The sequence below is a fragment of the Manis pentadactyla genome, chromosome 10 (genome assembly GCF_030020395.1).
Source record: "Manis pentadactyla isolate mManPen7 chromosome 10, mManPen7.hap1, whole genome shotgun sequence".
Lineage (NCBI taxonomy): Eukaryota > Metazoa > Chordata > Mammalia > Pholidota > Manidae > Manis > Manis pentadactyla.
Window position 1 is genome coordinate 97,133,811 of NC_080028.1, and position 52,193 is coordinate 97,186,003.

General features: G+C 50.9%; 1 protein-coding gene across 1 annotated transcript; it reads left to right on the plus strand.

The window, feature by feature from the left end:
- The first annotated feature begins 22,253 nt into the window (after positions 1 to 22,253).
- LOC118933653 (uncharacterized) lies at positions 22,254 to 29,949 on the plus strand. Its single transcript, XM_057487988.1, has 4 exons — positions 22,254 to 22,412; positions 23,383 to 23,553; positions 24,812 to 25,246; positions 29,257 to 29,949. Exons 1-4 carry the CDS (start codon positions 22,254 to 22,256, stop codon positions 29,548 to 29,550), a joined length of 1,059 nt encoding a protein of 352 aa, XP_057343971.1. The 3' UTR covers positions 29,551 to 29,949.
- Positions 29,950 to 52,193: the final 22,244 nt, after the last annotated feature.

Consider the following 52,193-nt stretch of genomic DNA (forward strand, 5'->3'; position numbering starts at 1 on the left):
GTGGGGCTGCCTCTTTCTGAAAATGGAGAGAAATCATTCAGAGGTCACCAAATGTTCTGGAAGCATCTGAATGTTCCTGCTGCTTTATGACATGGATACCCACTCTTCACCCTTCAGGATTCGGCCCCTGAATTTCCACTTGCTGGTGTTCAGCCCTCCGCTTAGGGGCTGGGGGGCAGGGTGACCTGGTCCTGTGTCTTGCAGGTGTAGGGACCCATCTGATCACACCTGTTTCTGGAGGGGAGCTGTCTTGTAGTGAGGGCCCCAATGGGGCTGCAGAGCGCTGGGGCCCCTGGGCACAATCCCAGAAAACACAGGGAGCCCCTGACCTCTGGCTCCCAGCACAGCCTTCTCTTCTCTTTCTTTACAGTTTGAGGATGTTCATAAGCCAGAACCACACTACCAAAGATTTCAGACTCCTTCACCTTCTACCACAATCCCAGCAACTCGGCAAGGTCAAGATTCTTGGCGGGGACAGAACAACCGGCACGAAATGCCAGGAAGCTCGGAGATCACACTTGCTCCGGATACGGGAAAGAGGGGCTGTTAGTCAATGCATTCAAATATGTCTGGGGACAATGATGTCCACAATGGTCTGGATAATTCTCTGCCTTCTTCAACACCTGTGGTGACATCGAGGAGACAGTCTGGCCAGCAGGTGCCACCTCTAGAGAGGGTGCTCCACTGCAGCAACTGCTCTGTTCTCAGGCCTCCACTGTATGAGCCCTGCACCCTGGGGAGTCTTCCCAGCTTGGGATTGACTTCCCCTGCCCTCTGCAGGGGTATCCCCTTAGCATGAGATTCTGATGGGCACTGTTGGCCCCCAGTTCCCTAATCACAAGCGTGGAGGTGGTGGGGGGTTGCTTTCTCTCTGAGGTGGATACCAAATCAGCTGGTTCGGGGGGCTTTGAGAGGGCTTCCTTCTGCAAGGGCCGGGCTCCACACACACGTGCTATGGGCTGCTGGGCACTCAGATCCCGAGGAGACCGCCATCAGAGTGGTTACCTTTCGGTGGGGGGCACGCTTGTCCCTTGAGTTTTCAACTGAAAAATAAATCTGGCGGAGTCCAAGAACACACCCACCAGGTTGGTGGGGCTAATTGTCCACTGGAGAGGGAGAGATCGGGGGGCCTGGGTGGCTCCCGGGGTGACCTCTGCCCACCAGTACAGGGCTCCTTAAGCCCTCTCTCCATTGAGTCCCACGGCCCAGATGCCAGAGGCAAGGGCAAGGTGTCAGACAAAAATGGGAATGGGGAAGCCGGTCCCCACATTCCCACCCTGGAGGGAGAAGGGCGGGGAAGGGGGCTTCTGATTTATTGAGTGTGGGCCCTGCTCACCTGGGTTACAACCAGAAGACCCCAGGGGCCAGGCAGTGCTCTCTGAGGGATGTCTGATCTCTTCTTCCGCCTTACAGTAGAGAAACGGATGATGCATGTAATCGAGGAAGCAGGCTCAGAGAGCCCAGGGGACTTACACAAGGTCATCCAAACCGCGGACGGCCGGGCTGGCCCTCATAGCCTGCCTGCCTCTCAAGGGTGCCTGACAGAGAATCTGCCATTTACTTTAAGGGAGTCAAGTGAACTTTACCCCGTCCCACGCCATCATATGTAGTGCTTGTTTTTTCCTAATATGCATTAAAATACCCCATAAGCCGTGTCTCACATGACCAGAAACACACCTGTAACCACTGGAAGCACTGTGCCAGGTCTTGTTGCAGGGAACTCAGCCCAGGAGTAGGAGAGAGGGAGACAGTTCACAGTGGAAAGCAAATCACTGGAATGCAACCCGTTTGCAACCACACAACCTGTTGGTTTCTGCATCAGCTTAGTGGATAGGGATTTCCCATCCACACAGGAAACTGCCCAAGACTTCCCAACCTGCTCCCACACTCTGTCCACCTGGCACTTACCAAGAACACACCGCGGTGGGCTGGGCACCACTGGGACCCAAAGAGGGAAGGAAGGAAAAACGGTTCTTTCTCAAGGCGGGTTTTCATCAACACTTTGCTATTTGGGGCATGTGGGTGGGTGTGCACACACATGTGCAGATGTTAGAAAAACAGATGAGACAGGGAATGATTCCATTAAAAATACCTACAAATATTCATGTCTATAGCATGTAAAGAGCAAGTACAAATAAATTTTTTAAAACTTGGGTCTCCATGAGATGAATTCTGAAAGACAGGAACAGGCAATTCAGAAGAGGGGAAATGACAGAGGAGCAAGCATTAGGGGAAATTTTAATTTTACTGGGAAGTTTATGGGCGACAAGGACTAGTATTTAGCAGGTTTGTTAGGTGGATTCCTCTGGGGCTGCTAAGGGTCTAGAGTTCTCTCCAGTGATTCACTGTCCTTCCTGGTGTGGAGGGAGGAGGGACACCTTGACAGACCTAGTCCTGCTTTTAGGCTGACAGCCTTTCCTGGCTCTGCTCCTCCTCAGTTGCTTTCAGCTAAAAGAATCTTTCTGCCCAAGGGGCATATATTCTGCTGCCATTCACCTCCCTCAGTCCCATTCTTGCCACCTGCTGGGGTTGTGACCAAATTAAACCGTGGCTGCTTAGGGAAGCCCATTTTACAACAGAAGTAGGAGAGAAAAAACTGCTTATGTTTGCCTGTGTCCACCTGAGGATGAAACTGGCCAGTGAACACGCACCTTGGGAAGGACCAGGTCAGCGCTTCTTACCCTAACCTCACTTATCTGCTGTTCTTCCACAGGGAAGGAGGGTAGGAACGAGGGCGCACTAGGGGCCCCCGTTTTGCCTCCACCCAAGGAGGAGCCCGGCCCTTGGCTGCTCAGGGCAGAGGATGCTCCCCAGCGGCTTGCGCTGCCCGGGGGCTCTGGGGTCTGATGTCTTTGCCTATGTCTCCAAGACCCACTTGGAAGCGGGTATCATGTCCTGAATGTTCTCACAAATTAATGAACAGAAAAATGGCAGCTTTAAGTCACTTTAAATGTTGTTTTTACCTGAGGCATGGGGTTGGTGAGGTTAAGCTAATCACGACAAGATGGGATCTGTTTAAACAAGGCTGACTGTTTATGCAAACAAACTTGGAAACCTTGAGTAAATGGTATTTCCTGAGAGGATGAAAGTTATCAACAAAGGGTTCAGAACTAGTCTCCACAAGATGTGCCACTTTGGCGTGGGGACTACTATGAGCCGAAGGCAATCTAGACCCTGTGGGCTACTCAAGAGATGCTCTGCCCCTCCCAACACTACCTACAAGAATCCAAATTGGAGTCTTCCCCAGAAGACAGGTTATTACCAGAGATAAATTTTATCTGACTGACCCGTCTGTGGGCAGAGCAGATGTTGAACACCTTCTCTGCTTATTGCCCTGTGACTTGACCCCCGCCCCCTTCAATGCCCAGGCCCCTCTCATTCCTGAGCTCGGGGTGGCATAGACACCCCATTTTACCTTTCTGTCTTTGGACCTCTCACGTATGTGAGGTTCGCTTGCATATGAAAGCAAATTTGTTTCTCTCCTGTTAATTGGTCTCACGTCAATTTAATTCTTAGACCAGCAAGAAGAACCGTTGTAGAGAAGAGGAAAATTTTTCCTCCCCAACATAACAAAAGAGAAACTTCCTAACTGTACCAGAAGGAATTTAGAAAGTTAGAAAGATACCACCATCTCCCCAGCCCCACAATGGGGGAAGGAGAGGGACCAACCGCAGACCAGAGGGTTTCCCAGTTGAAGTCACCCAGGCCTTTAAGAAAGCTAATTCCTAAAGATAATTCCCATTTAAACTGTTCCAGGGCCTAGAAGAATTCCAGATTCAACAGGGACCTGTAGAACGTTGACATCAAAAGCCAACAATTACAGCACAATAAAGGAAAACCAGCGACCAACTTCACTTACATAAAAATCAATGCAAAAAAAAAAAAACAACAAATAAAATACACCATGACATTAAGAGGAGAAATCACCAGAACCAAGTGGGACTTGTACATTCAAAGACAACAGGCCATCTTTTAATTTACTTTATTTGAAAATATATTAAAGGAGAAAAGTCATGATCATCCTAGATGCTGAAAGACATTTGACAAAATTTGCCAGTTATTACTAAATCTTTAATTGAATTAGAATGAGGGAAATTTTTTAACATGATAAAATTACATGGACACACAAACTCATTAAGCCAAAAGTCAACATCATTTATGATGGTTGAAGCAGGAGAACTTTCCATGAGACTCTGGGACAAAAGAATGCCCTCTATCACCATTATTGTGTTTGGGAGCTTCTAGCTGATGAAGTAGGTGAGTGAAAAAAAGAAATTTAAGGAGAAAGAAAGGGGTGAAATAATCATGCTTACTCTGGAAAATCTAGGAGAGGCAATGGAAAAACGTGGCACACAGGAAAGGATTTCACTGAGGGATCAGGTACGGAGGTAACACACCAAAACACCCAGATTTCCTATGGACAAATAGCAAGCAACTGGAAAATTGAACAGAAGAAAGCATCCCACTTACAACAGCACCCCCCAGAGATAAAACTCCCAGAAATGAATACACTCACATGCATATAATCTATATGAAGAAATCTTTTAAAAGCTGCTAAAGGGTATAAAGCACTTCAAATGGACAGAAAGCCATAGTGTACTTGTTCTCTTTATTTATTTATTTATTTATTTTATTTTGGTATCATTAATCTACAATGACATGAAGGACATTATGTTCACTAGGGTCCCCCCTTCACCAAGTCCCCCCCACATCCCCGTTCACAGTCACTGTCCATCAACATACTAAGATGCTGTAAAATCACTACTTGTCTTCTCTGTGTTGCACAGCCCTCCCCGTGCCCCCCCACGCTATACATGTTAATCGTAATGCCCCCTTTCTTTTTACCCGCCCTTATCCCTCCCTTCTCACCCGTCCTCCCCAGTCCCTTTCCCTTTGGTAACTGTTAGTCCATTCTTGGGTTCTGTGCTTCTGCTGCTGTTTTGTTCCTTCAGATTTCTTTTCTTGTTATACTCCACATATGAGTGAAATCATTTAGTACTTGTCTTTCTCTGCCTGGCTTATTTCACTGAGCATAATACCCTCTAGACCCATTCATGTTGTTGCAAATGGTAGGATCATCTTTTCTTATAGCTGAGTAATATTCCATTGTGTATATGTACCACATCTTCTTTATCCATTCATCTACTGATGGACATTTAGGTTGCTTCCATATCTTGGCTATTGTAAATAGTGCTGCGATAAACAAAGGGGTGCATCTGTCTTTTTCAAATTGGGCTGCTGCATTCTTAGGGTAAATTTCTAGAAGTGAAATTCCTGGGTCAAATGTTAAGTCTATTTTGAGCATTTTGAGGAACCTCCATACTGCTTTCCACAATGGTTGAACTAATTTACATTCCCACCAGCAGTGTAGGAGGGTTCCCCTTTCTCCACAACCTCGCCAACATTTGTTGTTGTTTGTCTTTTGGATGGTAGCCATCCTTACTGGTGTGAGATATCTCATTGTGGTTTTAATTTACATTTCTCTGATGACAAGCGATGTGGAGCATCTTTTCATGTGTCTGTTGGCCATCTAATTTCTTCTTTAGAGAACTGTCTATTCAGCTCCTCTGCCCATCTTTTAATTGGATCATTTGCTTTTTGTTTGTTGAGGTGTGTGAGCTCTTTATATATTTTGGATGTCAACTCTTTGTCGGATCTGTCATTTATGAATATATTCTCCCATACTGTAGGACACCTTTTTGTTCTATTGATGGTGTCCTTTGCTGTACAGAAGCTTTTCAGCTTGATATAGTCCCATTTGTTCATTTTTGCTTTTGTTTCCCTTGCCTGGGGAAATATGTTCAAGAAGAGGTCACTCATGTTTATGTCTAAGAGATTTTTGCCTATGTTTTTTTCTAAGGGTTTTATGGTTTCATGACTTACATTCAAGTCTTTGATCCATTTTGAATTTACTTTTGTGTATGGGGTTAGACAGTGATCCAGTTTCATTCTCTTACATGTAGCTGTCCAGTTTTGCCAGCACCATCTGTTGAAGAGACTGTCATTTCCCCATTGTATGTCCATGGCCCCTTTATCGAACATTAGTTGACCATATATGTTTGGGTTAATGTTTGGAGTCTCTATTCTGTTCCATTGGTCTGTGGCTCTGTTCTTGTAGTGCACGTGTTCTTATCTAGAAAAGTTCAACACTAAAAAGATGAGACGGAGCCTCATACATGTGGGTGGGAACATAAGATGGGGTGGCCACATGGAAAACAGATCAGCTGTTCCTTAAAAAGTTAAATGCAAATTTACCATGGGGTTCAGCTACTCCTCACGACTGTATCTCCATCCAGCTCCACATACATAGCAGCTGCTCCACAGATAATTTGTTGACTGAATGACAGATGAGCTTTCACCATCCAGTCCTGGCACAGCTCACAGAATAAGTGCAGAGAATTACAGCAGGGAGGGGGCTGGGGAACATGGTCCTGTTGTAAGATGCACAAGTGCTGGGGATGTCACATACAACATGGTGACAGTCGCTGACGCTGCCACATGGCACATGTGAGGGGTGTGAAGAGAGGAGATGCTAAGGATTCTCACCAGAAGGAAAAATATTTTTCTCTTTTTCCTTTTCGGTATCTATATGAGATGATTGTGTTAACTAAACTTGTTGCGGTAACAATTTTTTGATTTATGCAAGTGAAATCATAATGCTGTACACCTGAAGTTTGCACACTACTGTATGTCAATACCTCAATAAAGCAATCAAGGACTTATTCAACAGCAAAAACCCATTGTTCTCAATATTGAATTGAGAGATGGAACTTTGAGTGGCATCTGACTTTCGCTGAAGATTCCACTTCGTTCGTCGGGGAAGCTGGATCCCACAACACCAGAGACCTCAGCTGACTCTGTGAATAAAACCCGGGATTAAGAGGCTGTTAATGTAGTGCACGTGATGAGTAGGGCTTCCGTATGCTCATTTCACTTTCCGGTGGCCCAGTGGAGTATTATATATTCTGGTAACATGCAGGAGGACACTAATGAGCGCCAGCTTACCAGGTTCTCTGGACTCTCTCTGTCCACCCCAAGTGAGCACCTTCTGCTCCTCCTGAGATCTGATCAAGAATGAAATTTCTCAATAATTTCATCAACCATCTCTAACGAAAACAAGAATGATTGCAGCAATGATTAGAGCACATGAGTTGTTTTGAATTTCTACATTAGGTATTACATTGATCAAGTCAATAAACATCTCTTTACAAAGTGTTAGGTGATGCCGTTGTGCAAACTAGGGGGAATCGGTAGACAGAACATACAGTTACAGTGACTAAATGTTCTTGACCTCCAGCTTAACCTGCCATTTTGGAAAACAACTGCACACACCTTTCACAGAGGTTTCAGCATGAGATCACTGTGGTCACAGCTGATGCTGATCAACACTTTCCCCAAACTCCCCAAATTCTAGGAGAGCCCTTGTAAGGAGAAAGTGAAGGTGCCTATAGCCAGGATTCTCACCTGGCTCTGGTCAGCTTGCTCACCACACACGTGTGGGCAACACGTTGTTATTGTCTCCACAGAAAGCTCCGCCCAGTGCTCGGGGCTGCTGTACACCTGCAGGGCTGCGAGGCTGCAGGAGAGCAGAGACGGGAGTGGTGACGGTGCTGAGGACAGAGACAAATCTGCAAGGTGGGAGTAAAATAATCCCCTGGCTGCTCCTGTCACAGAGTCATTGTGAGGACCCTTGAGGGAGACGTGAAAGCACTTGGTAAGCTGCACGCTGCGGTGGGGATCCTCTGGGTGGAGCAGAGAGTCAGCAGCCACGGGACACCCACCTCAGCCTCCTCCCTTTGCTGAAGGTCTACCCAGGGCTTCTCCTTCGGGCAGGGCCTCCCTGCAGGGGGCGGCGGGACTGGGTCAGGAAAGATGGCAGCCACACCCACCCCATCCACCAGCTGCTGGGGCCTCACCTGGTCTCTGGTTGGGGCAAAGGGCTGGACTCAGCCCCTTCAGTAGGCCTGGGCCCTAGTGCTGGGCCCCCCACTAGTTCTGAGCCTGGGTGAAAGAGAAGACCTCGGACCCTAGAGCTCAACAACCACCTTTGAATCCCAACCCCACTAGGAATTGGTTACGAGACAATGTCTGGCACTTATGCTTTCTGTGCCCCATTTGCTTACCTGTGAAATAGGGGCATAGCAGTGATTCCCCAGAGGACTGTTGGGCAGATTGGACCGGTTCCTGCCGGCCAGCACCCAGAGCAGTAGCTGTTAGGGGTGTTCCCTGAGGCGAGGTCCCGCTCTGGGCGGTGTGCCCCCATCTGTACTCCCCGCTGGGACATCTCCCTCTTCAGAGCTCAGGACTGAACGGGCTGTCTTCTCCCAGGCCTTCTTTGCCCCCTCTTCCCCCCAGGAGCCCCTGGTTCCTACTGGCCTGGGGCCCCCAGACACTAAATGACAGATAAGTGGAGGAGAGCAGAGGGGGAGGAGGGACGCTTCAGAAAGTCCTCGAGGGGCACAGAGCTGAGCCGGGCAGGGGCCTGTGGTTGGGATGAGTTCCTCTCAGTCAGGCCTGGTCAGCGTCCCTCATGGGCGGATGCAGGAATGGACCCAGGCCGGCCCGGGGTCACACTTCCAAAACTCAGTCCCTGGGGACTCTGTCATCTTCATGTCTTTCCAAGTGGGGGATGTCACCCAACAAAGCCCATCATGGGCTGGCCAGCCCAGTGCACAGCCCCCAAACACTGGCATCAGGGTGGTGAAGGAAAGCAGCAAGCTTCCTACAGACTCCGGGTACAGATTGAAGGGGTTTTTATGGGCAAAATTAGGGGTGAAGGGAACAGGGTGCATGACCTGCTCATGCTCATTCTCCTGATGGGGCCCTGGGGAGGTAATGGGGGGGGTGTTGTGCCTCAGTTAATGGTGTTCTGGCTCCACCTGTCTGGGGCCCCCCTGCTTGTAGCCAGGAGGTGGTCTGCCTGATGGGGTCTGAGAACCTGCAAGAACATCTCTATATGCATGTTAGGGTTTATTGGCACCCTTAAGGGAGAATAAAGGGCTCCTCGTTATGTTTATTGAGTGTGCCTTACCTCCTTATCACAACCTGTCTTTTGTAACCCCCACCTGCTTGTCAACACACCTCTGTGGGGCATGGGATTCTCTTAGATGTGTTAACGGGAAGTCTGAGAGGCTCCCCCATAAAGGGGGCCCACCTGCTCTGTTTCAGAGAGTTTGAGGAAGAAAGAAGGCTCCACGGTATCCCTGGTTCATGCTGGTCTCAGCCTGTGGACAGTAAGTCTTCCATCCAGAAACACCTGCGGGGCTTGCCTGGGCCTGGGGGGCTTCCCACTACATCTCCCCTTTCCACCCAATATTACCACTGGATCGAACTTTTGGTTCTTACTATAATTGTGGATGCCCTTCGGCAGCAACCATTGAGAAAGTTGGCAAAAGAGAGGTTTCTTCCTTTCCAGACCTGGAGATGACACAGCACACCTGGGGCCACACAGAGATCAGGCGGAGGGAGGCCTCGGCCAGGGCCCTCTCTTTATTAGAATCTGGAAACGTAAGAGGAAGAACTTAAAGGTGGGGAAGAGAAACCACGAGTGGCCCCAGTGGGCAGGTAACCCAAATCAAGGGAGAGCTGTACCTCAGAGGAGCCTCCATGGGGGAGGAGGCCCGGCTCTAGGTCTGTCCTGAGGCTGGCAGGGGGTCTCCCGGAGTGGGTGCCTCTGACATGGGGGCCTTGGCAATCAAAGGTGAAGCCCACAACAAACAGCTGTGAGGCCTCCCACCGGCCAAATGATGCCCACAGCACACTTCCGGAGTCATACAACTCAGTATTTCTTGGGGAATTTTTTTTTTTTTTATTTCATCAAATGTACATCATGGTGGTTCAGCAGCCCCCTCCCCCTGCCCCCACCTCCATCCACTCCCCTCCCCCTTGGTAACCACTAGTCCCTTCTCAGTGTCTCAGTCTAATGCTGTTTTGTTCCTTCTGTTTTGCTTTGTTGTTGTGCTCCACAAAGAAGTGAAATCATATGGTATTTGTCTTTCTCCACCTGGCTTTTTTCATGGAGCCTATTACCCTCCAGATCTATCCATGTTGTTGCAAATGGCAGGATTTCTTTTCATATCTGAATAATATTCCATTGTGTATATGTTCCATATCTTTTTTATCCATTCACCTATTGATGGACGCTTAACTTGCTTCCAAATCTTGTCTACTGCAAGTACTGCTGCGATAAACATACGGGTTCATATGTCTTGATGAGTCAGGGATTTTGTTTTCTTCAGGTAAATTCCTAGGGGTGGAATGACTGTGTCAAATGGTATTTCTATTTTTAGTTTTTTGAGAAAACTCCATGCTACTTTTCTCAGCAGTTGCACCGATTTGCAGTTCCACCAACAGTGGTGGAGGGTTCCCCTTTCTCCACATCCTCGCCAGCATTTGTTGTTGTTTGTCTTTTGGATGTTGGTTGAGAGCAATTTTTAATGCCTGCTGTGTGCTCAGCCCTGTGCTGGTGAGGTTTGGAAACTCAGAAGGAACCCAAGAAGGGCTTGGAATTAGGGAAACTGATGACTCAAATGCACGTTTTTTCCCATACTGACATCTCTGCAATCAGGATGTGTGTTCAAACCCCCACAGGTTCACTGCCACACACACTCACTGTTTTCACTTTACGGCAGTCAATAAAATTGTGGCACATCAGAGGGCTGCTGGCATCATGGACTGAAGAACATGGTGTCACTGTAATTATTTCTAATGGGAGCTGACGTCTTTGGGTGTTTATCCTGTGCTGGGCTCTGTTCTCTGCCCTTTACCTGGATCATCTCATGGGACCTTGTGACATTGCCATTATAGCATTTTGTGGATGAGAATCTGAGAGAGGTGGTGTGATTTGCACAAGGTGGAGGATCTTGGATGGAATGGGAGTGGTCTGGCCCGAGCTCTGCCCCACGCTCATTTGGGGAATTGGGGGGGACTTGCTGGATGCTTGGAGTCTGGGTCACCTAATGGGTTCAGACTGTATGAGCACCTTTGAAAGCAGCAGACGCCGTTGTTCACACCATCTCTGTGGTTAGGCGGGCCTGGGGAAACGCACAGGAGCTTGGCCTTCTCGACCTGGCCTCCTCTGAAACCCTCCCAAGGTATCTCTAATTTTCATTATCACCTCCTCACGGAGACTTTTTAGACACTTTTTCCCCCTAGTTGTTCCTTCTGAAATTTTAATTCCATAGATGTTCTCGATTTGTTTATGTGCCATGTGCTTCATAAGAAGGCTTTTAAAACCCGGCCTCACGAACGAGTGTTTGCGTGTGCAGCTGACACTGTCCCCACTGAGAACGGGTGCTCCACGGGACCCCTCCCGGAGGCCAGTCAGAGAGAACGTGGGTGAAGCCTAGAAGTTCTTAGCCCAAGCCACACAAAGGAATCACCTGGGCGGCTGCAGGTCACACCCAGGCCCCAGCCTAGAGATGCTGAGTTGATTGGTCAGCGGTGTCCCAGGACTCCTTTGTTTAAAAATAAATAAATTTCATTTTTTAGAGCAATTTCAGGTTTACAGAAAAATTGGGCAGAGTACAGAGTTCCCGTGTAGTCTTTCCCCACCACACCCAGCTTCTCTTACCACCATCTTGCACTCATGTGGCCCATTGTTAATACTTTATTAACTAAAGTCTGTAGTTTACACTGGGTTCACTCTTTGTCTTGCACGTTCTATGAGCTTCGCCAAGTCCATAATACCATGTATCAGCCTTTATGGTATCACACAGAGTAGTTGCACTGCCCTCAAAACCCGCCGTGCCCCACCTGCTCATCCCCTTCCTCCCCTAACCCCCGGCCACCAAGCCATTCCCCATTGATTGGGTTTTTCCACAAGGTCCTAGAGCTGGAATCATTCAGTGTGTAGCCTTTTCAGATTGGTGCCTTTCACCTAGGAATATGCATTTATAGTTCCTTCATGTCTTTTCAGGGCTTGCTCACTCAGTCCTTTTTGTCACCAAATAATACTCCTTGCATGGATGTACCACTGTTTTCCAATCCATCTGTGGAGGGAAGAGGCATACTTCTAAAAGCTTCCCGTGTGATTATATGTACAGACTGGGCTAGGCCAGTTTATCCCCTCTAGATGGGGAAACTGAGGCCCAATTAGGAAAGGGGCCCTGGGTCCTGCAGAACTGGTGGAGTCGGCCCCCCAGAACCCCACCCATTCCTCCCCCCAGTGCCCTGGTTAACCCTTTGCTCCAGTCTGACCCCTGGTATGGACCCCTCTTATGCACCAGATACCTCCCCCTTTGACTTCCAGAGCTTCTGGGGTATCCTCTGGGCCCGAGGGTATCCACTTTGGGGCATCCTGTTCTGTAACTGGATTGTACAAGGGTCCTCTGCTTCCCTCAGGAGACTTCTTCAGGCAGAGGCATGAGTTTTAGACCCAGGCAGACCTGGGTTGAATATGTGAGCCTCAGTTCCCCCAGTTGTAAGACGGAAATTCCCACTTTAAATGTGGTGGAAATGACAAGTTGAGACCCCATTTTCGGGCCAGGCACTGAGGTCAGGGATGGCTGTCCCGCATTCTTGCTCTATTCAGTTTCTTCTCCCGAGTGTTCTCTGATGAGCCGGAGTGGCTCAGGAAGGCTTCCTAGAGGAAGGGGCCCTCCTGCATACGCATCTTCCTCAGACCCTCCTGCCCTCCCTCCACTGCTGAGCCCTCTCCTGCCTCCCTGCAGGTGCGGGCGGCTGCCAGGCGCTCCAAGGAGCACAGCCTCAACGGCTCCCTGTCTGTGCGCATGTCCAGCCGGGAGCTGGTTCTGCCAGAGGTCGCCACCAGCCAGGACACCCAGAGAAGCAGCCAGAGCTTCTTCGCCGCCAGGCGGCCCTCAGAGCACCCAGCACTGTTCAGCTGCAGTTGTCTGGCAAGAGCACCCAGCCAGGTGACTGTCCCCAGGTGGTCTGCAAGGGGGGAGGGAGCCCCTGAGGGCAAAGGGCTGGCATCCTGGGAGATGGGAAGGCATCGCTCAGAGTCCCCCTCTCTGTCCCTGTGGGACCAGGCCCACATTACCCCCGCTGGTGCCATTCTTGGTTTTAAGGCATTGCAGCAATGGAAGGAGGAGGCACTCCATTTTCTATCTTCTTCTTTTTTCATATCTTTTTAAGTTAAAACTACATTCGCCGTAGATGACTTGAAAGATTATAATGTACAGAGAATAAAACAAAAATCCCTGGAGAGAGTCATGGGGAATATGTTGGTGTATTTCCCTCCTGTCTTTTCTCTTTAGCCACATCCTCATGTATACATAAATCCACTATGACATGGCTGTCAACTCCCGGGACAGGGACCAGCTGCTTCAAACCCAGCTCTGCCTTCGCTGCCTCTGGGGCCCCGGGCCAGCCACTGTGTCCTCTGTGCCTGAGTTCCTCAACCTCCCTCTCAGGACTGTCCTAGGACTAACTGAGCAGCACATGTGAGTCCCCGAGCAGCACCTGGCCAGCGAGTGTTCATTACCCGGCTGCTCCTAATGCTGCTTACTCTGCGCATGGCACGTTCTGGCACACGCTGGGCCTCCATTAAATGGTACTTCCCCTTTTCCCCTGCAGTCTCAGGTTTGACAGCTTTTTTGAATTCGCAGAGACCCAAAGCTTTGGACATGGTCCTAGATAACCCTGTTCCCAGAATTACCACCTATGGCTGGCTAGCCATCCATCTATTCATCCATCTGTCCAACTGCCCATCCTTATCCCCAAGTCTTTTGAGGCAGATTATAAAAATGTATATTGTTCTAGGTCAGGAATTGGCAAACTTTCAGTAAAAGGCCAGATGGTAAATATTTTTGGCCATATGGTCTCTGCTGCAATTACTGTGCTGTTGTGGCTCAAAAGCATAGCATCAATATAAAAAACCTGTAAATGAGTGGGTGTGGCTGCTTACCAAAAAAACCTTATTTACTAAGCAAATGGCAGACTGGTTTTGACCCAGACAGGCACATAGTTTGCCAACTCTTGTTTCAGATTTTTAAAAAATATGTGAGGAAATTAGGACAGAGGGAAAAGAAAAATGGGGAAAATGGGAAGGTGCTCGAAGTGGCATCAGTAAGCAAAATGCATGCTGTGAGGTCCTGTACCTTTTCTAGATTTGGGCTGATTTTTGACTCTGAGCTTCCTAGGAGCCAATGCAAAAAAGATAAACCCAATGGTGGCTTTATTTGCAAAGGCTATAAGGGAAACAGACAGCTGTGTGAATTACACCAAGGAAAGCATGGCTGATCTTGTTTCCCATGCCAATACTCAAGGGAAGTAGGTCCCAAGGTGTCCTGTAAATGGCATACCATGTAGATGGTAAGGACCGTGTCCCCTGCCCCAGTTCTCCAGGAAGTTTAACAGCAGGCTTCTTAGGGCTGTTTCTTTTCTCAGCCCTCACCATAATAACGTGTGTTGATAACTCATTAGCAATATCAGCTCAATATCAAAAGTTCCATCTTATTCCCCACATTATAGAAGAAGAAACAGAGGCTAAGAGCCTCTGTTTGTCCTTGTCTAAGAAACAGAGGCTCAGAGCCTGTTATGTCCTTGTCTAAGACAACACAGTCACAGTCCTGGGATTCAAACCCAGGTTTGGTTGACCCCAAATCCATGTTCTTAACGCCCTATTACAATGCAGTCCTGTGGGCTGACAGCCCTATAAAGGCAGTCCTGTGATGGGTTTGGACTGTGGGTTCACGCACCCACGCCTTATGGCCTGGCCTGCTTAAATGAAGGGGAAAAATACTATTTGCCTGCAGGAATGGATGCTGCCCTTTAACCTGCCACCCATCACCTTCCTTCCTAGGATTTGCCTGTTTTCCAGAGCACTACTGGGCCAGAACACAGCAGAGCTTTATCTCAAGGCATTTGAGTTGCAGAGGGGAGGCCGAGTCCTGACCCTGCAGCGTCAAGTCCGGCACACGGTGGTTGGCTGGGCAGCTGTGCCCCGCCTCTTGACCCTCAAGTGCATGCTGAAGTGGACGGAGACACTCAGAGAGAGTGAGGGCCTGCGAAATGCCATGGTTCAGGTGCATGGAGGTCTTGAGCAAGCACTTTCTATGGAGCCACAGGGCAGATGAAACCCTACACATTTTCAAGTCTGTTGATGCTCCATTCCAGCATCACACATACTGGTGATACACTTTTGTCTGACAAAGTGAATTTTCTGCTAAGTACTAAACAGGCTTCCTTATGCAGGACTTGTCAGAGCCGTCAACGAAACTAATGGGCATCAGAACTATACAGGAGGGAGAGTGGGGTGCAGTGTTCCCAACCATATTTTTTCTAATGCTTTTTATTTTGATGTAATTTCAGACTTATAGGTAAGTGGCAAGAATAGTAAAGAGGATCCCCTTTACCCAACTTCCCCAATTATTGACTTTCTGCCATAAATGCTTTATAATTCTTATTCTCTTTCTCTATACATATACATGTATGTATAAAACATTTTCATTTGTATGTAAAAAATATATTTTATTCCTAAACTGTGTTTTACTAAGTTGCAGACATTGCAGACATGATAGTTCTTCACCCCTAAATAGTTCAGTGTTTATTTCCTTAAAATAAAGATGTTCTCCCACATTCCAGAACATTTACCCAAATCAGAAAATTTACATAGTTACAGTGCTGTTACCCCATCTGTAGACCTTACTCAAATTTCAATGGTTGTTCCAATAACATCCTTTATAGTAAAAGAAAATCCTGGATCATTCGTTACATTTAGTTGTATTGTTTCTTCAGTTTCTCGGTATTTCTTTCCTTTTCATGATATTTGCGTGTTTGAAGGCTACAGGCCAGTCATTTTGTGGAATATCCCTCACTTTGGGTTTGTGTGATGCTTCCTGACCGCTTTAAAGAAAGCGTTTATAGTAAAATACCACAGAAGTGAGACACTGTCACATCCGCAGGCACTTGATGTCACTTTGTCCCAGTATCGGTGACATTAGCTTTGATCACTTGATGAAGGTAGCATCTGCCAGGTTTCTCCATTAAGTTTTTATTTTTTCCTTTGTGTGTTGATTCCATTAGACAGGTTAAGAAGTTTCTCCTCCTCTCCTCTTCTCTCAGAGACAGTTTGTGTAAGACTGGTGTTAATATTCCCTTCGTTATCTCCTAGGTTCTACCAGTGAAGCCATCTGGAGTTTGATTTGTGGAAATAATGTTTTGGAAAATGAGTAGATCATAAAGCTATTCAGATTTTCTATTTCATCATGAGTCAGTTTGGCTAAGTTATATTTTTTAAGTAATTTGTCCATGTCAACTACGTTGTCCTATTTATTGGCATTCAGTTGTTCATTACATCTATTATTAGCCTTTTCATGTAGGCGGGATCTGTAGTAATATTTCTGCTGTCATCCGTGACGGCTGTAACTTGCGTTTCTTCTCTCCCTCTCTCTCTATTCCTTATTAGTCTAACTAGGATTTCATCAATTTTGCTGATCCTTTCAAAGAACCTGCCTTTGGGTTTGTTAATTTTCTCTCTTGCTGTCTCTTTCCAATTTCATTGATTTCGGCCCTTACCTGTATTATTTCCTTTCTTTGGCTTAATTTGGGTTTACTTTGCTCTTCTAGTTTATTAAGGTGGACCTTCAAACCATTGATTTTCAGACCTTTTGTCTCTTCTAATATATAAAGCCATATATTTTCCTCTAAGTATTCCTTTAGATGCACCTCACAAGTTTTGATGTCGTGTATTTTCGCTATCATTTTATTTAGAAATATTTTTAGATTTGTCTTGTGATTTTTTTTGATGCATGAAAATATGTTGCTTAATTTCCAAGTGATACTTTTCTAGATAGCTTTTTGATATTCAATTTAATTTCATTGTGGTCGGAAGATCTGTTCTGTAGGATTAGTCATTTAAGATTTGTTGTGACTTTTTCTGGGGGTGCCAGTATATAATCTCTCTTGTGAACATACATAAGAAGAATTTATATTCAGCTTTTGTTGGGTGTAATATTCTATAAGTGCCAAATTAGGTCAAAGTTCTTGGTTGTACTGTTCTGATATATAACCTCACTGATATTTTTGTCTTGTTATTATATCAGTTAATGAGGGAAGAATGTTAAATTCTCCAACTGTGATGGTGAATATCTCTATTTCTCTTTTGGGATCTGTCAATTTTGTTTCATGCAGGTTGACCTACTGATATTAGGTGTATAAGCATTTATGATTGTTATGCTTTCTTGGTGAATTAACCCATTTATCATTCTGAAATGTACTACTTATTTCTCATAAGACTCCTTGTCTTAAAGTCTAGTCTGTCTGATACAATTGTTACTACTCTTGCTTTTTTATTACCACTTGAATTATATCTATTTCCCACCCTTTGTTGACTGGTGTTTAATGTAATTACTGGTATGATTGGATGTATGTCTACGATTCAGTTTGGGTTTTTTTTGTTTCTTGTTTGTTTATGTCATTCAAATTGATTTGTAGTTATATCTCATTGGTTTTCCTAAAGACTAATTTTGCTGAACATCTTGTCATAGGTTTATTTGCCACTTGGAAATCTTTCGTGAAGGGTCTCTTCAAACCTTTTGCCCATCCTAAAAATTCAGTTATTAGTTTTTTTATTATTGAGTTCGAAGATAATTTATACAAGTCCTTTATTAGATATGTGTTTTGAAAATATCATCTCCCAATCTATGGTCTGTCTGTTCATTTTTTTAAATTGTGTCTTTTGAAGAACAGAGGTTTTTAATTTTGATACAGTCCAATTTATCACTTTTTTCTTTTATGGATTATGTTTTTGGTGTTGTATAAGAAATCTTCACCTAACCTGAGGCCACAGAATTTTTCTCTTCTTTTTTTTCCTGAAAGTTTTATGGTTTTATATTTTAGATCTAGGTCTGTGGTTAATTTTGAATTGATCTGTGTATATGATTGTGCAAAGGCCAAAGTAGTTTTTTTATATGTGGCTTTACAATCATTTTAACATATTTATATTCCAGTTATTGCAACACATTATTTTCCACTGAATTACCTTTGTACCTTTGTTGAAAATCAATTGACCCTGTGTGTTGTGGGTCTATTCCTGGGCTCTATTCTCGTCCATTGACATCATTTCATGTTATCTTCACAATAATCTAATGAACTTTTACTCTGGCTACCCATGTTTTCCAGATGAGGAAACTGGCTAACATCTTGTAGGACATGGTGACAGAGAGTGCCATAAAAAGATGATTCTGCAAGAAAGTTGTGTCTCTGTGGCAAGTGCTCTCCACTCTGTGATAGAGTTTAACATGAGCTCTGTGACTAGAAGCACAGAACAGGGTGTCTAACTCAGCCTGGGGGGATGCAGAGGGGCCAAGAAAGGCTTCCTGGAGGTGGTGACTCCTAAGTCCAACAGGGAATGACAGGAGGGAGGTATAAGGGCACTTGGACCATGTTAAGGCCCTAAGAGAAGTCAGTGGGGTCAGGAGACCTAAATGGTTTTGACAAGAACAAGAATTTCCCTGATGCATGAGTTATGTAGAAGCATGGGACTGGCCTCACGGTGTGCGATCTTCATTCTGGATGGAAGAGACCTCTGAGCAACTTTTCTATCTCGAGGATTCCAGATGGGATCTCTCAAATCCTCCCAGGTCTCAGTTTTCCTGTCTGTAAAGTGGGGTCATTCCATTAGCTGTGGTCTCTGAGTCTCTTGGGCAAGAATTGAGCTCTGGTATCACAGACCTGCCTTATCAGCCTTGCTGCTTTTTCGCCAATGCCCTTTTGCTTCTGAATTAGCTCGCTTGATCCTCAGAGCATTCTGGGAGGGAGCTAATTTAATTGGTCTGTTTCCCAGACATGCCCCTCTAACGTGCATTGGAATTACGACATCCTGGATCCCAGAACTTCCCAGCCCAGGATTCTTTCCCTCCCGCCTGAAGCAGCCAGTCCCCTGAGATGACCCTTTGGTCTTTATAGCTTCTTTCCCTTCCTCTGCAGGTACCATCAGGAACACTGCCAACTCAGCTGTGCTGGGCTTCCTCCTGCAGGATAAGCATGAGAAGGCAGGGAATGGCACCACTGCATGCAGCGTGACCAGCATCCTCAGCCAGAACAGCAGCCAGGCTTTGCCGGGAGAGCTCAAGCTGAGAGGGCAGCTGCGGGCCCAGACAGGGAGCCTCGGGGGCCAGCATCCATGCCGAGGTGGCCAGCCTGGCTCTGGGTGGGGTCTGCACCTGGGGCCCCGGGCACGGCCAGCTCTCAGGCAGGCTGAGTCACATCAGCACCTTGACTGCAGCAGGTATGGGTGCACAGTGCCAACTGCCTTCCTTTCCCACAGACTCCCAGCTCCTGAAGCCAAGGGGCTGGGGAGGTAAAAAAGCCCCAGTCCCCGAACCTACATTCCAGCTCTATGTCCTCCCCCTACCAGCTTCTCCTAGTGCCTCCACCTTCCGTAGGCTGTTACTTAGCCAAGACATACAGTATAGGGACAACAGCTGTTACCCAGAATGGACATTCTTCCAAACCAGAGGGCAGACAACCACTACTGGCAGCCCCTCCCCCAAGACCACCATCCTCAGGCCCAGCTTCTCCGGCCTGGAAGCCTGGCCTCCCAGGACCTCCAGCACGGCTCCAGGGCTGTAGTTAGGAGACAGTTTGGACACCCCCTGCTTTAGCTTCATGAGGACATTTCTGTGAGTCCTGGAGGGGCTCAGAGGTGCAGCAGTGAGGGGCGAGCGCTGCGTCAGATCCCTGCTCCCTTCATGCTTTCTGGGAGCCAGTCCCTGTCCTTGGGGAGTTAGGCACCGAGATGGACTGGGGGCCCGCCCCTTGGTATGTGTTGGGAGTGTGGTACCCGGTGGGGTTGGGTGAAGGCACCGTGTCTGGGAATCAGAAATGGTGGAATGCTGCACTTTCGTGTCGTTCGACCTGGTGTATTTGGGGCAGTGGGATCTGGGGAGCTCAGGACAGGGGAGCTCAGAGCTCCAGGGACCGTCTGGGAAGCAGGCAGGCTGGTAGGAATCCCTGTTCTGGGTCTTGTGGTGCATAGATTGGGTGTGGCCACCTCCGTGGTCTCTTGCCCCCAGGAGTTCCCTTGGAGGTAGGGATGCTCCTGTCACACCCCCATGTGGCTTCCAACCTCTCAGTGCCCATGGCACTGCAGAGTGCTGGGAGACGGCTGGAGGCCGCCTTTGGCCTGGAAGGCCTGGCCCCCAGCACCCCAGGCAGCCGGCTCCACGCCCACCTTGACCACATGTTGCTTGGCCCCAGGTGCTGGGGCCTCCCCTTCTACTGGGACAGCCGTGGACACTTCCAGGTGAGTGAGAGGGCCAGCGGGGGTGTACCTAGGGAACGGCAGGTCCAGCGAGAGGGCAACAGGTCTGAGGGACACCACAGCTGTGCTTCTGCCCAGAGCACAACACACAGTCTGGTGGCTGGGCTGGTGGTGAGTGTGGACGGACGGCGCGCAGCTTCACATTGCTCTGGAGAGGAGGGGCACGGCAGCCGTGAGGGGCTGGCCCTGGGGCTGCACCACAACTTCTCGGCTGCTGGGCACCCTGCCCACAAGGCTCAAGTTGAGTGACTGGAGGCCCCACGTGGGTCAGGCTGACGCCCTTGCTGCTGAGATGGCCTGGCCCGAACCCGGCCTGCCAGAGCTTCCCCTGCCTCTCTGCCTTGGCACCCAAGCAGAACCCGAGCCCTGGCCCCACCACCTCAGCCCCTCCTGTCCCTTCCTGTCCATCCGTTCTCCCTACCTCTCCCCTCCCCGCCCCGCTTACCCCCTTCTCCTTCCCACCCTCCACTCCCTGCCCTCTACTCTCCCTGTTTCTTTGGTCCACTTGTCCACCTGTCCTCCTGCCAACCCTCCCCCATCTGCAGAAGTGTAACCAAGGCTGCTTTGGGGGCATCCCAGCCTGTCTAGTAAAATTAACACTGCCGAGGCCCTCACCCATCTGCTCACTTCTGGGCAGCTCCCCCAGGACCCTGGACACCAGACAAGGACACATGTACACAGCTGTGTCTGCATTGTTCTCGAGAATGAAAAGCAGGAAGTCACCTCTGTGCCCGTCAAGGGGCAGCTAGACCCTCCCAAGGGTGAGGGAGGCATTGTGGGGGTCCCGCGGGGGGCAAACGAGCCAGGCTGCTGCCTCACCTCCCAGTTGCGCAGCTGTGGGCCGGTTGCTTGCACTGCCGGTGCCTCGGTGTCCTCATCTGTAAAGTGGGACTGGTAGCACTCTTACCTCCTGTGGTGACCATGAGGGACCGGTTAGAACCAGGCACACGGAGGCCAGCTGTGTCCTCAATTGAATGAAGACGCTGAGGGTCTCTGCACAAGCCTCTCTTTGGGGGTTATTTTCCCAGGGCAGCTTCCACAGGGGGAGGAGTCCCCCACTGCCATTTCCCCAGGGCTGTCTGGCAGCACGGCCCTGCCCTGCCCCGCTGGTCTCCACAGGTCAACTGCAGCCATGGCGTCTCGCCTGCCCAGCTGTCAGGACTCTTCTGGGGGGACATCACTGGGAGGCCTCTGGATGGAGGTACAAAGGTCCCTGTCACAAGTGGGGCAGCAGTGGTAGATGGGGATCTGCCTCTGGGAGGGGCTGCTGTGGCCTGGGCACTGGGGGCTGTCTGCCCAGACCCCTCTGAGCCCACCATGTCCCTGGAAATGCAGTCTCCATTTAGCTGCAGTGGGGCTCACGGGGCGTGTTTGCCCTGTCACTGGCAGTACTGTCCCCACGCCAGGCAGACAGGTGAGCACTGGTGACAGGATGAGGCTGTGGGCAACTCCCCAGTGCTGGGCCCCCCCAGGTCTCTAGAATACACCATCTAGAGGAGCAGTGACTCCCATCGGGGGCAGCAAGAGAAGACTCGCCTAGAGAGGCCATGTGAGAGAAGTCGACAGGACTCTACTGTGGAAACTGGGGAGGATGCAGAGACCAGCCTGTACGCCATGGCAAGGGGATACCGGGGACCCTAAAATGCTCGGAAAGGTTAAGCTTCAGGACTCCCTGGGAGGCTGGGTTGCGCTTGTCAGAGAGAAGCACTTTGCAGGAATGTAGTTTGTTAATAGGGGACACAGAGAGCCCAGCAGGGAGGGTCTCCCTCGATTGCCCACGTTGTGGGGACACCTGCTTGGCCCCATTCTGCCTTTCTTGGAGGCAGAGTCCAGCTGTGCTCTCCTTGAATGGCTCCCTCCTGGTCACACCTGAACGGCCAGCCTGGTGGCTCAGGTAGGTTCTGGGGACACGTTTGCCCAGGCCGACGTCCACACAGCCTGTGGCTGCTGTGCCCACCTGGATGCCGGCCTCTAGCACGCATGGCCTCTGCTTCAGGCTCTAGGGGCTGCCCCCAGCAACCACATGCGAGTGTCTGTCCAGGGGGACCAACCCCGCAGGGCCCAGCAGGAGGTGGCCCTGTGTCAGTGCACTCTGACCTCTCACAGCAACGTCAGGACTGAGGCCAATGCTACACAAACCGACTGGACCCTGTCCCTGGTGACCCACTGCCTCCTGCTGGAGGTAAGGCCGTCCCCACCCATCAGTGCAGGGTGCTTCCCCCCTGCACAAATTAACTGCCAACTGTATGCCCAGTTCTGTGCTCACCGTGAAGAGCTTCCATCCTTTTTAACATTGTCTCTTGAATTTGGGGCTCATTAGCTATAAAGTTTTGAGCCATAAATAAGACCGAAACTGAATTTTCTCCCATTTCGCGAAGGGCCCTACCAAGACACGTTTATCTTTCTGGGGCTGGTTTTTGTCCTGTGATGTCCCTTACCCAACTCCTAGGCCTGGGGAGATGGGAATAAGGGCGAGAACAGTCAAAAGTAGGGGCTGAGTTTTACTGTGCACGCATGTCGGCTGAGTGCTTTCTGAGGCTTCACAGTTGTGCCTCCTTAAATCCTCGCCCCCCCCAGGAAGGGTCTGCTTGTCCCCTAGTCCCAGGTGGAGCCCTGGGCCCAGAGGTGGGGGGCCTGGGCGGAGATAGCCCTGTCATCCTGTCTTCCCACCTTGGCCTGTGCCCCCATGTGAGGCATGTCAAGGGCCCCAGGGGAGCGAGTCACTTAGGATCTCTGCCTTCCGGGTCATTGATCACTGATGTTAATGATCAGTTTCCAATAGCCAGTGCTGCCTGGGGGCCTGGCTCTGGGCTAGCAAGTCATGAGTATAAACTCATTTACATGTCCAGCGACTTAGGGTGCTCTGGTCCACCCCATTTTAGAGACAGGAAAACTGAGGTCACATGTTTGGAATGACCGGGTCAGTGGCGGAGCCAGAACACCAGCCCACAGCCGTCACTGGGGCATCAGTGAGCCCATGGTGTGGGCACTATGCAGAGGGAGGGACTGGCATAGATGAGGCTATTCTGCACTTTTTCTGCCCAGGCATGTGTCCAGCTCCACCTCCTTGGCTTTCAAAGCTGCCCCTGAATCCCCCCACCTTCCCCTGTTCCAGTGCACAGGCTCCCACAGATCCTGCACTCTGAGGACAGCCTGAGGGGGGCCCCTGTGAGCTCTGCCTGGCTGTGGAGATGCCCACCAGCAGCTGGCCCTCAAGGGCCGCATTCCTCAGTCCTCGGGCATCTGACACACTTGGGCCCGCCGCCAGCAGCACCATCAACCTGGCTGCCCAGCCTGGCCCTGCCACCTTCCTGGCGCTCCAGGTGGGGCCGTGCCACCTGCAGGGCACAGTGGAGCAGCTCGCCAGGGACAAAGCTTATGGACGCTGGCCACTGAGCCGGGCTGCCCGCTGCTGGCAGTGTGTATGGCCGGCCAGTAAGGGGGCCAGTGAGGTGGTTTACGGCACATGCCCCTGGGCTTCCAGAACCCCTGCCAGTGAGAGGCCTGAGGCTGGCCGGCACCTCCCTCCGCAGTCTTCCCAAGACCCCCAGCTACTCTTCTCCGAACATCCTCGCCAACACTTGGCTCCTCTTATCTCCAATCCTGCGTTCCTTTCTGGCAGAGGAGGAAACTGAGGCTGGGAGAGATTAGAGTCAGGCAGCACTGTGGAGCAGAGGAGCACAGATCCCAAATTTATAGGAATTTGTCTTTTTCATAAAATTCTAAGTGCAGGAATAACTGGGGGGAGCTGTCTTCCTGTCCTCAGCTGACGGGGTGAGGCAGGGGGGACTGTCACATCTTGGTTTCATAGTCTGTTTAAAAGCATCTCCTGGGCTGAGAGATGGCCTACGAATTGTCCAATGATGTTTGGGGGAGGGGAATGCATGCCTCCCAGGAAAGGGGACACTGCAGTCCTCGTCTGTGCGGGACCAGCTGCCCCGCCTGTCCCCTCATCTGTCGCCCCTGATGGAGCCTTCTCAGGGCAGGGACGGTGTCCCCCAGCACAGCGCTGGCACCAGCAGAGGCCCTGTCCATATCGAGGCAACACATGACCAAGCCACCAGAGGAAATACAGCGTCTGGGAGTAGAGCAGAGCATGCATGCCTGCTAGAACTTTCTGTGATGCTAGAAATGTTCTGTTCTTTGCTGTCCAGGCCCCTAGCTACGAGGGGCATGTAGCTGCTGAGCACTTCAAATGTGTTCACCAGTGCGCCCAAGAAACAGAATTTCTTGCCTCATTTTCATTTAAACTGAAACAGGACCTTGTGGATAGTGACTGTCCCATGGGACAGCAGGGACTGAAGACAGATCAGGGTCAATGCTGAGCTCTGCCTCTTTATTAGCCTATGACCCTGGGCAATTTGCTTGGCTTTTTTGAGCCTCAGTTTTCCCATCTGTAACTCAGGAATAGTCACCTGCCCATCTCAGCTGTCAAAGAGGATGAAAGGAGATCATTCACGTAGAGCGCTTAGCATGAGGCTCTGTGTACTATGTGTTCCTTACACAGTGGTTGTTGTGTATTATAATCTGATTTGTTGTTACTGTGATGGGGGGTGGGATAGGGGAGGCACAGATTGGTAGGCCAGGGGCTGGAGGGGTAATGGAGTAGGGGATGGGGAATCGGGGTCACTCCTGGCATGGGCCTGCCCTCTGGCCCAGCAGGGCCTGGGCCTCCCAGTTGGGCTGCAGCCCAGAGGCTCCCTGCAGGTTGTAGGTGGGGAAGGAGTGGCATCAGGGACCCTGGCAGTAGCCGGCCATACAGCCACCCTGACCCTGGCGGTGGCCGTGCGCCACTCCAAGGCCACTCTCCAAGCGCAGCTGAGGCACACATTGCCTGTGCTGCAGGCTCTCCCCCAAGAGACCTCTCTGACCATCCAGCTTGGGCAGGAGGCCGGGCACCGGCTGGGCCTGGAGCTGCAAGCAGGGGCCTGTAAGCTGCAGGGTGTCGGCGAGCTGCAGCTGGACCGCGGGCTGTGGTGGCGGGTGCTGGCCCAGAGCTCCTGCGAGGCCCTGCAGGTAGGTGGTGCTGGGATGGGCAGGAGGGGAGGGCATCAGGATCTCCAGGGGGCAGGACAGGGGCCTTCATTTCAACCACTGGCAAAACAAGGGAGATGGGTGAACCCCAGAGGAATGGACCCACGAAATACTGAGCTCCTTCCCTTTACCTTGCAGATAGAGCCATGAACAAAGCAGAGAGAAATGCCTCCCTGGTTGTGGGGTAGGGGCTGCACAGGGGGTGGGGGCAGGCAATGCCAGGATCAGTCAGCAAATTGTGGAGCATTGTACACAGTGGTGAGGCTAAGGAGAGAAAGAAAGTGGGAATGGGGGTGTGGTGTGAAAACACAGGGAAGATACTGCAATTTTATATAAGGTCAAGTCCGGTCCCAAAGACAAGATGACGCCTGAGCACAGACATGAAGGAGAGGAGGAGGAGCCCTGTGGGCATCTAGGGACAGAACTGTCAGCATGGCCAGTGCAAAGGCCCTGAGGCAGGGCTGGGAAGGAAGGGCATTCCTAGGACCAGGCTGAGCAAACCATTCCTATAAAGTAAATTCCGATAGTAAGTATCTTCCGTGTTGCATGCCTGCAGCCGGCTCTAACTACTCAAGCTGCTCCCATTACAGCACAAAACACCATAGACAGTATGTAAATAAATAGGCATTACTGTTTACAGCCACAAGACTGGCTGAGACGGCTGTGGGGTGGGTGTGGATGGCTGGGGGCACCCTGAGCTGCAAAGCTGGGGGCAGGGGTGAGAAGGAATAGCCAGGGAGGTGGGGGGACCGCAGGACGGAAGGGGGCACAGAGGCCAGGCTAGAAAGCCTTCCGGAACGAGGAAGGCTGACAGGGTCCAGTGCTGTGGCAGGCAGCTGCACCAGGTCTGGGAAGGCCACCTTGAAGGCCAGGAAGCCCTGGACTCTAGGTGTCCTTGGGGAAGTCCGCACTCCTCTCTGGGCCTCCATTCCACCTACACAGAATGGGGTGCAAATGCCCCCTCTGCTCTCAGGATTGGCTAAGACGGCAGACACCCTGTGCCTGACCTTCCTGGGTGGCAGTGGTGCCAGGCAGACCGAGGGCATCTCTCCTGCTCTTTGCTAAGGGAGGGGCAGGTGGAAGGAACCAAAGGGTGTCTGGGGAGGCCGGCCTCGCAGCCTGTCTGCCGACCAGCTCAACTGTCCACGTAGAGCAGGGGGTTGGTTCTATGCTCCGGGGAGGTGGGGCAAGGGGCAGAGGATGTGGGAAAGGGGGTTCTGAAGCTGCCAGCCATTGCCCAATGCTGGACCTGGTGGGCTTCAGAAGAATTGGTTCTCTTGGTGCAAAAATCGGATCCCTTATCGTTTGGGGAGGCAGGAGTGGGGAGGGAGAAGCTCACATGAGACCCTTGGGTGCTTCAAGAGCCTGATCAGAGTCAGAAATTCTCTCCTGGGAAGATGTGCACTCACGCACCATCCTGTGGCCTGTTGAAGGGCATCCTTAGGACTCCTGGTGCCCACTTTGAACTCAACTCTGGTTAGAAAGCCCAGCTTTCACGTCTCCCTCAACCTCTCCAGGCCCTGGGGGTCCCAGGCCAAGTCGAAGGCTCGGGCTCTGCTGTGGTGGACTCCGTGGCTGTGGATGCCCAGGTGCTGATCACCGTGGACTCCGGCACGCTGCAGGGGCCGCTAATCCTCAAGGCCTGTGATGGGGGCCTGGGGCCATGTACTCACAGGCTCAGGACATGCACGTGGACATGCTCTTAGCTCCAAAGAGGACCCTGGGAGATGAGGGTGTCTGGTCCACAAGCAGAGGAAGAAGGCTTTCTGAGGTGGATATCCCTCTGCTGCCTTAGTGCCTCGGTACCCCACTCTCCTCTGGTTTTTTTGCTTTTTAAAGACTTTGTTGATGAACAATATGTGCTGTAGAAAAGCACTGGGATGATAAATGCAGTTTGGTGAATTTTCATAAACCGAGCCCTCACCATCTACCTGAAGGTGTGGAATGTGACCAGACCTCCGAGACCCCTTGGCCCACCTCCACTACTAACCACCCCAAAGAGTCACTCCTTAGGTGCCTTCGTAACTGTCATGTACATAGAAGCACCTGGCACGCTCCCCTTGTTGTCTGTCTTCTTTAGTTCGACCTTCTGTGTGTGGGAGTCCACCATGCTGTCCTGGTGGTTTGCTTTTCAGAGCAGTATAGTATTCCACAGCATGGCCTGGCCGTATCGGAGCTCATCTACCCACTCTACCAGTTGTTAGTTAGGTGGTATCCATTTTTTTAAATTATTGACTATTTATTCATCCATCATATACATATTTGTATTTTTAGGGGTTTTTTTATTGTGGCAAAATACACATAAAATTTCCCATCTTAACCATTTTAAGTACACACTTTACTGGTATTAAGTACATTCGCATTGTTGAGCAGCCAGCACCCCCATCTGCCTCCAGAACCCTTCTCATCTTGTAAAACTGAAACTCTGTCCCCATAAAGCACTACCTCCCCAGTCCCCCCTGACCTCGCAGGCCCTGAGGGCCGTTCCACTTTCTGTGCCTATGGATTTGACTACTCTAGGTGCCTCGTATAAGTGGACTCATACAGCATTTGTCTTTTTGTGGCTGGCTCAATTCACTTAGTAATGGCCGCAGGGTTCATCCATGTGGATCCATGGGTCAGGGTCTCCTTGCTGTTTAAGGCTGAGGAACATGCCATTGTATGCACGGACCACATCGTGTATATATCCACACATCTGTCCACGGACACTTGGGTTGTCCCCACCCTTCGGCTGTTGTGAATAATGCAGCAGTGAACATGGATGTGCAAATGTCCCTTCAAGACCTTTCAATTCTTTTGGATATAAAAGCACCTGGCTTTTGCCTGATATGAATGGTGCTGCTTCAAACACTTCTGCACACGACTTTTAGCGAACATATGCATGGGGTGGAATAGCTGGACCACAGGGTGAGTGTAGGATCAGCTTTACTTATTCGATGTTCGTTTGGACTAGCTGGTCTTTCTGAAGCTCTCTGGGTGATTCACTGACCATGATTTCCCTTAAAAAAATCCATGCAGCCTCTCCCCCTGGGCATGTACGCGTGGTTGCCTGCATGAGAAGCAGCTCCATTGCAGGTCATTCTGAACGTCATCACGAACCTGTTGTCAATTTGTATTTGGGTTACTGATCGTTTTCTCTGTCCACTGCCTCCCAGCCTGAAAGTTGTGTCCACCCCAAACATCCTGTGGGCCGTTCCCTGTACTTAGCCAAAGCCTTTCTCTCTGAGGTTCCTCCCTGGGCACGTCACCTGTGAATTTTGTACATGACATCGAAGTGTGTTCGCTGCATTTGGTGGGAATCTCCCCTCCTGTATTCCCCTGATGTGATGGTGAGCAGGGAGGGGACAAGAAAGAGGCTTGATGTAACATCTGGGAGTGGTTTGTTTTCTCCTCCATGGGAGACGCTGGCCACCTCCCAGGCATGAGACTTCATTTCTCTTGCTCCCTCGTAGATCGGGCAGGAGGTGGACCTGTTGCTCATGCACAGCTGGCCCCAGCCTGGCCCCTCGGCCCTCCCAGCCCAGGTCCTGCTGGATCTGTGCACCGAGAGGCATGGGCCTGACTACAGACGCACCCTACAGGTCAGAGTTGATGGCAGACAGGTGCAGGGCTCTGCCGGACGGGCCTTGGTTTGCTGGGGGCAGTAGGGATGGCCCAGTGAGATGGCTCCAGTCCCACAGTCATGCCGCCTGACAGATGTCCGAGGAGCTGAACTTCACTCGGTGACCAGGACACATCTCCCTGAATTATGCACTCCAGCACAACATCCCCATGCTGCAGGCGCTCGGGATGGAAGACAAGCTGGGCCTGCAGGTCAGCCTTGGCGAGCACCAGCGGTTATGGAAATCTGTGGTCGGCCATTCATTCATTTGTTCATTCATTCATTCAACAAACCTTCTTGCAAGTGGAGACACGGCGATGGTAGAACCGGGTCAGCTGTCCTTCTGAGCCGCAGCAGAGGGTGGCCCAGCATCTCCCTGGTGTCATTCTAGCTCTCCATGGACCTTCATGATGGTGGCTCCGGCTTTGGGCATTCCGGATGTGTCACTGCGGGGCCCACTTCTCTGAACTATACTGGAAGGTGCTCTCACTTTCCTGTACACCTGGAGCTCTCTGGCCAGAACGAGGATGACAGTGTGGCCCTGATGCAGGCTGGGTCCCCAGGCAAGGCCCGCTTCAGCACCAAGCTGCAGATGCACAGCAAGGCACCCAGCCCGCTGCCTCCAGAACAGAGAGCCGCGCAGGGGACCTGCCCACCTGTCTCAGGCCTTGGCCAGGTGCACTGAGATGCCTCTCAGGCCTGGTGTGGCCCTGGGCAGGACATCCTTGTCCTTTATGGCCTGGTTCCCAAGGGAGCCCTTTCCTAGGGCTGTCAAAACAAAGTATCTCAAGCTGGGTGGCTTACAAAATCAGAAGTTTGTTCTCTCCCAGTCGGGAGGGCAGAAGTCAAAAATCAGGTGTCAGGGCGTTTTCCTTGCAGAAGTTGGGTAGGTGGTGGTATCCGTGGGGTGACCACCTCTCTGCCCCTACTCCTTGTCCCCTGGAGGCCAGCGGGACCTCTCAGTTCCCTCACTGCTGGCAACACCCAACAATCACAGCCCCTCAGGGGGGTTCTTGGCTGCCTGGCATTAATGGTCTGAGTGCCCCTGGCAGTCGGGACCTCCCTGGGCATGGGGATTGGGTCCCCGTCAGTGTGTGGCCCCTCTCCTCATGCCCACCACACACTAGGTGCATGTAGTTGAACCTTATGTAATGAAGGAAAGAACAAACGCTTCCTGAGGCCTATGGGTTGCCCTGTGGGCACGTGTTTTCAGGCATGTTTGTCCATGAGGTGGGTGGGTTGTGCCCACATTATAGATGTGGAAATTTGGGCTCAGCTTCAGGGAGCAGCACCCAGCCTGCCAGGCCCCAATGGCAGGTGACGGTACCGGGCCAAGCAATGCACGTCCCAGAGCACCAAGTTGTGGCCCCGGGAACCTAGCCTCCGATGGAGGCGAGGCCCCATCTGTTCCCTGGGTAACTGTATGCTGAGGAGGTTAAGGCAAAGACTAGTGAGAACAAACTCCTGGCTGTGAGGTTCCAGAATCTCCTTTTCTGGGGGGTTTCACCTGCTGCTGTGTTCCAGCTCTGAGGCAGGGGACTGGAGGAGATGCCCGCGTGGGGTGGAGGGTGGGGACCCTCCAGCCTGGGCCAGGTGAGCTGTAGGTTGGTCTCATTTGCTCTCAGTTTGATATTGATAAACCCTGGACAGAAGCATTTGTTCACCTGTTTATTCCCTCACCAAGTACTGGACACTGGCTGTGTGTCAGGCACCATGCTCAGTGCTGGAGACAGTAGGGGACAAAACAGACTAAAGGCCCTGCCCTTATGGGGCTGACCTGGCCTGGAGGGAGCAGGAAAGGTTGGGGGGTACTTTCGATGGGCAGTCAGGGGAGGCTCCTCAAAGGAGGTGTCATCTCAGCAATGATACCAGTGAGAGAAGGAGATATCCAGGCTGAGAGAGATGACGTTGTAGGAGCTCAGAGAGGTAAAAGTCCTGCCCATGGTCCATCCCACTGGGGTCCTCAGGCAGGGGCCCCACCCGCAGTCTCTGGAGCGTTCCTGAGCTGGGAAGTCCTCCCTTCTTTTATACAAAAGAGGGGGAGGCCCGCTATTTAGCGGTGGGCATTAACCAATTGGGGGAGTAGTGACCTGGCTCCTCCGAGACTCCCCATCAATGGGGGTCAATGTTGGCCCTTGGTATCTTTTGTGGAGGGGAGGAAGGGCGTACTTATTTTAGATACCAACCTCCATGCAAGCCAGGTTTTTCTCTCAGGGAATCCAGAGGCAGATCATGGACCTTCCCTTGCGATGCTTAACTTCACACCCACATTGGTGCCCATATCGCACTCACTTTATTGTGAGCCGACATGCATAGGTCTGAATCCTATGTAGGTTCTAAAGGAGGGGAGTCATCTGGCACATCATAGCCTTGGTCCGCCAGGTCAAGCCGGTGATAGTGGACTTGTATCTGTCTGCCAAAGGCAGTATTGATTTGTTCTCTAATGAAGGTGGTAATTCTCTGGAAGGCCCAAGGGCCAAGGGAGAGCACAAGCATGAGACCAAGGAAGGGTCCTAGTATAGGGAGAAGATAAGGAAGAAACCCACTCATCCCAGTCCATAGGGGATTTTCAAACAGTTTTTTCTTTCTTTGCACGAGATCTTCTTGGAGTCTTTTTATTTTGTCACAAACTACTCCAGACTTGTTTGCGTAGAAGCAGCATTTCTCTTCTAAGGCTAAGCAGATGTCACCTTGTTCCACGGTGAGAAGGTCTAGGCCACGCCTGTTCTGTAAGACTGTTTCTGCAAGGGAATCTATTTGGTCTTGAAGATCTTGTAAGGTTCCTGAAACAGCCGCAAAGAAGGTGAAAACGTGAGAGTTGATGGGCTTCATCTTTTTATAAGGTGCAGTTAAGAAGTGTGAAGGCGCCAACAAGGATCCAGTAAGTGGTAACAAGAATAGTCTGCTGTACAAGGGTCCACTGGGGAGGGGTGGAGGCGGTGAGTCCTGTGCCTAAGATAAAGACAAGGACTAAACTGGTGGCCAGAATCTATGGAGAGAAGAAGAAAAAGGATGTCTCAGGGGGTGTCACCACCCTGAATAGTTGGATAAGATTTTTAAAAATCTTCTGGTAAATCTATTGGTTTAATCAAACACTCTGGCAGCCAGCGAGCAGCTCCTTCTTTGGTGTCGAAAACACAGGCAGATCCCCGGCCCCATATGAGTTTGGGGTCAGGGCCATTCCAATGGGAAGTGAGGGGGTCTCTCCACATGACAGTGGCATAGTTTTTATCAGTTTGTGGGTGCCAAAGGCGATCAGCTGCAGATTTTCCATGAGCGTCCAAAGTTAGAAAATTAAGAACAAACAAGGCATGATGAAGAATATTTCTTGGAGAGCCTTCCATGGGATATAAATCCCCCATTTTTAATTTGTGGAAGGTATGTTTAATAGTTAGATGGGCTCGTTCGACAACCCCTTGACCCTGGGGATTGTATGGTATGCCTGTAACATGCTTAATTTGTAATTGGTGACAAAATTCTTGGAATTTTTTTCCAGTATATCCAGGACCATTATCAGTCTTGATAATCTTGGGTTTTCCCATGACACTAAGACAATTGAGTACATGAGCAATAACATTTTTTGAAGCTTCTCCAACATGGAGGCTGGCAAAAATAAATCCACTAAAGGTATCTACAGTAACATGAAGATATTTAAGATTTCTGAATGAGGGGACGTGTGTTACATCCATTTGCCAGATCTCATTGGGAACTAGGCCCCTAGGGTTCACACCCAAGTGAGGAACAGGCAGGAGAGTGACACAATTTGCACATTGTTTAACAATCTGATGGGCTTGTTCTCTAGTAATTTTAAAAAGAAGACGTAAGGTTTGAGCACTAAGGTGGTGTAAAGAGTGAGCTTTTTTGGCTTGAGCCACAGGATCAAGCTCAGTGAGAAGGGCAAGTTGGGTAGCTTTATCAGTCACAGCATTGCCTGTAGCTAGAGGTCCAGGAAGACCAGAATGGGCACGAATATGGCTTATATAAAAGGGATGTTGCCTGGAATGTATGCACTGCTGGATGGAAAAAAAACAGAGGGGTGGCGTTTGTAGTGGGTTTTATATAGGGCATGGTCTCTAAAAGGGGAATGGATTGAGCCATATAAGCACTGTCAGTGTATAGGTTAAATGGAGTATTTGGGAGTTGTTGAAAAACTTGTAAAACAGCAAAGAGTTCAACCAATTGAGCGGAGTGGAATGGGGATTGTAGGGAAGTGGTTTGATTATCTATGGTGAAGGCTGCCACTCCGTTGGAGGAGCCATCAGTGAAAACTAGGGGGGCATGAGGAAGGGGTTGGGAGGAGGTCAATGTAGGGAAAACAAATGGCTGGGTCCTTAGAAAATGGAGAAGCTTGTTAGCAGGGTAATGATTGTCAAGGGCTCCCTGAAAAGAGGTGCAGGATGTTGCCCATTCATCGTCATTCTCTATCAACCACTGGATTTGGGTAGGGGAATAGGGTAGGATAATTTTGTCGGCGTCTTTACCGAATATTTTCCTGCTGTGGTCGCGTCCGATTTTTATCAGCTCAGCCACCCAGGAGGTATAGGGGATAAGGACTTTGGGTGGCGAGGCAGGTAAATGGACCCAAAAAAGGGGCCCCTCTTGCCAGAACACTCCGGTGGGTGTAAAATCAGTAGCACAAATGACTAGGAGAAGAGGCTTCTCATAAGAGATAAAGGTGACCCTTTGGTTTAGAATTGCTGCTTCCACTGCCATTAGGGTTCTAGGGTGGGGGCTGTTAATGAGCGACTGGAAGTAGGATCTGGGTCCCCTTTAAGAATATCAAACAAGGGTTTAAGCTCTCCAGTAGTTAGCTTGAGATAAGGCCTGAGCCAATTAATATCTCCTAGAAGTTTTTGAAAATCATTTAAAGTTTTTAAGCAATCGGTTCTAAGTTGAACCTTTTGTGAAAGAATCTTATTATGAAAGAGTTCAAAGCCTAAAAACAAGTAAGGGGGTTTTAATTGAATTTTATCAGGGGCTATCTGAAGACCAGCTCTGGTAAGGGCCCTAGAAAGCTCTTGGGAATAAGCAAGGAGTTCAGTGGGGTTAGGACCAGCCATGAGGATGTCGTCCATGTAATGAATTAAATATGTAGAAGGCCATCTTTGTCTAAATGGGTCTATAATTTGAGCTACAAATTTTTGGCACAGCGTAGGGCTGTTTGCCATTCCTTGGGGCAGAACTTTCCATTGGAATCTTGGCATAGGGCCTTTAAAATTAATCACCGGCAAACTAAATGCAAAATGCTTGCGGTCTTTAGGATGTAGGGGGATTGTGAAAAAGCAATCTTTTAGGTCGATAATGATTTTACAGTATCCCGCAGGAATCGCCACAGGAGTGGGGAGGCCTGGTTGAAGGGCCCCCATAGGTATCATAGCTTTATTAACTTCTCTAAGATCTTGAAGAAACCTCCATTTTCCTGATTTTTTCTTTATGACAAAAATAGGAGTATTCCAGGGGGAGGTGGTGGGCTCGAGATGGCCTGCAGCAAGTTGTTCCTGTACTAACATTGTGGCTGCAGCCAGTTTTTCAGAAGTTAAGGGCCATTGATCAACCCATACAGGCTCTGTTGTTTTCCAGGATATTTTATCTGCATGGGGTACAGGTATGTCAACGGCCGTTAGGGTAAATTTTCATAGCCAATTCCAGCACGATCAGTTTTTATGGGGACCGGGAACGGCTCTTTTGAGCCCTGAGAGTGTTTACCCAACCCTTGCCCAGGGCGAAAGCCTTGATTGAGCATCTGGTGAGTGACTAATTCATTAGGGCTGCACATAATGAGCTTCACTTGAGAGAGAATATCTCTGCCCCAGAGGTTGATAGGTAGGCCTGCAACCACGTAGGGCTGGACAGTACCATGATTGCCTTCTTCATCTTCCCATTGAATAACTTCGGAGCTTTGTAGGGGGTTGGAGGTCTGTCCAATACCTCTAAGGTGAGTCATGGAAGCGGTGAGAGGCCAAGACGAAGGCCAATCCTTACTGGAAATAATTGTGGCATCCGCGCCAGTATCTGTAAGGCCTTCAAAGGTTTTTCCTTTTAATTTTAACTTAAGAAGGGGTCTTTTTTGAGTGATCTCTTGTGCCCAATAAACATCTGATGATCCAAACCCATGGGGGCCTCTCTTTTGCTTATAGCAAGGATTTTTATCATCAAGGGGGAGTAATATTAATTGAGCAACCCATTGGCCAGGGGAAATGGTAATTGGTCCCTGAAAGGCTGTACCCATAAGTTTAATCTCTCCAGTATAATCATTGTCAATGACTCCTGGAGAAATAGTGAGGCCCTGAATAGTGGAGCTGGCACAACCCAGAATAAGACCAAAGGTGCCTTGTGGCAAAGGGCCAAAAATCCCCGTAGAAAGAATTTGATTTCCCATTTCTGGGGTCAATATTGACTGGGAGGTGGAACAGAGGTCCAGTCCTGCGCTACCAGCGGTTGCTCGGGAGAGGATAGTGACGCCGGATTTTGGACTGACTGGGGGACAAACCTGATGACCCCAGGGTTCTGTCCTGGGTAGGTTTTGGGGCCCTGGGGTGGGCCCCGTATCAAGTTTCCCTGCTTTGGAGGCAGAGGGTTACCCTGTATATCAGCCTTGGAGCGGCATTCGGAGGCCCAATGCTTACCCCCTTTGCATAGCAGGCACAGGGATGATGGGAACGATCGTTTGGTCCTAGGGGCTGTGCACTCTCTTAAAAAATGACCTGGTTGCTTGCAATTAAAGCAAGTCTTGGGCCTGGCTCCCTGAGTAAAATCTTTAAGAGCTGCTCCTATGGCTATACCGATATTGTGAGAGGTTGGGTCGACATCGGCACAAAGTTTTATAAAATCAGAGACATTTTTGCTGTGGCGATGGGGACACATAGCCGCTTGACAAGCTGAGTTAGCATTTTCAAAAGCAAGATGTTTAATGAATTCATTATCTGTTTCCTCCCTTCCCATGAGGCGTTCGGCGGCCTCTGTAAGGCGGCCTATGAATTCACTGTAAGGTTCCTGCGGTCCCTGTCTAACCTTGGCAAGAGAGGTGACGGCCGACCCTTTAGAAGGGAGGCTCTTCCAGGCCTTAAGGGCTGCATGTTGGATTTGTGTGAGTAAGCCTGGAGAAAACTTAGCCTGTTTTTCATTTGTGTCATAGGGGCGATTGCCCAGAAGTTTGTCTAATGTCCAGGATTTGGAAGGACCGCCAGCAGCCAAATTGCGGCGGGCAGTATCCTGGCATCTTTCAGTGTAATCAGCTTTCCATAAGAGAAAGTCACCTCTTGTTAAGGTGGCTTTAGTTATCATGCCCCAATCATTAACTGTAAGCCAGTCTTTGCTTAGAGATTCTAACAATGAAGTAGTAAAGGGGGCAACAGGGCCATATGAGGAAACAGCATTCTTTAAGTCTTTTATATTTTTAAATTTAAGGCGGCGGTACCGCTGAGTCCTAATGGTTGAAGTTGCATTCTCGTCCTCTCCCTCAGTGTTTTCTGACTTAAGCTGGGCTATAGGCTCTTCTGCGTCTGTATCTCCCCCTTCTGATTCTCGTGGTTCAGCCTCATTTGACTCTCCCTCAGTCGGTTCTCCCTCGGTCGGTCTAGTTTGGGATCCGGTCACCGGGAAGACATGAAGGGTTTTATTTTTGGTTTTAACTTTCTGAACGGGGGGAGCAGAGGGGGAACTTACTTTTATTTTCTGAACAGGGGGGACAGGGGGGGAGCTTATTTCTAAGTCAAGGTCACGTAATTGCCTAAGCAATTGGGATCTCTCCCTTTTGATCTGAAGCAGTGCCTTAAGGGACTGCACCTCCCGAGAGAGTTTAACAGTGGCTTGTCTAGTTATTTCTTCTAGATTGGGTTGAGTACAGAAAAGGGGTGGTATGTTATAGGGCGGTGGACCTGCACCTAAAGGTGCTTGAGGGGGCCAATCAAGATTATGGTGCTTAGCGGCGGCGTCTTTTAGTCCGGCCTCCTCTTCAGGGGAGAGGGGATCATCATCAGGGCTGTTGGACTTGAGACCGGACAGGACTGGGTAAATAGATTTTTTGGGGGGGGCCGCTAGACGGCAGATCATTATTAACCTCGGGCATGGGAATGCAGATAGAGGGACAATTAGAGGCTGGGGAGGAGGGACGAAGGTCCTCGGGGACCTCCTTTTTGTGGAGAGAAGTCTGACTGGTTTTAAACTTTCCCTTCAGATAATTTTCACTATCGTCAACAATCTTTGAAACATCTGGGTGAGAGTGGCGGACCTGCAACACATCGTTTATGAGATTCCAGTAAGAAAATGCCTGTACTGGGACCTTCTCAGGGCCAAAGGAACGATAATAATCATTCAGGCAGTCGCCAACTCAGCGCCACCGTTTTTCATCTATAGTTCCTTCCTGGGGGAACCATGGGCAGATACCCTCTAGCAAGATAAAGAATTTAACTAAATCTTTTTTCTTAACCCGTATTCTTCGTGTCTTGAGAGGAGCCTTAAGTCCCTTAACAAATAACTCATGCTTATTTAGTGTTTGCCCCATGATTGCGTCGCTTTCCTTACCTTTACCGATCTGTGTCACAAGCGGGTACTCCTGTGGTGATCTTCGTGCGGATCTTCACTCACCGGTGGGGTGGCGATCCAAAGAAAGAAGGATGGCCATCCATATGAGCGACGTCCAGATCAGGCTTTGTACCTCGAGCCCCATGTTGGGCGCCACTTGCCCCGGCCGGCGGGGAGTTCAACAAGGGCTCGAGGGGAAGTTAACCTGGATGAGGGACAAACCAGACACAAAGAAGGAGACCAAGTCGAAAGTCTGATCAAGGTCTCAAAGTTTATTCTTACAAGGTAGATTATATAGGAGCTAGGAGGGGGAAACAGCCCCAGCTGAAGTGGAAAGGATTATCTAGGTGGCTAGGATACCTAACTGAAGAATGTTCTCTAAAAAAGATCATGGGTGGGGGATTACTGAGGACAGACAGAATGTTTTACTAAGGAGGAGATGTTATCACGGCAGCTGCATAATCTCTATCCCAGCGGTTTAATCGGTCTAATCGCAAACTGGGTCGATTGATCTTTCGTAAAGGGGGCAGGCTTGAGAAAATAGACACCTAGGCAAAAAGGGCGAGACCATTGTTTCTATGGCCTACGGCTCCCGACAGGGAAGGCAGGTGAACCTGGGTCTCCAGCAGTCTGTTCCATTTTCTGCCTCTAGAGACCCAGACCCAGGCTAGCGTGGCCCTCCATGGCGGAGCAGGTGGGGACGTGGCAGCCCTGGTGGCCTGGCCGAAGCGTGGCACTCTGGAGGTGGTGGTGAATGTCAGCCACACGGCACCTGCTTTTCAGAAGCTGGGCCTGCCCTTCTCCAGCCGGGTGAGGATGGGGGGCAGCTGGGGCAGGGGCAGGCCTCCCGCCTGATTCTGTCACCGCCCATCCAGTTCCTGGTGTGCGTGGTTAACGGAATGCTCTTGGGCCTTGGGTCTCTCCAGTACTTACAGTTTGCAAAGGCTTTACTGTCATTGTTCATGATAATAATAGTAGTTGGTTAAGCAACATCTGTATTTCCAGCTGTGGGGCCGGTGTGGACCGGCTGCCTGCAGCTTCTTGTCCTTTTCTCTCTGCCCTTTGTCTTGAAACGGAAACAAAGCCCTGTTCCCATTTGTAGAGCACCTACTATGTGCCTGCTGTTCTAGTGTTTTCTGGGTGATTTGCTTCCTTCCTCTAACACCCTGAGAGGCAGGGTAGCATGGGTCTTAGGAAGGCCATCCCCACAGGTCAGATCTCGGCTCTGCCAGGGCTGGCTGTGCGGCCTTGGGCTACTTCCTTAGCCGCTCTGCACCCTCAGGCTCCTCTTCTATGAAATGAAGACACTAATAGTACTGATAATGTGGGTGTGTGAGGGTCAAATGCACTCATGCTAGTCACATACCCAGGTCGGTGCCTGAGGAGCAAACCCTTTGGAAGCTCTGGCTGCTGTGGTGGCCATGGTGACAATGCCATCATTGTCACCATCATCTCCAGGTCACACAGGAGACTTCAGGTGACCCACCCAAGGTCACAAAGCATGTAGGCAACAAAATAGGGACCTGGCTTGGCTTTCCCACAATGCCCTCCCACCTCAGAGAAGGGGAATCGCTGTGGCCACGTGAACAGGGCTGTGCCCGGCACTTGGTGTGAGCCTGCCTGGCCTGGCCTGGCTGGTCCCTCCTGCTAAGGCCTGTGTACTTGAGCCTGGCATCGAACTTTCCTGACCTGTGTTTTGGATTACCCAGCAATAGCCCTGCCTCCCACACCACTGGGCCATGGGAGGGGCAGCCCCTGGACAGTGGGAGGGCGGGATGTCACTGTCCTGCATGGGGTGTGTGTCGCTGTGCCCGGCAGCTGTGCGGATATGATTCCCCCCTCCACCCCCGCACTTCATCTGAGCTCCCTTCCCCAGCCTCAGGGCCAGGTGGTGAGTGGGTGGAGCTCCTTCTATGCTGATGTCTGGTGTTGGGTGGGGCCTGCGTTGGGGTGGGAGGGTGGCAGCCTGACTGTGGCAGGAGAGTGGATTGGCCCTGCCTGTGGTCCTCGCCATCCAAGGGGGTGTCAGGGCCGGGCCTGCTGGGCTGGGGGAAAGGGACGGGATGGGCTGCAGAGTGCGGCCTGGCCCCTGAGGGCCCTCAGGCCCTTACACTACCCGTGCCTCATGCCTGCTGTTCTGGGACCTCTGGGCAAAGGAAGAGATGAGTTCTTCCCTACAGCTGACCTGTGGTTCTCAAGCCAGCCTGCTCCTCGATGTGCATGGCCAGAGCCGGGTGGTCAGGTGAGGGGTTCTCTGCAGTTCTGGGGGTCCCCAGAGCAGAGGAAAGGGTGAGGGAGATATCAGCCAAACACCTAGTGTGTGCCCACCTCTGACTCCCAGTGCCTCCCTGAATCCTTTCCACAGCACCACTGAACAGATGTGGAAAGGGAGGCTCAGTGAGGCAAAGTGACCTGTCCAAGGTCACACAGTCTGACCTCTGGGGGCAGGACATGGATGAGGAGTTCTTGGTCTCACAAATTAAGTGCACCCAGGCCTCACATACATATACTATTTCAACTCTTCAGTCTGGGAACCTGCTGGGTGCCTGACACACTGCTTGGTTGGGGCTACATGGAGTTGGGGGGATCACTGGGCTCTGGCACTGGTAGCAGAGAGATGAGTAGACCACCGGTTTATGACGTGGGCCAGTGGTTCTTACCTAGGGTTTGCCCACCCAGGGACACGGTGGCCCTGTCTGGGGAGATTTCTAGTTCTCATAGCTGGCAACGGGGGTGTTACTAGCTTCTAGGGGACAGAGGCCGGATACGCTGCTGAGCCTCCTGTAACGTGCAGAGCAGCCCCACGACAGTGAGAGCCGTGGCCCAGGACATCAGTTGTGCTGAGGCTGAGGCGCCCCCTGGTGTAGATGAGCCACCAGGACGGGGCAGGCCCCTGGGGCCGGCAGCCACCGGGAGGGTTGAGTACCCCGGCTTGAGGGGGCACTGTATAGGCAGGACTGCCGGGCGGGAGCCCAGGTTTAAAGTCCCACTATCCAGATCCTGCTGAGGCTCCCATTGGCCAAACCTGAGAGCCCACTGATGGGCTCTCAGAAGACATGCAGCCCAGTCCCACTGTGACCCTTTACACTGAGGGGAAACTGAGACTCTTCCCCAATATGCCAGAACCAGGCAGAGGCCGAGCAGGGAGTCATAGGCAAGTTATTTGGCGCCAGGAACAGCCCTGCCCCATACATGGCACAGGCCTTGGGGCCTGTGAATGGCCCTTCACTGGGCTGCAAATGTGCTTGAGGGCTCTGTCGGGGGGGTTGGCTTGGCCCCGACCCCGTCCTGGGGCCCTGGACAGGGTGCCCTGGTGCCAGGCCTCAGGCAGGCTCTCCACTTCCTTCCAGCAAAGAGCTGCGCCTCTCAAGCCAGCATCACCTCCCTGCCCTCCTGGGCTGCCGCCCCCGCAGAACCTCAGCCTCAGCCAAGGTAACGGTGCCCACCTCCCCTGAGCTCCTAACTGGGTCCAGATTCGCAGCCCGAGGTGGTAGGGGGCTGCACAGGCCAGCCCCCTGGGGAGTGTAACATACAGCGTCTGTCTTTGGGCCTGCAGCTGGCCTGGTGGGCTGCCCTTGGAAACCCCTGGCTCCAGCTTTCTCAAACATGCCCAGGTTTACATTCCTTGCCAGGCCCTGCACACCCTTGAGAGCCAGGGGAGGCCTGCCTGCCCAGGGCCTGGTACCTGGCACGGCCTCACCCAGACTGGCACCCTCCCGATAGCTGGATCAGATGACACGGCTCTTCAAGGTGAGCCCGCACCACCTCTCAGGTGTCCCCTCTGCCTTCCCACAGCCCAGGCCTCTGCGTGTCTTCCTGCCCTTGTCCATTAGTGCTGTTCCCACCTGGCCTCTGGGACCCTCAGGATGTCCCTCGGTCATGCATCTGCCCTGCTGTGGCATCTGGGGGTCCTGGGGGTAAACTGGAGGGCCCCTGAGACCCAGGCCAGCCTCCCCCACCCTCTGTATTGCTACTGTCCATTTCCATCTGACCCTCTTCCCCAAATCTGGAGTTCATGGAGGGCATGCCGGCACCTGGCACAGAGTAGGTGCTCAGTGTAACATGCTGAGTGAATGAATGCATGAATGTATGCAAGAGCAAACACGAGTGAGTGATTGCTCCTGCCAACCAGTCACTTATCATCCTGCCAGCCACCCAGTTTTGTAAATACTCTCCCTTCCCCAGGCCCAGGTAACTTTGTTTACCGAGTACCTACTGGGTGCCAAGCCCTGTCCCAGCACATTCACAGATGCTACCAAGCTTTGCAGTAGCTGCATGATCTTCATGGAACCTCTTCTTTCCCCCCAGTCTTAATTTTGAATACTGTCTATCCCACAGAAAATGTATTACAGGCCAGTGGACCATTTGGTAATCTCTTGCCCCATCTTTCTATGTATACTTATAAATGCGGCATATGTTTATATATTCACACTTATATATGTGGCATGTTTATATATTCACACATACATTGTTTCCCTATCACTAAGAGTTGATATACAGATGTTCCTGGACACGTCATACCACTTTACTCCTAAATACTTCAGCGAGTGTTTCCTATAGAAAGGATATTTTCTTTAATAACACAATGTAAGTACAAAATTCAGAAAACTTCACATGTGACATAATGCTTTTATCTAATATACAGTCCTTAGTGAGATTTCCCAGTTGTCTCAATAATGTTCTTCCAGGATGTTTTGTCTTGTTTGTTTAAATCCAGGATGCCTTCCAGGATCACCCAGGATCCTTAGTTGCCTTGTCTCTTCAGTTTCTTAATTTAAAATAGAGTCTGCCAACTTTACAGTAAAGAGCCAGGTAGTAAATATTTTAAGCTTTACACCCGATATGATCTCTGTTGCCATTACTTAACTCTGCTATTGTAACAGAAGAGCAGCACAGACAATATAGAAATGGGCATGGCTGTTACAATAAAACTTTATTTATAAAAATCAGGTGATGGGCTGAATTTGGCCCGGAGGCTGACCTCCAATCTAGGAATTCTTCTCCCACCCCACTACCTTTTTAATTCCTCGGTATTTTATTATTAAACATTTCAGACACTGAAAAATTTTAAGAATTTTGTAGTGAACACCCGCACACCCAGCACCTACATTTTCTCACACGCTTTATCAGGTAGCCCTCCATCCATCTTCATTTTGATGCATTTCAAAGCTGCAGATATGAATACCTCACCTGAAACATTTCATTGCCATTAACTATGTAAAGGAAGAACTCCTGCATTGACAATTTTGAAGTGTCCAGGCAGTGACTCTGCAAAAGTCCTCCATGTGGATTTATTAGATTGTTCACTCAAGATGACACGTGGGTTGAACACTTTCGACGGGACACCACTAAGGTAACGATGCTTCTGGGAGCTCTTTAAAAATGCCAGTTCTCAACCCTGGTCCCGGAGGTTCTGTTTGTACAGACCACGGGTGGGGGCCCAGAATCTATATTTTTAGCAAATCCTCTAAGTGGTTCTGTAGTTCAGCCAGCCTGGAAGTTAGCCCATTATTCCATACACTCTTCCATCAACACCTTAATAAAGTAGGTATTAGGAACCCAATTTGTCAGGTTAGAGAGTGGAGGCTCAGGTGGTGAATTCTGGAGCCAGAATCGGAGGCCTGGTCTGTTTGGTGCCTATGTCCTCCAAGTCGTCCTTTGCGCTAGACTGCCCCCTGCTGACTACAACGGTAATGCCGCTAGAAGTCTTACCTGTTGGTCCCGGGGCCTGTAGCTATCTTCAAGTCAGTGTTACAGCATGAAGGGCGTGAGGAGACTGCTGTCATGGCCACACCTGGTGGCGCATTTCATCAGAGTTCATCCAGTCCAGAAAGCTGTGGGTCTCTTGAGCCTGGGGCTCTGGGAGGCACAGCCTACACCTGGAGCCAGCATCCGCCCGAGTGTTCCACCCCCGACCTGTGAGCTCTCTCCCTTGCTTTCCTCCTGACCCAGCTACGGAGCTCCGAGGGGGAGGCTGAGAGCACCTTTGTCCTGGCGGTGGCGGAGCATCACTTCCACATGGGCAGCAGGCTGGTGGCTGCTGAGCCGGTCTCAGCAACACCATCAGGCTGGAGCAGACCTTCCCCCAGGTGTGTATGGGGGGCGGCCAGGACAAGCTGGGAGGCTCGCAGGGGCAGCCCTCAGAGAAAAGGGGAATTGTCCTGGTTCCGGGACGACCCGGTACGGGCAGAGCTGTGAAGTGGGCAGAATGTGCTGGAATGGATCCTCAGCTGGTCTTGATGTCCGTCCTTCCCACCCTTCCCTCCCTCCCTTCTACCACCTACTAGGTGCCTGACCAGGCCCTATTCCAGAAGCTGAAGAACAGCTTCTGTGGCCTGGAACAGAACTGATGAGTCCTTATTCTCATCAAGTATATGGTCTGGTAGGAAATTGACACTCAAAAAAATAACATAAATAATAATCTAGATGGTGACACATACTATAGAGAAAGCAGTGGGGTAGTATGAGTGGGTATGGTTGGCAAGCTATGCCCTAGGAGTAAAGGCCAGTAAAGTTAAGGAGGTGACATTCAAGCTAGCCCTGGATGACAAGTATCAGCCATGTGAAAATCTGGTGGAAGGGCATTTTAGGCAGAGGGAACAACACATGCCAAATACCTGGGGCGGGACTGAGTTTGGCATGTTTGAGGAATGGCCACTGGACTGGAGCAGGGTGGCTGAGAGAGTAAATGGTGGGAGGCCTTGGGGGTCTGGTCATGCAGGGCATGGCGAGCCACAGGGAGGAGTTTGTACTTTATTCTCTCTCAAGTTGGAAGCCTTTTGAGGCCATGACCCTAATGATTTCAGACTTCTGACTGCTGTGTGGGGAGTGGCCTACAGGGGGCAGAAGAGAGCAGTGAGGAAGCCCCTGTAGCCAACAGGACAGGAGATAATGATGTCTTAGGCCAAAGTGGGATGGTGGTGATGGTTCTTAGAGACATTTAAGAGGAAGGTCCCCTTCCCCTCCCACCAGGCCCCCCGCAGTGCACTGCACCACTGGGGTGTCCACCAGCAGGGAGAGTGCCCCTCTTTGAGCCTTTGCACAGGCTGTTCCTTCTGCCTAGAAGGCCCTTCCCTGCTCTGTCCATCAACAACTTTCTCTGTGTTCCTTTGTCTCCTGAATAGCTTTTGTGGCTACCCTTGTCACCTTGTTCCATGATTTTCTGTCCCTGTGACTATCTCCCTACCAGCCTGGGAGCCCCTGAAGGGCCAGGACCAGTCTTGGTTATCTTTGCCCCTCAATGCTCAGCACTGGATCAGGAACATAGGACCTGCTCCCTAAATGTTTGAGAAATCCTACGCCAATCACAGCCCTTGGGACTAGTGCTGGGCTGAGCACACCATTCATTACCTCACAGAGGTCGGCCCTGTTTTTCGTTCCCTATTTTATAGATGAGGAATCCGAGGGCCAGAGAGCCTAGGAAATTGACCCAAGGCCACACATCTTGGCAGTGGTGCCAAGGGGTGGCTGTCCTCTATAGCGGCATGATGTCTCCCTGGTCGGCTCCCCTCCACTGCATTATCTGCCCCTCCGTAGGAAGCACTGGGCCCAGTAAACTTAATGCTCCTCAAACACTCCTTGTCTTTCCTCATCTGAAAGCGTCTCTTCCCGACCCTGAGCAGGAGCACTGGCCAGATTCCCCCGTGACCCAGCTCTGTCTCTCTCTTCCAGCTGAGCGCCCTCCCAGGGGAACTGGTCCTGCAGACCATGTATGAACGTGCCCGTGGAATCCGTGCCCTGCACCGGATGGTCCTGTGGGATGTCCAGGAGGTGGCCCTCAATGACCTCAATGAGAGCCTCTCTGGCCCCTTCCCCAAGCCCAATGGGGACCTCAGCCTGCAGGGTGAGTGTCCCAGAGGCCTCTGGCAGGGGTGGCACATTCACTCAGTGAACAGAGTGCCTGCTTATGCCAGGTGCTGTTCCAGGCAATGAGATAGCCCAGGTCCCTGCCCTCAGGGACAGGCAGTGAGCAGGAACACGCACATGAATAAGAATGTCAGAGCGAGAAGGGTTTGATTTGGGGGTGTGGGTCTCTTTTGGAGGGCTGGTCTAGGAAGACCCACCTGAGGAGGTGACCCAGAAGCAGGGGTGGAGAAAAGGGACCACTGCAGTTACTCCACCTCCTCCTTAGTGGTATGGATTCACTTTAATAAAGATACCCTTATTTATTAAGTGACAAAAGTCATGTTAGAAAGACACAAGTATTGAAAAGCATGGTGGAGCTCCAATTTCAGGCAATGGTTCTCCAAGTGGAGGTCCATGTGGCTCCAACACAGGACAAGGATCCAGGCTGGCACCTGGGCCCTGGTGGGAGGAGGGACAGCTGGGGCAGTACTAAGAGCAGGGCTGGCCTCAGCCTGAGTGTGACTGTGTGAGCCCGTGGGCAACTCCCCAACCCTCTGAGCCTCATCTCCTTTATCTCTATAAGACAGGACCATGATCCGCACAGAGCAGTGGGCATGGACAGACTCCACCTGGGTCCTTCACTGAGCCAGGGGCAGCCCTTGGGAGGGGACTTAGGTCACGCTCAGGCCACGTGTGCTCACCCTGCACCCTCAAGCTCTCCTTCCTGCCAGGACCTGGATGAGCATGGGTTCACCGCCAGAGCCCTGTTACATCCGTCATCCCCTCCCCAGTTCTGGGGACAGCTCCAGCAACTGTCTTCAGCCTCGACTGTTTTCCCTCCTCATTCCCACCAGGAAACAATGAGCCCTGTTCTCCCATTTCAAAACCAAAGCAAGCCTCTCCCAGGGCATCCTCAGCCAGCCGCATCCCTTCCTGTTCCCCAGCACAGGGGTGCCCTTGACAGAGCTGCGAGTGCCCAACCCCCAGTTCCTCTTCTCTCTAAATGTTCCTGGACAGGCTGTCCTCACCCCACCCCTTCACACAACTGCTGTGAGCACCACAGCGTCTGCTGCTAACACCCTGGTGAGTTCTGGCCTGCCTCAGAGGGACCTGGGCTGTTCCTTCCCTCCTCCCCAGTGCCCTTATCCACATGGCTCCCCAAACCAGGCGCACTCTCCTGGTGCTCCCAGACCTCCCTGACTGCTCAGCTCCACAGATTTCCAATGCTGGGGTGTCCCAGCTCTGTGCTTGGGACCGTCTTTGTCTCTACCTCCACTCAGCCCCTTGGAGCTCATGGTGGCCCCCCAAAGGTGTCCACTTCCTTATCCTGGCAATACGTTACCTTGCATGGCAAAAGGATTTTTCAAATGTGATTAAATTATGGGCTTTCTGGGGGGAAATTATTCCAGATCATCCAGCTGAGTCCCATGTAATCACAAGGGACCTTACAAGGGAAAGAGAGAGGCAGGAGAGCCAGAGCCGGGGAAAGCTGAAGATGTCCCATGGCTGGCTTTGAAGACGGAGGACTGGACAGGAGCCCCGGAACGTGCACAGCCAGAAGCTGCAAAAGGCAAGGGAATGAATTCTCCTCTCGAGCCTCCAGCCCTGTGAACAGGCTGATTTTCACCCCGTAAGACCTAGTTCAGAATTCTGACTTGATGCTCTGTAAGAGAATAAATGTGTGCTGTGTTAAGCTATGAAGTTTGTGGTGCTTTGTTATATCAGCAATAGGAAACTGATAGAGTGCTCTCGTCCAGGCTCACGACTTAAATGCTGACAAGGCCCAGAGGTGCCACATCCAGCCCAAACATCGGGCTCAGATACTGCGCTGCCTACTGGACATCTCCTCCTGGATGTCTGAGTTCTGGAGCTTCCTCTCGAGACCTTCTCTGCTCATCACCTCCCAACCCAGTGGATGGCAACTCCATCCTTCCAAGTGCCCATGCCAAAGCCCTCGGTATCCCTTACCCTTCTTTCTGTCTTGTTCCCCTCACCAAGAACGCTAGTAAGTCCTGCTGGCGCCATTTTCAAAATGGAGCCCATCACTCAACTGCGACACTTCTCACTATGCCCACTGCCACCATCCTGGTCTGAGTTGCTGTCGCCTCTCATCTGCATCATGGCCTCCTAACTGGACTCCCTGCCTCTGCCCCGGCCTCTGTGTTCCTCTTGACACAGCAACAGAGGGGTACTTACGTCAGGGATGTCACTGCTGTGGCTCCCGTCTCCTTCAGAGGAAAGGCCACACCTTCAGACTGCCGACAAAGCCTCCATCAGGTGGTGCGCCCCCCGCCCCCCACCTCTATGAGATTGTCTCCTACTGACCTCCTTCCTCTCTTTGCTCCAAACATACTGGCCTCCTCACTGTTCCTTGAACACTGCAGACACATCTCCACCCCAGGGCCTTTGTACTGGCTGTTCCCTCTGCCTGGGATCCTCCTTTCAGATATACACATGACCAGCTCCCTCACTGCCTTCAGGATTTGCTCAAGGTCACCTCATAAACGAGCCCTGCCCTGATCATTTGATAAACTGCTGCCAGTCATCCCAACCATCCCCAGCAAGCCCAGCTGTCCTCATCCTGATCTTTTTGTTTTCCTTTCAACATACTATATAATTTACTTATTTATAAGGCTTATTGCTCTATCTCCTGCACTAGAACATAAACCCCATGAGGGTGGGGAGGGTTTGTTTTATTTACTGTACTTAAAACAGTGACCAGCACAAAGGGCATTCAATAAATATTAATTGAATAAATTCATGAAAGGTATGAGGGTAATGGTCAACGATTCTGGAAACACTACGTGTACAGCGGATGGCAGGAGCCAGGCTCCATTATCCATTAATTGGAGCAGCTCCAAGCTCCATTACCCGGGTGCAGCGCTCCGCGACTCTGGCCGGATAACAACTTCCCCAAAAACACCGAAGAGAAAAAAGGCGTCCGTGCAGAGCGCCATCCCGGCGCGGAAAAGCAGCTCTCCCGGGCGAGGGGATCTGTCTGTGGTGCCTCCCCGTCCCTGAGACCGGATAGCAACTCCGCAAAGGCACCTGCCGCCCTGCTCGCCGCCAGCTCCAGGTCTCCCACGGCGGCAAATAGGTGCCCGCTCGCGCCCAGAGTCCCAGGCCGCCGCGCCAGCTCCCCACGGAACGTGGACCGCACTCCCGGGGTTCGCCTCGCCGCGGCCAGCCGCGACCTGAGGAGCGGGGATGCTGAGGGACCCGCCCCTCCGTCCCGCCGCCCCCCCGCCCATTCCGCGGGCGCGCCTCGCCGGCCAGTACCACCCTCATCGCTGCCGGCCCAGCCCGGTCCGCCCGCGGCGCGCTCCGCCGGGATCCGCGCGCGCGCCGACATGCAGCCCGCAGCCCGACCCGGCGAGGGGCTAAAGAGTGGGCAAAACCCGCTCCGCCCAGACCAGAAAACTGGCCAGCCGCGTCCCGGCCGCCCGCCCAGCGCTAGGGAGGCGGCGGCGGCGGCGAACCTTCCCGGGGGGCGGCAGCGGCGGCAGGAGCGGCCAGCCGGAGAGACACCAGGGGAGAGACGCGACGGCTCAGGGAGAGCGGAGCGGCTCCGACAGCTGCGGCAGCGGAGGCGGGCAGAGAGCGCTCCCATCTACTTGCCGGCCCTGCTCCGGCCGCCCCGGCTGCCCGGCTCCCCCTGACTCCGCCGCTCCCCGGTCCCCTCCGCTACTCACCGTTGCTGCACCGCCGGCTCGTCGGCTTTCCGCCTCCACACCTGGAAAAGTCGTCTGCTCCTCCTGCGGCCGTCCCAATGCTCCAGCCACGTCCTGCGCCTCTTCGCACCGCACCTGGTTTACGACACTCGCGGCTTTACGACACCACGTTCCTCAGACCTAGAGCTGCTCGCTCTACGGCGCGAACCTTGTTGCTAGGGAGAGGACGCTGCAACCAGCACGGAGGGAAACGTTCCCTCAGGTGTAGGGGATGCGAAGGGGGCCGCTGGGAAACTTCAGTGAAAATAATAAAACATACTGAGAAAGGGTGTGTGGGGAGAGAGGGGGAAGGGAATTAAAGGGCATTATGATTAGCACACATAATGGAGGGGTGTCACGGGGAGGGCAATACAGCACAGAGAAGACAAATAGTGACTCCACAGCATCTTACTACAGTGACGGACAGTGACTGCAATGGAGGATGGGGGGACTTGGTAATATGGGTGAATCTAGTGACCACCATGGTGCTCATGTGAATCCTTCATAACACTGAATATCAATGATACCTTAATAAAAAACATTACTGAGAAAAACTAAGGAAGACTTGAATAAATGAACAGAGGTGATGTGTTCACGTATTCGAAGATTCAGTTGGATGACGGTTCTTCCTATAACGGCTGTAGAGTCAACATAATCCCCATCATCATCCCACAAGCACTCCTTCTGGGCTCTGCTGACTTCTTCAAAGGTCAGTGACAAGCCCCACCGACGGGCTACAGCCCATATTGTCTTTTTTAAAAATTTATTTTTATTAAGGTATGATTGATATACACTCTTATGAAGGTTTCACATGAAAAAACAATGTGGTTACTACATGTACCCATATTATCGAGTCCCCACCCATACCCCAAAGTAGTCACTGTCCGTCAGTGTAGTAAGATGCCACAGATCCACTACGTGCCTTCTCTGTGCTACACTGTTCTCCCCGTGATACCCACACCATGTGTACTAAACATAATACCCTTCAATCCCCTTCTCCCTCCCTCCCCACCCGTCCTCCCAACCCCCCTCCCCTTTGATAACCAGTAGTTCTTTGTTGGAGTCTCTGAGTCTGCTGCTATTTTGTTCCTTCAGTTTTGCTTCATTGTTATACTCCACAAATGAGGGAAATCATTTGACATTTGTCTTTCTCCGCCTGGCTCATTTCCCTGAGCATAATGTCCTCCAGCTCCATCCATATTCTTGCAAATTGATACCTTTTTACTTCAAAAAAAGTTTTTATCTCGAAATAATGTCGGACTGCAGAAAAGTTGCAAGAATGATGCCAAGTGTACCAAGTGTACTGAGGCCTGTGTGTCCATTACTGACAGTCACCAATTTTTAACGTTTTGCCATATTTGTTTTATCATTCGTTTCTGTTCTCCATACACACATTTATTTCTTCTGAATCATTTGGGAATAGGAAGCACCCCCCATGCCCTGCATCTCTTCATTCTTCAGTGTATCTTTTCTCAAAACAGGGATATTCTCTTCAGTAGTGATAGTATAGTTATGAAATTCAGAAAATTCAACATGGACATGATAGTTTTAAAAACAGCAACCTCCTGTTTGTATTCCAGTTTTGCCCATTGTCCTACTATTGTCCTTTCTAGCATTTTCCCTCAGGATCCAGGCCAAGGTCCTCCACTACACTGAGTATGTTGTCGCTTACTTTTCTTTAGTCTGAGAGAAACAGACTTTCTGTTTCTTCACTGTGTTTTACGACGTTGACATATTTGAAGCACGTGGGCCAGTTATTCTAGCGCAAGTTCCTCAGCTCAGGCTGTGTCGTGCGTGTTTCCTCGTGATTAGATTCAGGTAATGCACTCTGGCTGGAAAGCTACACAGGGGGTGCTGTGTCTTCTGCGGACTTTACATCTAGCGTCATGTCATGTCCATCTGCCCCTAGTTGATTGGGTTAATTTTGATCTCTGGTCAAAGTATCGTCTGGTTTCTCCACTGCACGGTTGTTTTCCCTATGCAGGAAGAATCTCTCAGGAGGACACGTGAAGAGCGTATACCTACCATACTCATCTTCCCACATGCTCCTCTCGACTTAGCATGGATCTCCATTCTTTTTTAAAGCCACATTTTCCAAGACTTACTCCCATAAGCCCTTGGAACCCAGGAAAGCTTCAGTGTCTCTAAGCTTGTAATACCTCATCTAAACCCATCCCGTTCATACCATAATTTAAGCCTATCTCAAAATGGCTATTTTCCTGTCCTAGTCTAGGTCTAATGTCTTCCTCTTACACTTGTGGGAGCATTTTGTACTTTTCATCTCCCTTTAAAATGTAGATCAGATTTTGTCCTGCCTTGCTCAAAATCCAGAAGTCCTCACAGTGGCCCAGCTTATCTGGCTCCCAACTCCTCTTCCGGCGTCTCTCATCACGTCCGTTGTTCATTCCACAGCAGCCAACCACCGACCACGCATGTTCCTACCTCAGGGCCTCTGCCCCTGCTAATCCCACTGCCTGATTGTTCTTTGTCTCAAACGTTCACTTTTGGCTCTTTACCAAGATGTTGCCTGATCAGAGAGGCCCTCCCTGACCACCCTATTTTACCTGTTTTGCTTTTCCTCCCATCTCTTACTGGCATTATAGTCTGTATTTTTCAGTTTGTTTCTTGCCTGCTTCCTTCCTCTAGAATCTCAGTTCTGTGAAGGCAGGGACTTCTGTTTTGTTCACTGCTGTATCCTTGGCACCTTGAAAAGTATGTGGCCCATCGTGGGCCCCAGTAAGTTGGTTGGTGAATATCGTTGAATCAGTGTTTATTGCATGGGGGCCTTATGCAATGTGCCGAGCTTGCAGGTAGACAGGCTGTAGACCGAGCACTTTTGTTTTTAGGTGACCAGACAGTCGTGACTGCATGTAGGAGGACCTAGTACACTGGTTACAGCCCAGCCTGTGATGGCCCAGAGGGTGGCTCACCCTTCCTAAGCCTTGTCTGTGTTCCAGAGGATATGTGCGGTATCTGGGGACCATGACTGATAGTTCAGGAGCTGGCTGGCTCCCTGAGGCTGAATTTCTTGCAGGGATGCTGGGGGAAAGTTCTGGTGTTGTCCATTGTAAGATGCGTATGTATTTCTCTTCCAGGTCTTGGGAGTTTTGGTGAGGATCGTCTGCTGGGCAGACCTCTTCTGCTCTTTCTGGGAAAGAAGTTGGGGCAATTTCCTGGTCCCAGTGTTTCTGGTCAGCCCAACTCTCTTGGGAATCACCATGGTAAGTAGGAGCTGGCTATCGACGCAACA

Bases quoted from the DNA above. Each gene is read 5' to 3' on its own strand.
- LOC118933653 (XM_057487988.1), top strand. From the start codon at position 22,254: ATGCGAGTGTCTGTCCAGGGGGACCAACCCCGCAGGGCCCAGCAGGAG. The intron at 23,554-24,811 runs GTGGGGCCGTGC...ACAGATTGGTAG, and splicing joins CCACCTTCCTGGCGCTCCAG to GCCAGGGGCTGGAGGGGTAA. The intron at 25,247-29,256 runs GTAGGTGGTGCT...GTGTCATTCTAG, and splicing joins GCTCCTGCGAGGCCCTGCAG to CTCTCCATGGACCTTCATGA.